The following is a 70,668-nucleotide window of genomic DNA, read 5'->3' as shown; positions in this document are numbered from 1 at the left end:
TCTTTTCTTGCGTGATTTTTTTCTTTTTTTTTTTTTCTTTTTTTTTGAGACGGAGTCTCGCTCTGTCACCCAGGCTGGAGTACAGTGGTGCGATCTTGGTTCACTGCAACCTCCACCTCCCTGGTTCAAGCAATTCCCCTGCCTCAACCTTCCAAGTAGCTGGGATTACAGGTGCATGCCACCATGCCTGGCCAATTTTTTTGTATTTTTAGTAGAGACAGGGTTTCACCGTGTTGGACAGACTGATCTCAAACTCCTGACCTCATGCAGTACGCCCACCTCGGCCTCCCAAAGTGCTGGGATTTGCATGATTTTTAGCAGGGCTGACTCACGGGAGTGTGGTTTAAGATGAGTGCTGTTGGGAACTAGCTCTTTTTAAATGGGTTTGGATGTAAGATTAATCTAGAAACTTCTGCCTCTACCAGCTCATAGGGCAGGGATCTGACCTCAGTTCTGACTGACTGAAGCTTCGGGTTCCTGGAATCTTTAAAAATCTTTCCCCAAGTGCTTGTGGGCACTTGCAGAAAGCCCGGAGAGAGGACTCTCTTCCCTTAATGCACTTTTCACATCTGACTGAAAGAGGGCATCATGATTGTGAGGGAAAGGGCCATCTGGGAACAGCGTGGGCACGGTGGCCTCGGGCACAGGGTCTGCAGTCCCATTCCACTTAGTTTATCTCTGTTGTAAATTAAGAATATACTTCCCATTCCTTTGAAAATAATACCTGAAATAATGAAATCACATAAAGCGTTTTCTCTTAGATGCTTGAAGCATGCATAGACTTTCGCGATCGGTAATTGCCCTGAGCGCTGTAGAGATGAACTCAGTGAGGCGGTGCTGAGGTGCAACGTGGGGTCAGGTGGAAACCTGGCTTTGCAAGTGAGCATGGTCTCTGCTTCTCTGACTTGCACAGGGTGGATAGAGTGAGCCCTGGTGGGTAGGGGGTCCACAGGATTCTGTTAGGATTGCGCGGCTAGAGTATGCACGGTGTCAGAGCAGCATCCAGCTGTGCCCACAGATGTCAGCCCTGAGCCACAGTGGAGCACAGCTGGAGGGGGAGACACTGGGTTTGATAGGCAGTGTGGAAATGAGGGGCTGGGCTGTCACCCTTCAATACCTAATGGGAAGCTGGAATAAAGGAATCAGTGAGTTCCCTGCAGTGACAGGGACGTGTTACCATCTACCCAGTCATGAGGTAATGACTCACCTGGGGCAGGACCAGTATACTCTGGGTTAGCTGGGAGGGAGGTGGCAAGGAATGGGTGAAACCAGGAAGGAAATTCCAGGCAGAGAACAGAGTCTGACAGCAGAAGAGTGTGGGGGTAGGGAGGTGGCCCCTTTCCCTTGGAACCAGATAGCCTTTGAACCTGACGCTGAGCCCAGTGGACGGGACCTCTGGGGGCTGTAGGGATTGCCTGTATCAGGCTTGCTTTCTGAGCTTCTCTGGGGCAATGAGGATGGGTACCCTGGAGCCAGGCAAGGCAGGAGGCCCCAGAAACTTTGGTGGAGGAGATAATGGAGGGCATGGAGAAGGAGGAATCCTGAAAACCAGACTGGGAGAGGAGGGACCCGGTGGATGATGCCCAGTACCAGCGGGCGTCTGAGACTGTGGGTTCATGCACCGCCTTGGACAGAGGGAACACCCCCTTAACTCAGTGGTTTTGGGGGCTCCAGGGGACATTTGCAATGTCTGGAGACTTGGGAGGATGGTGAGGGAGGTGCTGCTGGCATCTTCCTGGGGGGAGGCCGGGGACGGTGCTGAATACCCTGCAGGGCACAGGACAGCCCCCAGCAAAAGGTCACACCCACAGTGTCAGGAGGGCCCTAAGTGAAAAGGGAGTAATACAAAATAGGCTTAGTTGGCAGAACATTTATCAAAATAATCCAAGTTCAACATGTATTCATCACGAATCCCACATCACATTGGAGACTTACCCTACTAATTTCTTCTTTAATATGCCCAACAGTAAAAGTTATAGAGTTTAATTAATAATAAAAAATAACTCCACCTTTCACAAAACGCTTAAATGTAGCATCTTATAAGAATGTGGCAAATTTCTGCTTTTTTTTTGAGATGGTGTCTTGCTCTGTCGCCCAGGCTGGAGTGCAATGGCGCGATCTCAGCTCACTGAAACTTCTGCCACCAGGTTCAAGTGATTCTCTTGCCTCAGCCTCCCAAGTAGCTGGGTTTACAGGCATGCGCCACCACGTCCAGCTAATTTTTGTATTTTTAGTAGAGACGGGGTTTCACTATGTTGGCCGAGCTCGTCTTGAACTCCTGACCTCAAGTGATCCGCTTGTCTTGGCCTCCCAAAGTGCTGGGATTACAGGCGTGAGCCGCTGCACCCAGCTGCTTTTCTTTTAATTAACAGCCAAGCAATTACATGTTTTATCCACAAAGCTGGCTGTTTTGGACAGGTGTGCAGGCATAAGAGGATTACTAATGTTACTGAGGATAGTCTTGTCTTAGCATTTACTTTGAGTATGTATTTTACTTATTTTATTTCTGATACCAAAAGAAAAAACTGTTGAAACGCGTATGAGATAAAATTTAACATTCCATTTTGACTAATGAATGCTTAATAGTTATAATAATTTTTTTTGGCAAAAGATCTGTTAGTGAATAAAGACTTTAAAAAATAGAACAAAGCAAATATGTGATATACTCATGTTTCTCTTTTCTTTTCAGGAAACATTAATTCTGAAGAAGAAGAAACTAGACAATCAGACCTCCAGGACTAAGATGAAGTGAGCTGAGAGGAGATTGTATCGTAAGAATGCTTCTGTTATTAGCCAGGCGCGGTGCTGCGTACATGTAGTCCCAGCAATTCAGGAGGCTGAGGCAGGAGGATCGCTTGAGTCCGGAAAGTTGCAGTTGCCGTGAGCCGAGACCCTCACCACTACACTCCAGCCCGGGTGACAGAGCGAGACCCTGTCTCAAAAAATGAACAAAAACAAAATGCTTCTGTCAGTTAACAATCTTTATTAGAGGATTTTTAGTCTTTCTTTCTCAGCTGTGTGTTAAGTCGGTTTACAATAGCAAATAAACCTCTTTATTATCCTTTCTTTCTGAACTAGCCTCTGCTTCAAGTTTTGTAAACTGAAGGTGACCAGGTGGTTTTGCCATGGCTTTTCAGTGGTGTCTTCTCCTTGGATAGAGACAACTGTAACTCTGCGGGAGACGGTGAATGGAAGTTTGGCTTCTGGCTGAGCTAGGAGAGTAATTCTGTACCCAAACCTCTCTCTCAGATTTTCCACAAGGGAGGTAGGAAGCACTTAGAACACGAGGATTGCCATATGCAACGCTCCTCAAATGCAGTGCGATGGGTACATGGCTGGCTCAGGTAGGAGATCACCCGCTGCCCTCCAGGGCTTCCTCCCACTCCTTCTCTTCTCTGTGTGGAGCCCAGGCCACTGTGGAGGCCCTGCAGGTGGCTGGGGAGAAGGGCCACCCGCAGGCCAGGCTTTGGCCTGCTTTGCACATGCTTTGGTTTCTTAGTGTGCTGGAGGCTGCCACCTGCACCTCGTTCACATTTCTTGAGGACTGTCTCAGACTCTGCCTCTCCTTTCTCTCCCCAGTGCCAGGCTATCCCCTTCTTCCTGGGCAGGTAAGCGAGCACCTCCCAGGGGAGCCCGACTCCCCATCTTGCATGGCTCTGCTTCACGCACCCTCCCCTTCCCTGAGTTACTCAGAGGCCAAGTGTCATCAGTTCACCCCAAAATGTCCTTTCGAGTTGGTTTAACAAATGTCAAGGACGTTTTCAGTTCATCCCTGACATCTTCGGTTCACCCTGAAACAGCTCACCCCAAAGTGTCCTTTAGAGACATAATCTGGGGGCTATGTCTCTAAACAGGGGGCATGTGGAGACAAAAGTGGCTCCCTCTTGGATGCTAACCCACCATGTTGACGTCTGATCGGCCCCAGTCCCGTGAACACCTCCTGGTTTCCGCTTTATCTACTGTCTCTAGTGTAAGAACGTGTCAATCTTGACGTTACCGCACAAATTAGAGGCCATAGTGCACATGGCATTCTTGCTGTACTGAAGATTGCCTTTGTCTTGCTGGAGCATATATGCTCTTTCCCTGTGGTATATAAGCCCCGGGTCTGGGGAGTAACAGTGCAGAGAGTCACCTGTCCTGTGGCTGCCCAGGGCTACGCTTCCATGTGTAAGTTCCCCAATACATCAACCAATACTGACAAGCTGGATTTGTCTGCCTCCTTCTTTGGTTTCTTGGCTCCTTTGGCATTTGGGGACTACTTTGCATACACAGCCCTTTCATGGAAGAAGGCCTCCTCAAGACAAAGCACACAAGCCCGGTGTGGTGGCATGAGCCTATAGTCCCAGCTACACGAGAGGCTGCAGGAGGACTGTTTGAGCCCAGGAGTTTGAGTCTAGCCTGGGCAAAATAGTGATACCCATCTCTAAAGAAATACATTTTTTTTTTTTTTAGATGGAGTTTTACTCTTGTTGCCCAGGCTGCAGTGTAATGATGTGATCTTGGCTCACTGCAACCTGTCCCAGGTTCAAATGTTGCTCCTGCCTTAGCCTCCCAAGTAGCTGGGATTACAGGCACCAGTCACCACACCTGGCTAATTTTTGTATTTTTAGTAGAGACAGGGTTTCTTCATGTTGGCCAGGCTGGTCTCGAACTCCTGACCTCAGGTGATCCACCCACCTCAACCCCCCAAAGTGCTGGGATTACAAGCGTGAGCCACCATGCCTAGCTTAATGAAATACATTTAAAAAAAAATCTAAAAGAGAAAGCGCATACAGCATTATGAATATAAAATTAGGTTAAAACAAATGTTTATTTAGAATAGGAAAATAAATTATAATAAAATTACAAATGAAAAGTGGATAAGCAGCACAAAATCTAGAAAACTATTAGAATATTGTTATTAATTCACTGCTTAATACAACTCTGTAATACATCTTTCCTGCATTTTTTTCCAGCATACCCTTTGATTACCTCTTTTTACGACAATTTTGTAATATTTTCTATAGGGATATTAGCAAGATAATTACACTGTTTCTTTAGGGTGGTTTATTCATTACTGATAATTGAGGGGCATAAAACATTCATCTTCACATACAAACATAACACCATGCACAAAACTGCTACAGGATTGCGAATGACAAACAGGCATGCTGATAAATCCAATTGCAGGTGATTCTCATCCAAAATTAGATATGATAGGGGCAGGGCACTGTGGCTCACATCTGTAATCCCACCACTTTGGGAGGCCGAGGTGGGTGGATCACTTGAGTTTAGGAGTTCGAGACCAGCCTGGTCAACATGGTGAAACCTCATCTCTACTAAAAGTACAAAAATTAGCCAGGAGTGGTGGCGGGCGCCTGTAATCCCAAATACTTGGGAGGCTGAGGAAGGAGACTCGCTTGAATCCTGGAGGTAGAGGTTGCAGTGATCTGAGATCACGCCACTGCACTCTAGCCTGGGTGACAGGGCAAAACTCAATCTCAAAAAATATATATATACATATATATACACACACATACATACACACATATATACATACATACATATATATACATATATACACACACACACATATATACATACACACATATATATGATGATATGATATGATGGGCTGGTCACGGTGGTTTACTTCTGTAATCCTAGCACTTTGGAAGGCTGAGTGGAGGATTACTTGAGCACCAGGAGTTCAAGACCAGCTGGGCAACATAACAAGACCCCATCGCTATAAGAAGTACAAAGATTAGCCTGGCTTCCTGGCTACTCAGGAGGCTGAGGCAGGATGATCACTTGAGCCCAGGGGGTTGAGGCTGTGGTGAGCCGTGATCACACTACTGCACCCCAGCCTGGGCAATAGAGTTGAGACCCAGTCTCAAAAAAGAAAAAAAAAGTATATGATGTATCATCATATCCCTGACAGGCGATATTCTGGTTAGAAGCAGCCATCAGTGTACTGTTACAGTTTTCCACGTCAGATGATTGAAATAATCTCCATAGGCCGGCTTCTGACTCAGTGCACTTCGAACCTAGTTTCTTCTACACTCCCACACGCAATGTTGCTGGAGCTAGAGGACAGGTTCATCCTGGGATTTGACCTTTGACCCTGCACTTACATGTCTCCATTACGTGACCATAGCAAAATGGGTGTTAGAAGTATTTCTGGAAGTGATACTACTCCATGACAGGTGGCAGCAACTGTACTACATATGAAAATTACTCAAGCCTGTAATCCCAGCACTTTGGGAACGTGGCGAATCACGAGGTCAGGAGATCGAGACCATCCTGGCTAACACGGCGTGAACACCCCGGGTTTCTACTAAAAAAAAAAAAATACAAAAAAAAAAAAACTGGCACGGACGTGGGCGGGTGCCTGGTAGTCCCAGGCTTACTCGGAGGCTGAGGCAGGAGAATGGTAAACCCGGAAGGCGAGCTTGCATGAGCTGAGATCCGGCCGACTGCACTGGCGGGGGCTGGGCGACAGAGTGCGACTCCCATCTCAAGAAAAAAAAAAAAAAAAAAAAGAAAAGAAAATTACTGCAAACCAGTGGCATATACAAATACTCTCCGGAACCCAGATCCCCATATCTACCCTTGATTCAATTTAATCAGTGCCCCCTGAAACAGATTCTAAAAGTGCCTGTGGCCCCTTCAATGCCCTTCCACCTGAGGGGACACATGTCTGATTGAAATTAAAGGGGAAAGTGGCAGAGGCACGATTACGGTTAAAATGCTTCACTTCTGCAAAATAGACGAAACACAGGTCCAGGTGGACACTCTGTCTGAAGCTGGAGGCTGGCGCTTCGTGGAAATCCCTGCACCCCATTCTTTTCATTCGGTGCAGTCCCTTTCATGTTGCTGGCTTTGAAGGGACTGGGCAGGCTGCCTGGCAGAATATCTCACCTTCTGGGCTTGTCTGGGCTCTCTTGTTCTTCAAGCTCCGGGCACTTCTTACTGCCAAAGAAGCTAGAGCTAAAGGTTTGGTGGATTCACGGTAATGTTCTTAGCTGGAATTCACATTTGTGGTGCTACAGACTTCCTCCTTCATTACAGCCTAAGGCATAGCCCATCTGTTTGAACCACTGTTAGCAGTTAACCCCAGATAATGATCAGGGCCTGATATCTTTGGGGTCATGATTCAGCCCACTACAAGTGTGGTTTGCAAGATGGTGTTTTTCCAACTCCGCTGTTCCTTCTGAATTTATTAGGCTGTAAATCATGGATTTATTTGGTTCCCATGAAATGCAGCTCCTCCTAGAAAAACAGAATAAAACCTTTCATTCTTTCCCTTGAATGACCAATTTTATAAGCAAGGTGTTAGTTTAGCAGATGCTTCAAAGCTGACAAGTCCCTTTGTTCTGGATCTTTTTTGCATAGTCACCATGGACCCATGAATGTTCACTGAGTCAATGCATTTCAATCCACTCCAATCACTTTCCTTTATGACGCACAGACAGAAACAACTTTGGCCAGTTGTAGCTTCTTCGCGCCACTGTTTTGTCCTGTTGACAAGACTCCATTTGTTCTTGAAAACTTCAGTACTTTTTAGTGTGTTTGATGTTTTGTAATTTATTTTTCTATAATTTTAAACTTAAAGAAAACTTGCAAGAATAGAGAGTGAAACTCCTCTATACTTCTTAACCAGACTCAGCAATTATTTGCATCTTGCCCCATTTGCTTTATCATCTTGCTGAGAGACAGAGAGACAGACAGAATAGCATGTAGAGAACATATAAATACACAGTAGACATACACCATTTCTTCACAGCCTTCTGAGTATGATATGCTTATTTCAGTATCTGTTTTGTAAAAACAAGGATATTCTCATATAACTACAGTATAATTGTCAAATTAAGAAATTTCACATTGATATGATTTTTGTAATCCATATTGCATATTCACATTGTATCAGTTGCCCCCATTGTGTCCTTTTTAGCTAATATTAATGGCATTGGGCATTCATTCACATACTAATTGGATATTTGTATATTATCCTTTGGGAAATGCCTGTTCAAATATGTTTCAAGTTTGTATTGAGCTGTCTTATTCTTCGAATTACAGAAATCCTCTACATTTTCTGTCCTTTGTCAGAAGCAAGGTTATGCTTAATCTGTGGCTCAAGAACAAACTGTTGCTGTTTTCTCAACTTCGTCCTTGATGAGAAGTTTGAATTTTGTTTGTTTCAAGAAGATCTTGGTATTCCACTCTGAGTTTCAATTAGGACAGCTGGGAGCTGCGGAGAGTCATTGTTGGGGGAAGAGCTCAGGCCAGTGGCTGGAAGTCTAGTGCACTTGGTTTTTGTACTGGGAGTGCTCACTTTCCATTTGGCTGGAAGACGTGCAGATGAGAGCTTATGTCACCAAAGGCTGAAGTTCTGATGATCTAATTTGGGCAGAGTTTAGCCACAGGCTCCCCCTTGTGGCCTTTTCTGTTCTGGGTGCTCACTTGCGGTTTATCAGCTGCGGCTGCCATGAGCTCAGTCCGCTGGCTCTGCAGACCAGAAAGGCTGCGTGCGGTTCTGTTTTCCTTTGGGCACTCTTCATAGCTACGATCGCCACCGCCACAGCCTTCATGACAGAAGTTCTCCGCTGCCCTTCTTTCTTCCAAGCGTCAACTCCTTTCCAGAATTGGTTGCATCTTGTTCACTCTGCGTTGGCATCAGGCAATTGCTTTTTGTAATTTCTCCAGCGTGGACAGCTGCTATCTGCAGAAAGTTGGCTCTGGCAGGAGCTGACCAGGTATGGAGCCTGCAGCATGTGACTCTGAGTAGAGAAAAGTTTCGATCACCAAATACCTTTATCATAAACTGAAATATTAAGATATTCATCTTGATCTCAAGATGTACGTGATTCCTATCTCAGATATCCTTACCACCTTGGGCTGTTCCTGGCCTTTGCCAGCTCTCTTGAGTCTCCTTGGCATCGGCATCCTCAGAGCAGCCCCTCTGCCAGTGTAATCATCCGATGGGCTCTTCCTGTCCATTGCACAGACAAAATCAATTTACCGAGCCATGGCATTGCAGTAGAGAAAGGGTGTCACTGACACGAGGCTGGCCCATGCAGAAGAACTGGAGTTACTACTCAAATCATTCTCCCCGAAGGCTTAGACACTAGGGTTTTTATGGACAGTTTGGTGGGCCGGGGGCTAGGGAATGGGTGCTGCTTATTGGTTAGGGATAAAATCACAGGGGTGCAGAAAAGCATCCTCATGTGTTGAGTCCACATCTGGGTGGGGCCACAAGACCGGTTGAGTCATAAGTCCTGGATCCCCATGGGGTCAGTCTGGAAAAACTTTTTTTTCTTTTTTTTTTTGAGACGGAGTCTTGCTCTGCCGCCCAGGCTGGAGTGTAGTGGCCGGCTCTCAGCTCACTGCAAGCTCCGCCTCCCGGGTTCACGCCATTCTCCTGTCTCAGCCTCCCGAGTAGCTGGGACTACAGGCGCCCGCCTCGTCGCCCGGCTAGTTTTTTGTATTTTTTAGTAGAGACGGGGTTTCACCGTATTAGCCAGGATGGTCTCGATCTCCTGACCTCATGATCCGCCCGTCTCGGCCTCCCAAAGTGCTGGGATTACAGGCTTGAGCCACCACGCCCGGCCTGGAAAAACTTTTTAAACCCCCCCAAAAACAAAAATGTAGGTTCTACAATAGTGATGTTATTTATAGAAGTAATTGTGAAAATCCCCACATGGCCCCTGGAAAGAAGGGATTATAGAAACTATGCCTACATTTTAGCAGAATTCAGGTCCCTCCTATAATCCTATTCTTGTGGTCTTTCATTAGTCTTATAAGGTGGTTCTCAGTTCCTGAGCACGGACGAGGTTAATTTTAGGAAGGGACTGTTATCATCCTTGCTTTCAGGTTAAACTATAAATTCTCCCCAAAGTTAGCTTGGCCTATGCCCAGGAATGACCAAGGATGGCATGGTAGTCAGAAGCAAGATAGAGTCCACCATGTCAGACTTCTCTTACTGTCATAATATACTGCAAAGGCAGTTTCACTGGAGCCAGCCTAGGGGATGTCTAGCACCACCCTGCATCAACGCCTTCCTGAGAGGGGGTTTTGGGATCTCCACCTTGGAGACACCCTTCAACTCCACCTACTCTTCCCGCAGCAGGTGTGAGGACTGGCCCTGACCCTGGATAACTTCTCTGTTCTCCTGTCCTGAGATCCCAGCCTCAGAAGACACTCTAGTTGGGTCTGCACACAGCATTTCGTGGTTGTGGTGGTGGTTTTGAATGGGCAAGTGGATAGTGGAGAAAGGGGAGGAACTGTGGTCAGGGCACCATTAATAGAGGGAGGCAGGGAAGAGACAGACGGTAGAAAGGGGTGGAGAAAGAAAGGTGGAGGGTGAAGGGAGCTGCTGCTACTATCTGAAATCATGGTGGAGCCATGGTTCAGGGTTAAGAATAGTTCTGGACAGAAATCTTGTTATAATTAAACATTAATCAGGCTGCACTTTGACCCACTTCCTTGTAAGGGCAAGTCCCATAGCATGCGATACCAACAATCTACACCCCACTGTTCCTATAGATAGGAACTTCTCTGCTGTTAGAATCGCAAGCCTTCTGTTTAAGAGTTGCTTAAGCAGATCCTGAATTCCAGCAGAACAGCTGATGCCAACCGGTTTGAAGATCCCCACAACAGGAACCAAGTCAGCATGAGAACACCATTTTTTCCATCTGCCTGTCCACAGCTTAATTCCACACTCTCCAACCTATCAACAATCTCCACACTGCAGCCCATGCCAGAACCCTGAAAAACCCTAGCCCCACACTCCCTGGGGAGATGGGGTTGAGGTTTCCTGCCATCTCCTCTTCTGGTAGCCCCAGGATTAAGCCGCTTTCTCTGCTGTAGCCCGGGGTCTTGGCAAATATTGATTTGCAGAGTGCATCAGGCAATGGACCCGTTACAGGTACAAGGGAATCACACTATGAGAATGCTTTTCTTTCTTTTTTTTTTAGAGATAGGGTCTCACTCTGTTGCCCAGGCTGGAGTGCAGTGGTGCAATCACAGCCCACTATAGCCTCAACCTCTTAATTCAAGAGATCTTATTACCTTAGTCTCCCTAGTAGTTGGGACTATAGTTGAATACCACCAAGCCAGACTCATTATGTTTATAGAGACAGGGTCTTGCTATGTTACCCAGAGTGATCTTAAACTCCTGGGCTCAAGCGATCCTCCCGCCTTGGCCTCCTAAAGTGCTGGATTACAGCCATGAGCCACCAAACCTAGCTGAATACTTTTATTTCTAAACCTAAAGTAGCATGCAGCACTGGAATTCTGGAAGCCCTCAAGCGGGATTACAGACCCCAGGCCCTGCTGGAGCTGGTCAGGCACTGCACTCCTAAGTCATTCTTCCTTAGTGACACGTGAGGGCCGTTGGCCCCGGGGTGGGGAGGGGACCATGCCCTGTGTTTGCTGCCTCTGTCCTTGTCCACTGCTGCTGCTCTGTGGTTTACAGAGATAAGCGTCATTGCAGGGCTCACGTCATCGCGCCTTCCCCATCTCCACCTTGCTGCCCTCCTGCCTCACATTCACACGTGGTGCCCTCGCCCGACCTGACCCCTACCTCCTGCCCCATACTCCTCTTTTCCTCAGCCTCTTCCTCCCATTTCACCCCACACAGAGGCCTTCCCTGCCTCTAGACTCTTCAAGGCCTCTCTGGTGTCCTCTTTCCTAGCTCTTTTGTTTTTCTTTACGCTGTTAAACCAGGTTTAGCCTCCCTACATATTTAAGTTCAGCCTAAAGGTTTCTTTGTAAGTCGTGAACACTAACAAGTAGAGGTGTAAGAGGAGCATAGCCTATACCTGTGCCAATCGCTGAGTTTCGGCCAATCAAATGTAGCCAACTATTCGCATTGCATTCAAATAAGGCAAACGCCGAGCTGTAACTAATCCAGCTGCATCCCTATCTTCTGTTTCCTGCACGTCACTCTCCTTTCTCTGTCCATAAATAAGCTTCTACCACGTGGTTGGAATCTCTAAGCCTACCCTGGCTGCCTGATTCGCAAATCATTCATTGCTCAATGAAACTCTTTTAATTTGGCTGTTTTTTTTTTCCCCCAATGCCATTTACCATAATTTGCAATTCATCCAGTCAATAACTATTTCTGGAAAGCTAAAGGTGTGCCAGGCACTGTGCCCCGGGCTGGGGTAGGCCAGGGATGCCCTCCAAGGATTCGTTATTCGGACCCTATATTAGAAAGTTGGTAGAGAAGCAAAAGTGGTCAGACTGCCTTGAAAATATTTGCCACAAACGCACCATTTAAACGCTGTACCCTCACTGAACACCTGCCCTGTTTAGCGTGAGCATCTCTCTGCCTCTGACCATTGTGTCCACGCGCTTGGCAATCAATTTTTCTGATTGTCAAATTTTCCACAACTCATTACAAATGTAACACCAATGGATGGCAAAAGGAAATTTTCAATCTTGCAAACGCTGTAAGGTTTCATGGAATTGATTGAGGTTATGTTGGGAGATTGCTCAAATTATACACAAAGCTACTGACAAAGGAGATTCTCGAAAAATGAGACTAAGTAACAATAGGGTATGAGACTGTCAACAACTAGTCCTTTGTTTCCTTATTTAGGGCATTAAAAAAACAAACAAACCAACAGAAACAAACCAGCCCTGACAAAACAAGGAATTTAATTCAAAGGATGATGAAGAGCGCTGGGGAAAATCAAAGGCCATACATATTTTGTAACAATTACTCTCTTGCCGAACACATGATGTATTACGTCAAACATGAAGTTAAAAATGTGGCGTTCTGCTCTCATAAAACATAGTCAGAAAAAGTATAAGAACTCCACTGCCACCGTTAATGTTGACTTACTATGATTTTAAGAATTTGGGCATAGTTGCAATTTTGCCTAATTTGCCTTTTTAAAATACAAAGTAAAATGGACCAATGTTCATAATTTTTAATTTAATTGATCAACATAGACTCTAAATCAAATCCTACTTCTCACTATTTACTTTGTATTTTGGTTTAACAGGATGTGCTGTGCATGACTTTGTACTGTTTATCTCCTGATAAGAAGAATTTCCTGCTGTGTTAATTTGCATAATTACCTTTGTGCTGACCCTCCCCCTCACTGAAATGTGAGGTCTGTGAAGGCACCATCTTCTCAGTCAGGATCCCGGCAGGAAACAGATGGCCTCTCACCACAGCAGAGTTCAAGGGCCCTCATGCTGGAAACCTGTGGTAAAGGTGGCATAACTGCCTTAAGTCTGGTGCCTGGGACTTAGCCATAAGGCAGAATTCTTCTTAGCAGACCTGGGCTTTTCCCACCTAAATATGTCAAGTAGCACTTAGTAGGCCTCTGTCTCATGTCTGGGGTGCCTGTGACCAAGGACCCGTTGCCATAGACAAGTATGGGTCAAAACAACTGTTACCTGCAATCCCTTGCTCCTTGGGGCATTGAGACCTGCCTTGTCTCTGATGGTTAAGAGCCACCCCTACTCTGGTGCTTAGAGTGGCGCTGCCTCCAGCCCACAGAGGACAGTCCACAGAGCTGGTGAAGGACTCACCAACGCATTTCCTCTCTTCTTCCGGGCCCCTTGGGGAAGAGGCATATTAGGGAAGGTCTGAGACAGTTGCAAATAGTAGGTGCCTTTCTACGTTCCTATTTCCTTGAGACTTTGAGCTCTGTTCTCTATAGTGTGCCAGGATTTCAAGCTTTTCGATCCCATTAACTTTGTCCGATTAGCTAACATGGAGGATTATTAACCACTTTCTCAGGGTTTGAGCCAACATATTAAACGCTGAAACCCAGCCTAATCTAGGCTCACTCTCTTCCACGTGGAGCAGGCACTGTCAGACTCCACCCCACGCTTGCTCCCAGGCTCTAGCTGCTACCTGCTAGAGTGGACCTGCAGCTCCATGTTGAGGCAATCTCCTCCCAGGGAGGTCTTGGGCCTCCTCACTCTGCCTCTGCTGGTCTCAACTGTTTTCTGGGACTGGAGGCAATGAGAGGTGTGGGGTGGGTCCTGGGGAACTGGCATCAGCTCAGGAGGCAGCTTCCCCAGGTGCAGTCATTACAGGACTTTTTAACAGAGGAATGTTGGGTTCCATGTGGGACGGGAGGTGAAAGGAGGAAATGGGGACAAAATGGAGGGGAAGGGAAAAGAGGAGAGGGAGGGGAGAAAGAGGAGGGAGAGCAAACGGGCACCGCCTCTGTAGACAACAGGGGTTCAGGGGAATTGGCAGCTCCAAATTTCCAGCCTCTCTTTCATCTCTGCCCAAATCTCTCCACTGGGTCTTTCCCCACGGACACCTTGTATTAGTCTGTTCTTGTACTGCTATAAAGAACTACCTGAGACTGGGTAATTTATAAAGAAAAGAGGTTTAATTGGCTCAGGGGTCTGCAGGCTGCACAGGAAGCAAGGCATGGAGGCCTCAGGAAACTTACAATCAAGGCAGAAAGCAAAAGGGAAGCAGGCACGTCCTACATGACCAGGGCAGGAGGAAGAGACAGAAGGAGGAGGTGCCACATCCTTTTAAACCAGATCTCGTGAGAACTCTATCACGAGAAGAGCAAGGTGGAAATCCGCCCCCAAGAGCCAGTCGCCTCCCACCAGGCCCCACCTCCAGTACTTGGGATTACAATTGAACATGAGATTCGGGTGGGGACATATCACACCCTTTCCTTGTAAGAGATCAGGCAGGGTTGAGCATTTAATTGGCACCTCAGTGCTGCCCCCTTACAATCAGGCCCATGCTTGGCCCTCAGCACAGGTGTCCCAGGACCAGAGAGATGAGGGATCCCTTCAAAGCTGCCCTGGAAGCCGCTAGGTCTCTACACCTATTCTTAATTATATGCTCATGGTTTTACGTTTCTCCTTTTCCCTGGGCAGGTGCCCTAGGGGGCTGGTGACTGTGGCTCTATGATCTCTAGTTGCCATAGTGACGGAGTACCACATGAACCCCCATGCCCTTCCCACTGCCTGCACTTCCTCCTGTGCTATCACTGAAGAGAGTTTGAAGAGCAACGCACGCCGTGGTGACTTGTGCCCCATTGCCGACCAGCAAGGAAGTGACCTACACGTGCGGGTGACCCAGAGTCCAGTGCTAGGAGGTAACAGCAGCCCATCTGCCATTGTGAGCATCCCTGGAAGTCCCATCGGAAGCAGAGGCTCCACACCTCTCCCTCAGTGCATGAACTGTCCCCGTGTGGCCTGCTCCTACGACCTTGACCACATTTCCACCACAGTCCTGTGGAAGCTGGCACAGCATAAGGGCTCCTGGAAGGCAAGCGATAGTCTCCGCAGCTCCCCAGTGAGCCCAGTGGCACTTCAGCCCTGCCCTCACACCCCACCTCACCTGTGGAAATGACAGGGTTTTCTCCCACAGCTGAATCTTTGTAGTGAGAACTTCCTGCTCAGAGCTCTTAGTGAGTCCCTGGGCAAAACCCAAAATGCTCAGGAGCCGTGATCAAGGGTGGGGCCAGGAGGGAAATGGAGAACTGGGGCTGCTTTCGGGAGGGGCCATTGCTCTGCAGAGCCTCAGATCACAAGGGGGAATTTCTGTGAAGATCCTGCAATGTGATTCTTCATCACACTGTGATGAAGGAGGAAAAAAACACTGTAGGAAGAAAAAAACACGTGTATACAAATGGCATAGACACACACACCTAGATACATACACACACACGCATCTGTAGTTATAAAGTCACAGGATCATCTTCCTGTCACACAGGAGTCTTGCCTTTGAGCAAACCTGACATGAACACCTGACCGCCAACCTCCCAGGACCATTCTTTGTATTGGATCTGTAGTGACATTCCCCTACAAAGCCACTTCCCCAAGAGCGATGGTTCTCAGCCTGAGCCGCATCAGAATTACCTGGAGGGCTTGTCCAATCACAGATGGCCGGGCCTCATCCCAAATTTCTGATCCACCCCTGAGCATATGAATTCGAAGGAAGTTCCCAGTGAGGACAGGTGCTGCTAGATCAGGGGCCACACTTTGAGAACCACCAGCTTTCATGGCTCAGTGTAACAGTTGTCCAGTCCAAAGACAGGTAACTTCCAGGTGCCAGATTCAGGCATAAGTGTCACAGCTAGCTAGCTTTGTGATCTTGAGGACTGCATGAGGGAGTGCTGGGAACATGCTTCATTTGACACCTCCAGGTGGGAAACCCCTACCTGGTAGTTATTGGTGCTGCATGGTTAAATCCATTCAGTTTCGTTTTATCCACTTGCAATCCTGAACACACCTGCTGCATAAAATAGATTTATTTGAAAACAATTTTCTAGAATTTGGATTTTTAAGAGTATATGAAACAGAGTGTGGCAGGCCAGGTTTCACTCATGCAGGCCTCCGTAACAACTGTTTTAGTACTGATCGAGTGGTTAAGTTAAATATTAAAAGCTAAAAAAAGCCAGTGCCCTTATATAAAGGCTGAAATGTAACAAAAGCCACCAAGGGTTTTGCCTAGGCCTTTCCTGGACCTTAAAGCATGACAAAATAATGAAAGAATTCTTAACAGGACCCATTTAGGATTAAACAAGTTTTATTGGGGTTAAAAAAAAACCCCTGGCTTCCACAAACAAGTTTATTGGAGGTCTGAAGGAACTCCCCAGACCTCCGTGATTTAGCAGAAGGCAAGATAAGGTTAATCACCTCAGCACCTGGACCCATTCAGATTAAGTAAATTTACTGAGGCTCCAGAGGAAGGTCTTCAGGACTCAGACCTTAGTTATAGATTAAAATAAGTTAATCACTTATGTCTTTAGATGAACGCACACTTACATGTAGACATAGAGCTTACAAGGTATATATAAGCTCTGGAAAACGGTGTAATTTTGAGTTAGTCTGGCAATAATTTCCAGGCCTTCTCCCTGTAACTGGTTCCAGAAATAAATAAACTCTCCTCCTTCCCAGTTCATCTGCATCTTGTTATTGGGCCGCAAGAAACAGCTGCCCAACACTCAGCTTGGTCTGGAACAAGAGTACACTGCATTCCTGGATTTTACTGCTTTTTGCAAATACAATAAAAATGAGTGCCCACAGAATTAGAAACTTTGACAAATTAGAGGCTATATGAATATCATAAAGAGTGTTATAACTAGGCTATATTAGTTTTGCCACCCCAATAAAAACAACTATTGAAATAGAATTATACACAACTAAACGCTGGAGATTATTTTATTCACTTTTAATATGAACAACTTATGGAATGGGGACTATGATCAAACACTGCGCTTGGAGTCAGGCTTGGGCAGGAGCGGGGGTGGCTAGGTGGAAGGAGCATGGAGCAGTAAACTCATGTTGCATCCCTGCAACATCATGGCAAGGTATGTATGTGAGTAAATGAGAATACAGTGTCCAGGTGCGGTGGCTCACACCTATAATCCCAGCACTTTGGGAGGCCGAGGCAGGTGGATCACGAGGTCACCTCCAGGGGTGCTCAGGTAGAAGATGCTCCCTGTTCATCTCACTTCAACCCTGGGGCTTCCTATGAGGTCTCGAGACTGAGGAAACTCTGACCTCTAGTGGTAAAAACAGGAGTTCACTATTCTTACGGAGTGAGCAAAGCAAGAGGACTAGCTCAGAAGACGTGAGAATAATCCGCCAGGACCTCAGAGGGTCAGCGAGGGGTGACGTCAGCTTTCCGCAGCACAATGGCGCCCTCCAGCGGCGTCCCCCTGTGTCGCCCTCCCTGCTGTCTTCTCTTCGCCCCACGTATTGGCAGAGGAGGTGTTAGTGCTCGCTGGCTTATGAGTCCACTGCCCACACCTTCCACGGAAATAGAAGCTCATTCAGAGTGAGCTTGTATCTGACCCACGGCTGCCTTCCCAGCAGTGCTAACGGCACCCAGGCATTCCCTCCGAAACATCTGCTGAGTGGATGACTGAGGCCGGACTCCACACACGAGGGCTGAGGGCGGGAAAGACGAACTCTGCCCAGTGCTGAGCCTGAGGATGGAGCGTGGGCCCAGGCGGGAGCGTGGGCTGTGGATGGAGCGTGGGCTGTGGTTGGGCAGACGAGACGGTGGGCTCATGGGCGGTCAGGAGGGGTCCTCTGTAACACAGCACCCCACCCTTGTTGGGAACCAGGTCGCACAGCAGGAGGGGAGCAGTGGGTGGGTGAGGGAGCGAAGCTTCATCTGTATCTACAGCCACTCCCCATTGCTGTCCTTACTGCCTGAGCTCCGCTTCCTGTGAGATCAGTGGTGGGATTAGTCTCACAGGAGTGTGACCCGTGCATGGGAGGGATCTGGGTTGCACGCTCCTTATGAGAATCTAACACCTGATGACCTGTTACAGTCGCCCATCACCCCCAGATGGGACTGTCTAGTTGTGGGAAATAAGCTCAGGGCTCCCACTGACTCCACATTATGGTGAGTTGTATAATTATTTTATTACATATTACAATGTAATAATAGAAATAAAGTGCACAATAAAAGTCATTGCACTTGAATCATCTCAAAACCATTCTCCACCCCCACCCCGGTCCGTGGAAAAATTGTCTTCCACAACACTTGTCCCTGGTGCCAAAAGGCTGGCGACTGCTGCTCTATGAGAGGGCCTGCTGCTGGGCTGTGACACCCCCTGAAGAGAAGGACAAATGCCTGCCTCTTGGTAATGGGAGGACATTACCAGGGCAGAAACACCCAATGTGAAACTCTATGTGGTGAATTTCTATGTGGTGGTGAATTGCGTGTGTGAAATTGACTGGGCCGCAGGGTGCGAAGATGTTTGATCCGACTCACTCTGGGGGTGTGTGAGGAGGTTTCTGGATGAGATGAACATTCGAATCAGGAGATTGTCAAGAAAACGGCTCTCCCCAGGGTGGGTGGGCCTCATCCAATCAGTTGAAGTTCTGAATGGAACAAAAGGCTAAGAGGAAACTCCTCATGCCTGACAACCTTTGAACTGAGGCATTGACTTTTTCCTGCCATTGGACTTGAATGAAAACACCGATTCTCTCTGAGTCTCAAGCCTACTGGCCTCCAGACGGGAGGCCAACGGCTCCTGCAGATGGTGAGGCTTCTCAGCTTCTGTAACTGTGTGAGCCAATCCCCCTCTCTCCATTCCTCTCCCAGCCTGTATCTGTATGTTTGTATCTATATGGATGTGGGTCCTGTTTCCTACTGGCTGTTTCTCTGGAGAGCTCTGGTTCCTGCACTCTCTTTTGCTGTTTGTGGCTCTAAGTCACAGTATGTTAAAGTTCGGGTTTAAGAGTATGCGGGCTGCTGCATCTAAATATGTGGGAATAAGTACAAAAATCCTTTACATCATCACATGTGTTTCATCAAATGGGCTATTTTCTCTCCACAGGCTAAGCTGCAAGTTCTTGTTTGGAGTCGAAGGACCAGTAACTTTGCCCTCACCTGCCACCTACTGGTCCACTCACCAGGACACCAGGCAGGACATTTGTTCCACCCTGACTGTGAGGCAACCCCCTGGGGATCCTGCTAAGACACAGCTGCTGACATGGGAGATGGGGGCGCCTGAGGCCCTGCATTTCTAACACGCTCCCAGGCAATGCCCGTAATCCTGGTCCTCAGGCCAGAGTTTGAGAAACAAAAAAATAAATAACTTATAGGGCCCGTTGCCTTTCCTCAAAGTCTGGTTATATTTTCTAGGTAATAAGTGCTATTAGTACCTGGAAAGGAGAACAAAATGGTTTAAGGATAGCTGGAGGCAAAGAAAATGCAGCGTGTCTTCTAAAATCACTAACTCAAATAAACGGGCTGCCTCTCCGGCGAGGCGCCTGAAGAGAGTGAGCTTCAGGAGCTCATTCGCAGGCATTTCTCCTTCGGGATTTACATTGCTTTTGTGCGTAGCTTCTTTGGAAAATTGCTTGGTTTACTGTCCTCACACAGTTTTGTCTCATTATGGGAGACAATGAAAGAGAATGAGTTAATGGTTGAAAGAAATACATTTTGGAGAGAGAAGGAGAAATATGACATTTCCAGATCATTAATTTTTTAATGACTTCTTAGGGAACTTCCTTGTTTGAAGATTTCATCAGGAAGATGGCATACGTGCATGTGTGTTTCTTAATTTATTTTTGTGGCCTTAAGTCCTAGGAAAAAATGGTACTGGACAACTGGAAGTGGCATTTACTTGAAACCACACAGGAGTAAGTACATCATAATTCTAGGAGTTTGCTGTGGCAACTTGCAAAGGCCTTTCACACAGCTGGACCTCTGTCACTTTTCATGAAGAACCCCCATGCGCTGGCAGACAGCGGCTGCACACACATTTAGGAGACTGCAGGAAGTCATTTCCAACAGCAAATGAGACATTAATTATTCAATGCAGATAAACATCAACAACAGCGCATCATCCGAAGGATTCCACTGGGATCCAGGGGCTCTGCGTTAAAGCTCAGTTCGGTCCTCTGCTCATGGTGACCTCAGACACAGTCTCTGTGCCTCAGGCTCACCGCTGTAAAATCATGCGGCCTGTCAATGGGTCCACGTCACTTGCAGCTTCTTAGTCCTCATTCTGAGGACATGATATGCCCTCTTAGCAGCGAGCCCTGGAGGGGCTGACTTGCAGCAGTGTTTGCCAGTTCCCATGGTGTAAATGCTCCTGCCAGGGCTGATTCAATTACATCTCTAGCAGTGAACTTCAGCTGGATGGACTGACCTTCCCACCTTGAACTTCAAGGTGAGCGTGTGAAGCGTGCCGGCTGTGTCTTGTCTTGAGGGAGCCGGTGGCTCACGCTGGGTGGCTGAGGCGATGGGGCAGGGAGGGGCAGGAGTGGGATCATCCGGTTGAATAGCAAGGCTGGAGAGAGGCGAGAGCTTGGGGGCTCTCTTCAGGTATGGTCCAGGCACCAGAGTCGCTGCTGGCCAAGGATCCCAGAAGAGACACAGCCTGGGATGAATCCCTGGAACCAAGAGTCTGCCCAGTGCCCCGCAGGGGGCAGACAGTGTTCCGCTCAGTGCCCCCGCCTGGCTCCACCCACCCCTCTTTCCTAGACCGAGGGACTTGGTCTCCTCTCTCTCTCTTGACCCTGCCTGCACATGGGCCTTAGCCCTTCTGTCCTTCCATCCTCTGTAGAGAGAATGTTGTTTCCTTTTGCAGGAAGAACTGGTCTGAAGCACACGGCTATGATGATCCCAACAGGTCTGTGCAGCAGCTGGCCTCTCCCTGCAAAGTAACATTCATGCCTGCTGCAGGGATGGGCTGGGGGTGGCTCATATCAGCTCAGGAGAGCTGAGTTTTAAATTTTCACGCAGCCTGCAAATCAACTGCCAAAACATTGGCAGCCCAGAATCAGCCCTGGTGCATTTACATCATGGAAACTGGAAAACACAGCAGACACTGCAAGTCAGCCCCTCCAGGGCTCATGGCTAAGAGGGCACATGTCCTCCAGAATGAGGACTAAGATGCTGCAAGTAACATGGACCCATCGACAGGCCGCATGATTTTACAGCGGTAAGCCAGTCACTATGAGTAGAGGACTGAACTGGGTTCCAATTCAGAGCCCCTGGATCTCAGTGGAATTCCTTCGGATGAAGCGTTGTTGTTGATGTTTATCTGTATTGAATAATCAATGTCTCATTTGCTGTTGGAAATGATTTCCTGCAATCTCCTGAATGTGTGTGCAGCCGCTGTCTGCTGGCCTTGGGGATGTGGGGAGAGGAGAAGCATGATACAGGGTTGAGGAGAAGCCTCTGTTGAAGAATTATTGTGTCAGGGCTGCTTCTGACCGGGCCAAAGGACTGGAGTCCAACAACGTGGAGCCTCATGGTGTCCATGGTGCACTTAAGTATCCTAGAATTTGAGTGTGGGGCCAGCCAAGAGGACTATGAGGCTGGACACAGGGCTCAGTTGCTATCACAGCACAGCCACCCACATCACACGGAGGCAGTGGGGCCCGTGTAGGACTTGGTCCCACCTCCGCATGGCTCCCCAGCCCAGGCCCGCACCTATGTCTGGGGCAGTGTCCTCAAAGTTCCAGTGCTAGTCGGATTTCCTCTATCCTTTCTTCTTAGAACGCTGCCCTTGACAGCATCACACAAGTGTTCAGCTCGAGATGTGCGCCGATTCCTTTCCAACCTTCGTTTCCATAAAGGTCTGTCTGCTCAGCAGGAGTGCACAGGTGCAACTCCAGACTTCTAACACACCTGTGCCCATTTGCGCTACGCCCAAGTGCCCCGGCAGGAGGCCTGAGGCCAGGGTTCCATGCAGCCCTGTGAAGGGAATACATCGGTACTTCTCAGCTGGGGACGATCCTGCTCCCCCAGGGACATTTGGTAACATGTGGAGACATTTTTGGTTATCACAACTGGTGGGCTGGGGTGGGGGATGTACTGCCGCTTCAGTGGGGGAGGGCCAGGGATGTTGCTGGACATCCCACAATGCATGGGCGTGCTCTGACAAAGGTGTATCTGGCCCCAAATGTTAATAGTGCCAAAGCTGGGAAACACTGGGCTATAGGAGCAGAGAAGTTTTGCAGGCGAGTCATGGGTCCCACTGTGATATCCAGGAGGGACTTGTACCCAACCACACACTTGCCGAGGAGAAAGAACAACTGCCCAGGTGCCCAGTGGTGGGGCGTATTTGTTGCAGGACGTACTGCCCATCCGCCTGCATCCCAGTGAATCCATCTCTTTTCTACCCGGTATCTGCTGGGATGCGTCTAGGATGATCTCCCTGAAGACGTTATCACAGTGTGGCCTGGACTCGAAGCAGGCCTGTGAGTGGGGCACACGCTCTGCTCTCTGTGGCTGTGCCAACTTCAAACTTCTTTACATTTGGACACAGAAAAACTACATCACTAGCGAAATAAAACAAGGGGCAGACAGATGTGTCTTTTTCTCAGGAGGTTGTGTTCGATTGACTAAAACAGCGAGGAACCTTTTATTGGGTCTGGCCTCCTGTGCATCCTACGCCATGTGGGCCGGTTCCAGCACAGCCCAGGGTGTTCACCGTCTTTACTTCTGTAAGAGCTGCCTTTGCGTTCTGCCCTCTGCTTGCCTGGGTGCTCACAGCGGGAGGCTAAGGGTGTAGCACAGGTCCTTCCTGCGCTGTCTCTGCATTCACAGTATAAAAGGCACTTACAGAGCCACTACCGCAGCCCCGAACTGCAATCATGAAATAACACCTGCATTGGATCGGGGGCTAGAAAAGATGAAAGACCGATGGACTGTCAATGCTCCGTGCTAGGATCTCTGCCTGCAGCACGAGGCACCACACGTGTGGGCTGTGGGAGCAGGCGTGACCTGTGGGCTGGGGCATGAGACTCCCCACTGGGGAGACCCCATCCCCTGCTGGACCCCATCCCTGCTTCCTCAGCATCACCATCATGGACAGACTCCACTTTGCTGGTGGCCCTTCTTTTGGGGCCCCGTTAAATCGGGGGAGCCTACTTCTCCCACTGGCAAAGTCCTCTTCTCTCCTCTACGTGATTAGAAACAAGAATAGGAGAAGGCAAAAAAGGCCTGCAAGGGGAGTGTCTCAAATCCCTATGTGTGAGGCCTTGTAGGAGCAGCTCTGCTGTGCTTGGAAGGGTTGGGGTATGTTATGGCAGGCTACAGGATAACCCTCAAAGATGTTCACGTCCTAATCCCGGGGACCTGGGAATATGCAACTTTATGTGGCAAAAGGGACTTTGCACCTGTGGTTAAGGCTTGTGAGATGAGAATTGATCCTGGGTTATTGGATGGGCCTGATGTCAACACAAGGGCCTTTGTAGGAGGGAGGCAGGAGGGTCAGAGGCAGAAGGCGATGTGGCTGTGAAGGCAGAGATGGTGAGAGCTTGGAGGCTGCTACGCCACCATCCTTGAGGAGGGAGGGTGCAGGTGGCCTCTAAAAGCGAGAAAAGGCAAGGAAAGGATCCTCCCCTGGAGCCTCCAGAAGGAATGTAGCCTGCCGACAAAATTCCGACCTCCAGAACTGTAGGAGAGTAAGCGCGCGCGCGTGTGTGTGTATGCATGTGAACACGTGTGTGCCTGTGTGTTTTTGTGTGTGCATTGTATGTGTATGCCTTGGTGTGTGTGTGCGAGTGTGTGCATTTGTGTGTGTGTGCTCGTGTGCATGTATGTGTCTGCATGCGTGCATGTATGCATATGTTTGTATGTGTATGTGTGTGTGCATGCTTGTGTACCTACATGTGTGCATGCGTGCATATGCATCTGTGTGCACATGTGTATGTGGATGTATTTGTGTGTGTGCGTGCACGTGTGTGCCTGTGTGTGTATGCATATGTGCGTGTGTGTATGTGCGTGTGTGTGTGTATGAATTTTGTGTTCTTTCCATGACCACCAGGTTTGTGGTCATTGGTTACAGCAACCACAGAGACATAGTAACGTGAGTGTTGACAGCACTGAACAGCAACCCAGTTTTCAGCTGGTAGACGGTATTCTGGGCCCATTGTATTGACTATTACACCTGTTTTAGCCCATGTGGATATGGCTAAAGAGTGACGGATGCAGAAAAAGAAGAAACGATTGGGAATTTAATGATCAGACCATGGAAAATGAAGTGGTTAGATCCTTCGTTTGTGGTGAGTCTTTAATTCCTGGAATTTAGAGTCCCGAGCAGTTGTGTCCCCCGCTGCAGACACTCAGTGTACATGCTGCAGGGGGGTGTCCTCACCCAGCCATCTGCCCTGTGCTCCCCACAGCTGAGCTGGTGGAGGATGGGTCCACAGATGGGAGTTACAAAGGCGAAAGCCGGAGGGAAATATTCCGGAATATAAAAGTGCGTCTTGTGCTTTTACAAATCACATTGGGTGAGACTAAGACGCCTCTGGAAAGAGCAGCATCTTCTAGCCTCTGCACGTGGTCTCTGCCTCTCCACTCTGAGGTTATGAGAACATCACCATGGCTCTCAGTTGCCTGAGATCCAGTTCCTCCAGTTAAATGCTGCGTTCGCCCCGTGGGTCAGGGTCTTCACCGGTGGGTTCACCAACTCCCATTTTCCTTCCTCTTTATTTTCTTCACAGAAGCACATGCCCAGGGAAGGGATCTAGAACGGAGTTTTAAATCACTTGTTAATATCTTACAAGTCCATCAACTTCAGACTATCTCCAAAGCCAATGGTCAGGCACTCCTCTATTTTGGAGGGTCTGTGACTGCCCAGACTGGCACTGCCACCATCAAACGGCACCAACATCTGCCCAGGCGGTGCCCCATGGGGGATGTCCCCTAGCCAGGGGACACTGGGTAATTCTGGAGACATTTCTGATTGTCACAACTGAGGATAGAGGTGCTGCCGACACCTAGCAGGCAGAGGTCCTACAAGGTGGTGCATCCTACAATGCGTAGAGCGACCCCCACCACAAAGGTCTGCAGGCTGAGGTGGAGATTGCTGTCCACCACTTAAGGAGTGGCTCATGTTCTCACATTCAGCATCACAAAAAGACACAGACATTGAGTTTTCAGACCCAAAAGAAAAGCACAAAGTGAACCTTTAGACCTCCATCCCTTCATCTGTGAAATGGATGTGTGGGAACAAAGCTTTGTGGTGAAGCCTTTTTTTTGTCTTTTGCTTTTCTTTCTTTCCGTCCTCTTTCTAATGTCTAGAAATTCCTCAGGCAGATGAAATTTACAAAAATGCCAACGGGCAGGGGGATTCGAGCGAGGCTGGTGTTGACTCTGGGGCGATTCTCTCCTCGTGCTTGTAGAGGCTGTGGGCGGGGGGTGGTGATGGGCTGGCTGGGGAGGGTCCTGAGTGCTCCGTTTCCAGCTGCCCTGATTTGGGGGCCTATCTTTTGGCAGAGCCCCCTTTGCGTTTTCTGATACGCATGAGCAAGTCCTGCTTATTTTGGGGTGGGGGCAGGGTGGACACCACGTGATCAGCATAAGCAAGTCCAGGAGCCTGGAAGTTCCCAATTGGCATCTATGGAAGGGGGTGAAGGGTCCAAGGAGCCGGTGGAGCTTTGGCCACAAAGGCTCATGGGTTTGGGGAATTGTCAGCAGCTGCCGTGTGCCGTGCTGCCACCCTTGGTTACAGGGACCCCCAGGAGCGCCTGGGGCTGGGGGCTTGGTGTGTGTATATGGGGCTGTGGGAAGGCGGGTAGGGACAGGAGGGATGTATCAGAGCACATGTGTGGAAGAACCATTTGCAGAAGCAAAAGCAGCACTTTGGGAGCAGGTGGTGCTTGGGCTGCCTGGACAGTCCCCAGGAAAATCCACGCAGACCTCTACCAGTGCAGCCTGGGGAGGTTGAGCAGCCCTGTTTGGACAATGCTCACTTGGTGGCTCAGGAACCCAGAGCACTTGGAAACATCTGGATCATAATTGGGACACACCACCCTGGAGACACTGCCGGGGAAGCCTGTTTCTACTCAGGTGCAGAGGAAAATGGAGCAAGAAAGGGAGATTCGGGTGTCTGATGCCAACTTGCTGAGTGACAATGACCCGTGGCAGGCATGCTCCTCGTGTGCGTAAGCTCTCATCCAGCTGCTGAGGCAGGTGCAGCTAGAGACCTAAGCCCTCCTGCAGGCGCCTGGCTGGTGTCACTGGACTGGGCCTGGGAGTTGGGCTCCTCTGAAGCCCCCGAATGCTTGGGAGGACTCAGCAACACCCTCTCTTGCCCACAAATTATGGCAAACAAGCTGTGGCCAGTGTGGTCCTGTGGCAGTGCTGTGTGAAGAAACCAGGTCAGGAGCTCAAGCACCTCCAATGCCAGGCATTGTCCATGCTGCACGTGCTGCCTGGGCACCGACCAATGGACTCATGAATGTCACGAAAAGGTCAGGACCATGGGGAGTCCAGCCTTGAGTAGATCTGCAGGGAAGGGTTGGGACTGGGGTGGGATCTACACTCCTGAGTTTGCCTGCCTCAATTCACCCATGGACTGGATGTCACCCTCTCGCTTTGCTGGGTGATAATCAAGGTTGTTCAAAATGCCACTTGTGCGTTATCCTCTGTTTGTCATTCACAAGGCCCTTGCCAGCACCTGAGCACTCTGACAGCTACAACCAGCTCAAGCTTGTTCCGTGCTGGGTGACTCCAAGGGCAAGAGGATCAAAGGGCTCCTTTTCATCCATCAGCCACCCTGCCCCAGGTCCCCAGAAGAGGCCAGAAGTGAGTACTACAGTTGTTTCTTCCCTCCTCATCCAAACTGCTTACTCCTTTCTGAACTGTCTGTTTTTCTTTCTTTCTTTTTTTTGGGGGGATGGAGTCTCGCTCTGTAGCCCAGGCTGGAGTGCAGGGGCATGATTTTGGCTCACTGCAAGCTCCGCCTCCCAGGTTCACGCCATTCTCCTGTCTCAGCCTCCCAAGTAGCTGGGACTATAGGCACCCGCCACCACGACTGGATAATTTTTGTATTTTTGGTAGAGACAGGGTTTCACCATGTTAGCCAGGATGGTCTTGATCTCCTGACTTCATGATCCGCCCGTTTCGGCCTCCCAAAGTGCTGGGATTACAGGTGTGAGCCACCACGCCCGGCCGACTGTCTGTTTTTCTATGAGCGCTGCAAGGGGTTATGGCGTGAGCTGACGGGTAAAAAATCAGCAAGTGACCAATGATGATGAGGATGACTGACCTATCCACCAGCCCCGGCCCGAAGTCGCCCTTTGCACAAGAGCAGGTGGGAACAGTCTCCAGGGGCACGTGGATCCTGGTGGCCCTGGGCCAGCCAGACACTTGTTTTCATTCCGAGAAGTGGATGTGATAAACCTGTGTCTTCAGGATGCTTGACTTTGTGGCCCAAAGAGCCAAGAGTGGGCACGTACCTTTCTCACGAGCTGGGCAAAATCCCCACATTCCCGGGGCGGCAGCCCGAGCAGTGGCCGCGTGCAGGAGTCCAGCGCGGAGCCGTGACTCACAATGAGGATGGCGCCCGCTGTGTGAAATAAGAACACCTCCGCGTCAAAGCAGCCCCAGAGAGCACCTTTTATTAGACCAGGGTCCCCAAATTGGTGGGGGCAGAGCTACCTCAGAGTGCCCCGAAGCCTGGCGAGACCCCTGGGCTAGAAGTAGTGTGGCTGGTAACCGCTTAGTGATGCCTGCATCCCACCCTCGCTCGTGGATTCCCCTGTACTCAGCAGCTGCCCACCAGCCTCAGGGAGGCCTAGGAAGTGAGCTGAGCCACCCCTGTGGTGGCCGGCTGCCTGGGTCCCGTCAGCCACAGACTGGGATGTAGCGGTGGCTGCCACCCAGGCCAGACCTGATTCACTTGAGAAAGGTCAGCCGGTGGTTTTATCACACGAGCCTGCTATGACTCCTGCTTTAGATAAGAACACCTGGGACCACAGGCCGAGTGGGCCTCGCTCAGGTGACGCGTGTGTCCCTGCCAGCTCGGGGAAAGGTGTGGGAAGCCAGCGCTTCTGCATGTGCTTCATCCAGGACAAAGCAACATGGGAGGATTAGGAGACCCGTGTGATGGTCAGGGAAGGGGGCTCCAGCTGGAAGTTGGTTGTTCTTTCTCTCTGTCTCTTTTGTTTCCCAGGAAGCTGACTCGAATCCCTTGGACACGGGTGGTTTGTGCTGACCCTGCTGGCCTGGGTCCCATCAGCACTCAGTACCAGGATTGGGGGGTCTCGGGGCCTGGGCAGCAGGGGAGTGCGTGTCTATGCACCTGGTTACTGCAGCAGTAGCAGTGGTGATGAACACTTGGTTGCTGGAGAATGGGGGGTGGGGGGCAGGGGAAGTGGGGGCATTCATCGGTTCAGAAAATTGGCCAATTTCCATCTCAGAGATAATTCCCCAAGCCCCAGGGGTTGTTCATACAGAGGATGGTGAGGCACTTACTGTCCTGCGGACAGGTGTTGACGATTTGCACCACGCTCGCCGTGCACCTGTCCACGTACTCCTGGTAGCTCTCGGCTGGCAAGAGGGCAGACAGGGGAAATGCGGGCCTGGAAGGAGGAGATGGAGAGGCTGCTGCCCTGGCCCTTTGGTAGGGATTAGGAGGGCGCGGCTGCAGTTAGCTGGGGAAGGAGAATGTTCTTCCAGGATGGCTCTCCCTCCAGGCAGGCTCGTGGTCAACAGGGAGGCTCCAGTTTTGTGCTGGAAACTGGCAAAGCACTGACAGTCAATCTCCAGCACACATTCTTACTCAACACCAGGAGGGCTCTGTGATGGTAGAGTCAGACATGGGTGGAGAATGACAAAGGCTCTCTCCTTGATCAAACTCCAGTCCAGCTCTTCTGAACCTTCTTCTTGATGAGGTCTTGACCCTTGGACTTCTGTGTCTGTTCTTGCAGAGTGAATTTAGCAAGAACCTCTTACCCTCGAAATCTGATCAAGTTCTTTGTCCTCTACCACCCCCCCAGGTGATGTCTGATCACCTCGGCCTGCTTTTAGCAAGAGTCCCCGTTTAGGTTAGTTTAACAAGAATGACCCACCTTCTCAGGAATTTCCCATCCACCAACTCCCACCCTGCTCTGTGACTATAACTCCCCACTTTTCCTTGTATTCGGAGTTGAGCCTCACCTCTCTCCCCTGCTGCAAAACCCCACTGCAGCAGTCCCTCTTGAATAAAGTCTTTCTTACCACTTTAACAGTGTCATGACATTTTCCCTTAATAAGAAATGGAAAAGCCCCAGTGGCAGAGAACTTTAGAACAGCATACCTGTAACCAGTGTCGATGTTGAAATTTGCCTCTTTCAGCTCTTCCAGGCTCATGAGGGTTGGGGTGGTTTTTCCAGCTTCCCATTTTGTCCATTCAAAGATTCCAGGTTCCACTCGTATCTTGATTTTTTTCTCCAGTTTGAGTTCTGGACTCAACAGAATACAAGTGTTTATCATCCTCAACATCCACCCTGACTTTGCATAAATAAGTCTCCGTTTAGATCTTAGACCGTCACACACAAGTCTAAATCATACCTTTTAAACAGTGTGATTTTCTTCTTGGCAAATACCGTTCTGTGATTAGGAATAGCCATGCTATTTCTGAGGTCAAAACTGATGAGCAGTGGGAAGGTATCAGAGGAGAGATGGCCCCCTGTGTGCCAGGAAGGACCAGAGTCTCCCAAGAGCTGGTGAGTGTCCCAGGCAGCAGGCTCATGCTGGGGCTCACCTGAGCACCCACGAAACCAGCCCACCGGCTGCATCCTCCAACATGGCGGATCCAGCGATCAGTGGACAAGATGTGACCCATCTTGAGGAATGTTGGCCTCATGAGGCCCTTTCCTGATAAACACTTACACAGATGGGGCAAGAGGTGAACAATGGAAGGAGCCATCTTCTGGAACATTCTGACTCCCTGCAACTCACACTTCCCAAGCATTTTATATTTTAATTAAAGGAAGAGCCATAAAGTAAGGCCACCTCTTTCTGAGTGGAAAAAAGGACCTGAATGTTTTCACTGGGAACTCAGATGCTGGGCATAAAATTAATTCCTCAAATGTGATTTAGGTCCATGGAAGGAGCTCTTTCATCAAGCATGCTTAGAAAAGAGAGTTAAAGCAAGTTAATCAGGCCCCTGAGTCCTCCCCTATCAACCAGATCCCCTAGTCCTCCCACATCAACCAGGACCCCGAGTCCTTCCCCATCAACCAGGCCCCCAAGTCCTCCCTGACTCCTCCCTGCGGTGTGTGCTGTGTGTGTGTGGTGTGTGTGGGTGCACGGTGTGTGGGTGTGTGTGGTGTGTGTGGTGTGTGTGGTGTGTGTGGGTGTGTGTGGTGTGTGTGTGGCATGTGGTGTGTGTGTGTAGCATGTGGTGTGTGTGTGTGGTGTGTGTGTATGGTGTGTGGTGTGTGTGGTGTGTGTGTGGCATGTGGTGTGTGTGTGGCGTGTGTGGTTGTGTGTGGCATGTGGTGTGTGTGGTGTGTGTGTGTGGCATGTGGTATATGTGTGGTGTGTGGTGTGTGTGGTGTGTGTGTATGACGTGTGGCGTGTGTGGTGTGTGTGTGGCGTGTGGTGTGTGTGGTGTGTGTAGATGGCATGTGGTATGTGTGGCGTGTGGTGTGTGTGGTGTGTGTGGTGTATGTGTATGGTATGTGGTATGTGTGGCGTGTGTGTGTGGCATGTGGTGTGTATGTGGTGTGTGTGGTGTGTGGTATGTGTATGTGCATGCAAGCATTGTGAGGAGGGACAAGGATTGTGGAAGCCTTGCTTGTCCTCCTGGTGGAGCTGCCTCTGGCCTCTGGCTACACTGCCGTCAGGCCTTTGGGGATTCCTGAGTCCTGAGTCCTTTCGTGGTTTGGTCAAATAAGCTGATATTGTTCTTTGATCTTAATCGGGCTCATTGAGAGCCCAGAGGGGTGGCGATGCAATGAACATGGGAACCTCCAAGGCAAAGTGAAATAAATCTGCATTTCTGTCTCGTGACCTGAGATGCTGTGCAGGGGGCTGGGGTCCTGCGCCACAATTGGGAGGGAAATGAAAGGATGAAGTTGCAAGACTGAGGTGGGCAGAAAGTGTCTCGACATTTTTAAGTGCATGGAAGGTGGATCATGGATGCTCCATGCTGATAAAATGGATTTCTGTGCCTCATGAAACTAGGACTGGATTATGGGATGGAAGGTTCAGGAGAGCACAGGACAGGAATGATGAGCCTGAGAGGCTCTGTGGGTAGAGTCAGGTCCGCTCCTGGCCAGGGCTTCCTGGGCACCTGGATTTGAAGGTGCTCTGAGGGAGCCTCTCTGACAGGGTAGAGGGGATCTGAGGACATGGGAACCGGCAATGCACACGTGTGCGATGGATCCACTACTGTCCCAACAGCTCCTACCGGTCATGGCCCCAGCTCTGATGTGGCCCCATGTGCAAGTCCCAGCAAGACCACCATCTGCGGGATGGCTCCTCCATGGCCCCTCCATTCCTGCCTCTGTCCTGCAGGACACGGCTTCCTCCCTGCCTTGAGCACCCATTCCTTCCACCTGGAACTTGTCATTCCAGCCACGGCAGCCCTGCCATGGTGCAGTGCCAAACTCTGCTGTCTCCAAACAGCCCCCTTCGTGGATCTTGACCCTCACTCAGATCACCTCCTTTCTCCTGCACTCACCTCCCCCGTGCTCGGCCTCCTAGCTGACCTAGCTGGAAGTCCATGGGCACGGTCACCCCCTCACTATGCCCTCAAGTCTTCCCATCCCCTCTGGCTCCCCTGTACTCACAGCTCAACCCCACCCTTGGCTGCATCCCACTCTCCACCCACTCCCGGTCTAAGCTGGAAGAGACCCCCTAGTCCGGCTAATGCATCTCCATTGTTTAAATGGAGCATGAGTTTATCATGCTCACAAACTGTGGATGGGCTCTGAGTGCTGCCCAGCGGTCACCCTGCATCTCCCAGCCCATGACCTGGGCCCCTTCTCCCTGACAGTCATTCATACCTTTAGCGCACTCCAAACTTCCCACAGTTCCTGCCCCCACTTTCTGCTGGTGGCCTGACTTCCTAGGTCTCTGAGAAAGTCGAGGCAAGCCCTGTCCCCGACATTTGCCCTCCTGCTGCATCCGCGTCTGTGTGCTCTGCCCTCTCCCTTGTCACCATGGAGGTCACATGCCCTCTCCCATGTCACCCGTGCTCCTGGCCACAGCCAGTCCCTGCCTGGGGACCGAGATCTCATCCCTCTTCCCAGACAAAGAGGAGCAGAACAGGGTTCAGGCTGAAGGCAGAGCTCAGGCCTCTGGGACAGGCTGCTCTCCTCTGGGCAGAAACTTTCTTCTTCCCGTCGATGGGAGCTGCAGAAGGGTCTGCCCAGGGCTTCCTGACACATATCAGCCCTTGAGGATGCTGGACAGCTCCACTGGCCCAGTGCATTGGCCTGGGAAAGGTCATGCATTTCAGACTTAGAAGGAACCATAGCAGCTGTTCCCAGCTCTCAAGGTTTTCGAATCCTCCTTTCCAGGTATATTTTTAAAATGTCTAGCTGACGGAGGCCAAAGAGAAACTGTGTGAGGACAGGCCCTGGCATTCAGCTATCCCAGCCCCTACTGGTCTGACGGTCCTAGTATTCCAGACACGCTCATGGACTCAGCGTGCCTGCCAGCATCCTTGGAGGGCTGGCTCATACCTGCCTGATAACTTTGGTGTGGGCATTCATTGCCAGTCATCCAATTCCACCTCCACTCCCTTCCCACTCCCCTTGGAGAACAGCCACAAGATCAAGGCAGTAGGAGAAGCTCACCGAGGTTCTCACTGACCTTCCAGGATGAGTTTGGCTGTCTGCACACAGCGGAGGGCTGGGGAGGCGAACACAGAGCTGATTCTGATACCACTGTCCAGTAGTGCGTCCCCTGGAAAATAGTGAAAAAGGCAGAAAATACCCCTTTATAATCCTAGCCTCCTATGGTAGAAGAGCCATGTGCTCCCTGTGGTAGGCAGGGTCGTCAAAGGGCTCCTGGTTTCCACCCCCTAGTGTGACACACCCTGCATAGCCCCCAAGTATGGGCGGAACCTGTGACCAGGATGATCTGTTGTTCCTGGGACGGTTATATCCTATGGCAGAAGGGAGGGGATCCAAGGTGGGTGGGGCTGATCAAGTTGGTGAGCCCATTAAAAGCAGTGATTATCTCCAGCCAGTCATGGAAAAAAGAGAACTGCAAAGTGAGAAGGATTCAGCAAAACATTCTCCATTGCTGGCTGCAAAGATGGAGGGGACCGCATGGCAAGGAATGTGGGCAGCACCTAGAGCTGGGAGCAGCCCCCAGCTAATAGCCAGCAAGGAACAGACTTCAGTCCTCCCACTGCAAGGATCTGAATTTGGCCAACAGTAGAATGAGTCTGGAAGGAGACTTGAGCTCCCAGTGGAAATTCAGTCCAACAGAGACCTTGACTTCAGGCTTTAAGACCCCCAGTGGAGAAGCAGCCCTGTGGGCCTAGGCTTTGGATCTGCACCACCGTGAGTTCAGAAAGGGGCCGGGCTTCACATTTGTGGTCATTTGAGAAAACTCAAGACCCACTGCAGCTTGTGGAAGGACAAGCCTGTACACCGCCTTTCCCCCTGTGATATTGGAAGCCCTGCTCTCAGGGAAATATGGGAGTCCCTACGGCACAAAAATTGCACAGCCCCAAAGCTGGTGAGCGACGTTCCAGTGGAGGCTCTTCTGGGTTCAACTGTGTCCCCTCACCTGCAAAACATGTGAGAGTCCTCACCCTTGGTGCCTTAGAATGTGACTCATTTAGACACAGGATTTTTATAGAGTGGTAAGTTAAAATAAGGGTGTGCACCTCAATCAATTAAATTAGGGTGGGTTCTAATCCAGTATGACAGTATCCTTCTAAAAGGGGAAATCTGTGCACAGAGACATGCGGAGAAGAGGAGAGGAAGACAAAATATGTCACCTACGAGCCAGGGACAGAGGCCTGGGACCACCGTCTCCTCCCGACTCATCGTCCTGGGACCTCACAGTGGGAGCCTGGAATCAGCTGTCAGGGAGTGCAGTATTCTCACCACTGCACTCGGCAAGTCCTATAACTATAACTCTATGACCCTGTAACTCTATTACTCGGGCTTCCCACCCTGCCCAGAGCAGGTGGCTAAACATTTCTGAGCACACCACTGGGTGGGGACCTGGGAGAGTGTGCCATGGGGGTCTCTGCAATTAACCATTGGTGTAACTTGCTTCTCTGGATCCCATTTTCTGAATTTAGGAAATGAAGACTTGATGAACTCAGTGGTCTCTTCTGTTTAAAAAACCTCAGTCACATAGAAGCAGAACCGCCGGACATGAAACAGAAGCCCAAAGTGACAGATTTTGAAATAAAACCAATGAGAGGATGTGGTTTTCCATTGTAAAGTAAGCTCCTTGGTGCATACAGTGGTTGTTGATTTTTCCTCCCCTCTCTCATTTTCTCTATGCCTGTCTGTCATTCCTCCCAACTTCCTGAATCATCCATTCCTAGATCAAACCTCTGCATTGCCTCTTTCTTGCTGTGTGACTTTGGGCAAGTTGCTTAACCTCTCTGTGCCCCAGCCTCCTCAACAGACTGGAGACAAAGCTAACACTGTATCAAAGGGTGTGTAGCTAGGACTCAGGCTGGATACCTGTTAACCGTAATCACTGTTGCTGTTATTGTTACTTTTCCTACCATACAGCCCTCAAACATACCTGCAATTCTGGACTGGAAAATGCCACACGATGATAATGGGGGATCGTTTTCAAAGTCTTTGATCCCACGACTCCGTCTGGGCAGACTGCAAGGGAAGTTCAGGTCTGGCCTGTAGTATTTCCCTGAAGTATAAATAAGCATCAGATGTTCAGTTTCATCAAGTTAGTACAGATTTGTTCCACAAAACCCCCAAGACCAAGACCCACTCTAACAGCAAGGTTATTATAGAAACTATTGTCAACTGTGTTGTTTCTGAATACGCTCTGCAACGTGGCTTCAATTTGAGAAGAAAGTGCTACTCGGCTGTGCACACAACATTTTCTCAAACGCAGAAAACTTAAGTTTCAGCCCCAGGAACTATGCAAACCTCTTTGTCCTCCCCAAATGCCCCACGAAGATTCACTCCTACATTTTTATGATAAAGAACCTGATAAAGTATCTCCATGACTGGTTTAGCATAACTCGGTAAGTATCTGAAGTTGCCATCAATGATCCATCCCCCTAGCTTTAAACGTATCCTTCTTGCTCAGGGGACAGAGTGCTCGAACTGGAGATGCCTGTGTTGTGCATTCTTTAGTCAACTGCTTGAAGCCAGGCCGGAAGCCAGGTGGGCTCACTGGGACTCTCTCCCACCAGAGGCTGCCTGGTGTCAGGGTTCACATGGAGTTTGACCTTGAGTTCTAAGATCTGACAGTCTGGTGGCAAATCCTGGCATCACCATCTCCTCACTGTGCAACTAGAAGCAAATGATTTCATCTCTCTTATTAGTAAAAAACAGGGAAAGAGTAGCAATTGTGAGGAGTCAGTGAGGTAACACCCATACCCCAGCGTCTGGTGCAAGAGGGAGTGGCCAGTAAGTCGGGGGGCTGGTGTCATGTCAGGGTGACTGATTATCCTCACACAGGGCACCACGACACACTGCACCCTCCAGTGCACTCTGCTTTGCCTTCACATTCTCCAAAGGGACCCCAAGCCTCCTGGCTACTAGTAGGTTCCAGCAGCCACACTGACCTTCCTGAGACCTGCTCTGCCATACATAGCAGGCCCTGCCCTTTGCACCCTGGAATATGCCAGGCCCTTTCATCCTGGCCCGCTGCCTTGCACAAACCCAGAGTGGGGGAGCAGTGGGAGGCAGCAGGGGTCAGTGGGGGGCAATGGCTATTTTTCATGCCTGTGTTTTAGGTTCCATGTAGGAGTTTTCTGAAGACTCCCTCCCTGGGATTTCCACGGGCAGAGACTCTTGTTTAAAATTAGAGGTGTTTATTCAACGCCAGCATTAGCTGTTGGGAAAGGTAGTTTTAAAATCAGAGAGAAAGTCCATCGATTTTATTGCATTCTCAAAGGCATCTGCGATCCCCACCAAAATGTCAAGACACTCCATTTAGGTATTTTGCTGTCATTGACACTTTAGTTGTGATCATTCTGGAGGCAGAGGGCAGAGCTCAGATGACAAGGATGTGGGCCAAGGTCAGGTCCCGATGGGAGCAGAGTCTGTGTGGAATAGGGGGTGAGGTGAGGGGCCCCCTGAGGTTGGTTACCTTGGAGGAGGATGTGGCTATACCTCATTGTGATTTATTAAACCTTGAAATATATAAAATGCAGACAAACTAGATGTCATTCTTCACTTTATCAAGGGCCGCTCTACCTTGGGAAAAGATCCACCAGGAGTTTCCTTTCATTTGGGAATTTCCAGTGCCTTTAAAATATTTTCCCTTATAAGTGACTTGATCTTTTGTCCAGATGACCAAATATTTTTTCTTTTTCTATGAAGTCCAATAAGTATTTTTGGTGTTGATTGTTTTGTATTGATTCTCCCCACCATGGACATGGTGTGTCAGTTCAATCTATAGTTTCAGTAATTCAATAGCTAAAAAATTGTTTTATTCCAAGAAAGTTTCTTATATGTTTGTTAATGCATCCTGATAGCTGCCTATTGTCTTATCGTTGCTTCTTTAAGCTCTTGTATCTTTACTTGACCTTGTTTTATAGAGGCGACCATATTATTAGCTCTGTGAGTTCTTGGAAATATGTTTGATTATGATGCTATCTGCTCAGAATCTTTTCTAGTGTGTGGTTGTCATCTGCCAATGGTTTTCCCTACTCATTTCCCACTTTCTTGGGTCTGCTGGGCTTCTGGAGAGGGATCCCGAAAGGGTTCAGCTAACCTAGCAACTGTGAATTGATTTTGTCACTATGTTCAATGCCTTAATTTATGTAATGGGTCATGGCTTAGAAATTGTGACACTATAGGCTTCCTATTAGGAGATGAGCACTGATGTGGACATTGATCATAAGTACAGAGGTTGGCTTGTGGGTATGTGTATTTATAAGCACTGTTCTTACTTCCTGGCATTCAAAGGAGCAAAGTTGGGGTGCCCTGGAGGCATGTTCAAGAATACATCCATCTGTTAAGCAGCATAGCCAAGAATTACAACAGTCAAGATTAGGTTGGAGAGGTTCAGAGATGAGACTGAGAGGTACAGTGTGTGCCAGAAGTGGCAGGGTCAGAGATCACAGGTCAGGGTGCATTCACTAACGAAATGCTACATATGTGCTGCAGGGATGAAAAGACCTGTCCAAGCATTCACACTAGTGGACCTGCTTCCTATTGAGAACCATTCCTCCATCATCCAGAGAGAAGTTGACGGAAGATTCTTACAGACAACACACACACTCAGATGCATACATGGAACTCCCCTGGAGGAAGATGTAGCAGATGTAGCAGGAAGATGTATATTTCCACATATACAGTCTACCCATGGTCATTCTACAGACTGGTGCCTCAGCGGATCTGGTGCCATGTAAGGTCATTGAGAAGGAGATCTCATTGGTCAGATCTATAGTGTTTCTGTCCGTAGACCCGCCTAAGCGTGACCTACCGTCAGGAGTGGAGCATTGCTGCAGCCACGACTTCCCGAAGATCTGATCCACTCTTTCCCCGTGGCGAACCACCAGCACGCTCTTCCTTTCAACGGTGGCCTGGGCAGGAAGCAAGGCACACACAGTTTAACATTCAACTCACCGGACTTGCACCTACAGCAGCTCTCCCAGTCATCCAGCAACTGGGAGGGAATCTCTTCCTTCGTTAGTCAATAGCTCAGCCCATTTTGCCCAAATTATTAGAATGAAAGAGGATGTGAAATTGGCAATCTCTTCAATTTCTTCTGATGTTCTATTTTCTGGGCAGTCTAACATCAAGGAAATGAAAAGAGACAGGATTGGCCCCCACCATGACACACATCTGTTTCTCTACTTTTCTGTCTTTTCTAAGTCCTTATCATTCCCACAGAGATGTCTTAGGACATTATCCCTATCTATATTATAATGCATACTGTTATAATATAGATTATCTATCTGTATATCCAGTCTCCTCTCCTGCTGGCACACTTCTTCTGAGAAGCCCTGCAGGACTGCCCTGGTGTTGACATGTTGAGGGGCAGTCCTTTTATGGCTTCCAGGTATGAGTTCTGCTTCTGAGCACTGAGTGGAGAAGCCCTCATCCATCCCCTTGCTGTTTTCCCATAGCTGGTCATTCTCTGTTTGGCTGAATGCTAGAGGAAAACAGTATTTTATAGTTAATTTATTTCTTCTTGGCATGAGACTGGCTTTGGTGGTGGCCAGCAGCTTCGAGCCGGGGACAGCAGCTCTCTGGCACCTTCTTCCCTGGCCTCAGGCAGCCCCAGGATGGCCTTAGAGCCTCACAGTCACACAGCTTATGCCCGCCCTGTTTCTGGGAAGCCTGTGCTTTGGGGAAATAGCCCAAGGGTCATGCTTGGGGCAGTGAGGCTGGCTATCCTTTGGGAGGGGCCTCCTCTGTGTGGGATGGTGTTGGGGGGCTCTGCCTTCAGGGGGCTGGGCCATCCTTCTCCCCATGCTGTGCAGGGCTGATCAAGTGGAGGTGCTAGCCTTGAGAGGAACCCACTGTAAATGAGATGGAGAGAGTGAATGAGAGCTGAGGATGGTCCCCTGGGACCAGAGAGCAGACTTGTAGGGGCCAAGCCAGCTAGAGGCCACCAGGACAGCTGCGTGGAGCGTAAGCCTTATACCAGGACCCTGGAGGGAGACACCAGTCTTGGCTGCTTCCCTGGAGGGCACTATTGTGCCAGCTGACATTGGCCCCACACCTACATTCCCAGCCCCAGAGCCAGGCCCAGGCTATCCAGGGGGGTCCATTTCAGAGCAAGAGGTGGGGACCCCTGCAGCAACACAGGCCCAGTGGTGCTGCCCTCTGGCACCCAGGCCTTGTGCCTCAGCCTCCCTGTGACACGGCACCACAGGAGGGAGCGTGTCACATGCTGGAACGTGAAGCTGCAGTGCACAGCACCCCTGCTTTAGGGAGCTGCAGGTCCTCCTGGGCCAAGAGATGAACATGGAAAGATGAGTCATCGACAGAGATGGTGGGGGCAGAGCGCACAGGGCCTGCCACGCGAGGTGGGCTGCAAGGCCTTCTGGGGACCAAGTCCTACCTGGAGCCGAGGCAACCAGGGAGGGACAGGGTAGGGAGGACCCCTGGGCAGGAGGCAGCTCAGACAGGCACTATCCCTGCCCTGCTCCCTCTTGGCCACACAGCTCTCTCTAGGCTAAAATGACAGGGCGGCTCTTGTGTGTGTTTTCCTACTGAGCAGGGTAAGGAAGAGAGGTGAGGAGAGGTGAGCCTTGTCCGTGTAAACCTCATACATGAGCCCCAGCATCGCCCTGATTCCCCCCAAATCCTAGAGAGGAAAACGCAAATGCCTTTAACATCCAAACACCCTCAGGGAGGAAGGGACTCATTTTCCACCTGGCCAGTGCAGCTGATCATCCTGTCTGGACTTGCTTCTGTGAACAGTGATCTAGTCTCAAGGGTCTGCACTAACTGGCCACTGGCTCTGGCAAGAGTGGTCCCCAGTGGTGTCCCTGCACCTTGGGAAGTGATTGAAAACTACTGGGAATGAAAGGACACCGGAAGCAAGGTGGGGGCCAATTTCACCTGCCGTGCAAGCGTTCTTGGGGTCAGCACCACGGGCAGCTCCTGCCAGATCTTGTGGATGCCTCGTGAAGTCCACACTGGCCTGGACGATGCAGAATTTCCAGCTGCTGAAATTTATCGGGACCAGACGGTTCTTGATGGCCCTGACTACATTTGGTAGGTGCATAAACTGTGGGACTGGTGAGCCGGTGAGAATGTTTGCAGTTGCCATGCAAACACTTTCTTAGGGTCACGGGGCTGAGTCTTCACAACGGATAGATAGTAAGGCCAAGTGAATAGTGTTGTTTTCCCTTGTTGGAGAACTTCAGATGTTTGTTTGGGGATAGAAACACTCATCTCCTGGGGAAGAGCTTCAGGGGAAGGTTTGTCTTGCTGTCTTGCAATTGTGAAGTGTGGCTATGCAGAGGTTGCCTACACTGACACCAAGAGGCAGCACCCACTCCCCCCATCCCAGATGAATATTAAAACATCCTAGTCCATTATCCCGTAGAGAGTTGATCTGCACGTAGGTTGCAAAGCACGCATGTGCTTGGAACCTCATTCTGCCCAGTAACAAAGTCCCCGAAGTTTTGGATTTGGGGTATTTTCTTCCTGGAAGAGCTCAGAGCATTTTAAATGCTCTTCTGTGGCGCTTTGTCACAGGAATATGATGATAAAGCAAAAGAAAGGCCTGTGGGGAGTGGAATGGACTGACCCCTGGGACCTGTGGAATGAGGCAGGGCTGCATACATTCTCTAGATGGAAGGTACTGCATTGGTGTCCTGGGGCTGCCGTAACAGGCTGGGTGGTGCAAAGCAACAGACATTTATTCTCTCATAGCTCTGGAGGCTGGAAGTCCAAAGTCAGGGTGTTGGCAGGGCTGTGCTCTCTCTGAGGTTCTAGGGGAGAATTTATTCTTTGCCTCTTCCAGCTCCTGGTGGCCCCAGGCATTCCTTGGCTTGTGGCCGCATTGCTCCAGTCTCTGCCTCTGTGGCTGCATGGCCTTCTCTGCTGCTGTATCAGATTCCCTCTGCTTTTCTCTCATCAGCACACTCGTGATGGGGTTCAGGGCCCTCCTGGATAACCCAGGATCATTTCCCCATTTCAAGACCCTCCACTCAATCCCATCTGCAGAAGGTCTCTTTCCTAATAAGGTCACACGCACAGGTTCCCGGGCTTAGGGCGTCATCTCTGGGGCCATGATTCTGCCTCCTGCAGGTGCGTTCTACCAGACCTGCAGCCAGTTGTCTTTTCTTATTATAGGGAAGGGATGAAATCCCTATAGAGAAGGCCACGTGAGGGGGGCCATTTCACAGGCAGACACATGTTCTGTTTTCACCCATTGAAAGCACAGTTTAGACACAGACTGAGCTACAAGCGGAGACATCCATTCCAGGCTCTCCCCCTCCTTCAATCCGGAAAGCAGGCCACAGCCCCGGGCAGTCTCGGCTCTCCCAAGTCTGGGCCTTTCTCACATGGTGAACACTGATTGCCATTTCACACACACCCAGCTTCAGAGACACATTCTTCATTTCTCAAGAAAAGGCCTCCTCACCTAGCCACCAAGGCAGCAAAGACCTGCCAAGGCCACTTAGCTTTGGCCTGATTTGCACCAGCTGCCAGGAGGCGCCAATGGCGACAGGGACGCTGCGTGTGGGTTGACTGTTCAGTTTCCACAGAAGGAATTTTCTCTCCCACAGTCCTGGAGGCTGGAAGTCAGAGATGACGGCGTTGCCAGGGCTGGTTCCTCTTGAGGACTCTCTCTGGGGCTTGCAGGTGGCGTCCCCTCCCTGTGTCCTCACAGGCTCATTCCTCTGTGTGTGTCTGTTTCCTCATTCCTTCTTCTTATAAGAGCAGCGGTCAGATTGGATCAGATTGCATCATCTGTGTTGCCTCATTTAACCTTAAATACCTCTTTAAAGGCCTTGTCTACAAATACAATCACATTGAGTGGACTGGGGGTAAGCACTTCGAGATAGGAATTTCGGAGGTACACAATTCAATCCTTAACAGAGGGTGAGCGTTGACCTTAAAGAGAGCCAGTGACAAGTCCCGGCAGGGCCTTCCTGTGGTTGTTCTGGAGATTTATGGACCAGGCACCAGGCTGGGCCCTGGGAACTAGGGAATAAGCCAGGCTCCTGCGACTCCACCCTCTGGGCACAACAGTCTCTCTGTACCAGGGGCTTGGCCGTGGTGGGCACTGGATGGCCCATCTCATGTAATCCTGCCAACAATCTGATGGGAGGGTCTAACCACCCATCTGATGTGAGGGTCTCCCACACAGAAGGAGTCTGTGTGCTCTCTGACAAGCTTCCTAGCCTTCATGAGCCCCAGTTTTTAGATCTGTAAAATGGGTAGGGGGCAGGAACAGCGCCTCCTGTGTCGACTGGGCATAGCAGGGATGAGAGATCCTAAAGTAACGTGTGCAGCACACGGCAGGTCACAGGCGGGCGAATTTGGGAGCAACAAGGACAGAGAGGCACTGGGTAGCAGGGATGAGAGATCCTAAAGTAACATGTGTGGCACATGGCAGGGCACAGGTGGGCGAATTTGGGAACAAGGACAGAGAGGCACTGGGTAGCAGGGATGAGAGATCCTAGAGTAACGTGTGCAGCACATGGCAGAGCACAGGTGGGCGAATTTGGGAACAACAAGGACAGAGAGGCATTTCCACCACTGTGGCAACCGGACAAAAGCCAGCAGCAGGTGCAGCCCCTGGAAAGTGAAGCTTCAGATCTTCAGGGATCACGGATGCGATGTCACTTGTTTGCCTTCAGGGAGGGGCTGCCTGCTCCTTGGTGTCCCTGCCTGGCGCCTGTACTCCTGCATGTGCCCCGTGAGGGTGGCCGGCTCGGGGTGCCCTGCTGTGTCCTGGACCCTGGCCTGAGTCTGCTGAACCCCCAGGTTATGCAGAGTTTTGCCTCAAAAGATGAGGGGCCAAGGCATCGGGGCAGGTGACATCTTGGGGGCTGCTTGGCTCATGAATGAGGGAATGGGGTGAGAACTTGGGATTCTGGGCAGCGCTGTGTCCCTGCCTCTTCTGTGCCCCGTGTCCTGGTGCCATGACTGAAGCTGCCTTGAGAGCTCGAAGGTGGGGCACTCTGCTATGGAGGGGTGGCTCCCTGTCTGCCCAGAGCAGACAGACCAAGGCAGGAGCCCCTGGCACCTCAGCACCGGTGGGAGGCTCCCTTGCTGACATACACCTGGGTCTGTGCTCTAGGGCAGCAGGGAGGATGTGTCTGTGGAACAGAAGCTACACCCAGGAAGCTGCATCCACCATGAAGTTAATACAAGTGTGGTTTTGCTTAGTTTACTTAAAAGAAAAAAGGGAATGTTTTATTACCTGCAAGGCCTGTAAGCTGCTAAGACTCCTTGCCGTTTGTGGAAGAAATTCCCCATTGCATCTGCTGCTGGCTTCACTGTCCTTTCTGGAGTTCAGGTCCGTGGCTAGACTGAAGGTGTACATCCTGCGGGGGAAGGAAAGCACAGTTTGAACAGAGGTGAGACCGTGTTGTTGCCATGAAGACCCAGCATCTGGTCATGTATGTACTTGAGAATGCCCGGGACAACCTCAGCAGAAAGGTTCCCATGAGCACAGAATGAAGTAGCGTGTGCAAAGTGCTCAGGCTCCAGGAAGTATGGATGATGTAGTGGTTTTATTACAATGATCACCATCTATGATGGATAATTTTACGTGTCAATGTGGCTAGGCCACAGTACCCAGGTATTGGGTCAAATGTTATTTTGGATGTCACTGTGAAGGTTTTTAGAATGAGATTAACATTTGAGTCACTATGCTGAGTAAAGCAGACCACCCTCTAGATGATGGAGCTGTTGGACTCCATGGTGCTGGCTCTATCTTGTTAAACTGCTAAAAGTCCTTATTAAAAACATTTAAAGCTTTTAAAATCAGAAAATGGTCCTTGAATGACTCAACACATCACTGTGGGTGGGTCTCATCCAACCAGGTGAAGGCCGTAAGAGAAAACAAACTGGGGGAACATGAGGAAGGGGAACTCCTGCCTCCAGACCACCTTTGGACTAGAGCTGTAACCTCAGTGCTTCCCAGGGTCTCCCATCTGCCAGCCTGCCCTGCAAACTGTGGACTTGCCAGGCCCACAGTCTTGAACCTTCAACTAGATCTCTCTCTCTCAGTCACTCTCTGTCTCTCTGTCTTTGTCTCTGTCTCTGGGGAACCCTGACTAGTACACCATCCCCTTTGATCCACTTTCTAACACAGTCAGAGGTGTACAGATGGATGTAGCTGGGATTCAGGAATGAACGAGCAGTGAACAGCCACATTGAAGAGCTCTGCTCACATCTGGAGGGAAGAAGATGCATTTAGTGGAAGGAGTTACAGGCAATGAGGAAATTGCTGTGTTCCAACGAATCGAGAAACGTGGCATGGGGTGGACAGGTACTCGGGTGCTTGGGGACCACTGAGGGGAAAGATGCCAGCAAGTAGCAGCAGTGAGAACTCCAGGCTCTGGAATAGGAAGGGGGTGATGGTGGGGTCCCCAAAATGAATGTGTCTGGAAGAAACAGGCAGGGCAGTCAGAGGAAGATGGTGAGAATGAGAAACAGACCCAATGGCCACGGAAATCCTCCTTGGAACAGCAAATGATCGATTTCCCCCAGGGGGAATTCATTCCACAAAAGGAAAGATCTTTGAAAACTCTATTTAAAAATTATACACGAGCACAGTCCAGTGGCTACGCAGGCATTTCTCAGCAGGAGCTCTGCGGGATTTCTCTGGATTGAATTAGGCATAAAACGTCCTTTGCCGGCCCAACATTTTCTACTAACATTGTGCTCTTGCTTTCAGCGAATTCTAGCATTTTAAATTCCCAATTCCATTGGGAAAATTCAGGATACTTTGTTTCTTATGGTTGTTCGAATGTGGAAAATACAACACATTTAAAAAGATGAAACAATATCTGCAATCCTTCAGCTCAGTTAACCATAAAATCTAACCCCATTTCCCTCATCCGCCCACATTTGGGAATGCTGCCCTTATGACTTTTGAATTTGAACCGCTTTTTCAGGAAAACAAATTGTAGTCTAGTAGAAGGTGAGGGGAAATGGTGCCTCATTGGTTTAAAATTCTGTTTTATTTTTTTAAAGACAGGGTCTCACTGTTGCTGAGGCTGGAGTGCAGCGACACGATCCTGGGTCACTGCAGACTCGACCTCCCAGGCTCAAGTGATCCTCCCACCTCTGCCTCCCAAGTAACTGCTACAGGCATGCACCACCACGCCCCACTAATTTACTTTTAGTTTTTATTTTGTAGAGACAGGGTCTCGCTATGTTGCCTAGGCTGGTCTCCAACTCCTGGGCTTAAGGGATCCTTCTTTCTAGCTTGGCCTTTCAAAGTACTGGGACTACAGGCATGAGCCACTGTGCCTGGCCAGGCCTCCTTTTTTGTGCAGTCTTTTATTACTAATGAACAGGAACTCCTTCCCCCATTTATTTCTCTCCTGTTCATGTTCTTTGGCCATTTCTTCTCTCAAAGCCTCAGTGTTTTCCTCAGCAAGTTTGAATGTAGTCTTTGTAGAGGAAGAGTCCAGGAGACAGTGTCTTGGTCCGTAAGTGAAAAAGGCAGGCATAAGTCACCTGGGTGCCAAAAATGTCCAAGGGCTAGCAGCATCCAGGGACCCCGGGTCACTGTTGGAGGGACGGGGGCTGGGGCAGGTAATCGGCTCAAGTGGATGACCCACTGGGGACCGTCAACTTTATAAATATCTTCTGAAAAGCACTGTTGTCAGCTTGCTCTTTACAGCGTAGGGTTTAACCTGCAGAGGTCTTTAAGTTTAAGCATTTAACAATCGCTATTAAAGACAGGCCTGCTAAGTCTCACTTTAAGATCCCTTCCACTGCTTCTGAGCCTTCAAAACTCTCCCCAGTCCAGAAATCAGAAATGCATTCATTTAAACAGTTATTTTTATTTTTTATTTTTTGAGATTGAGTCTCGCTCTGTCCCCCAGGCTGGAGTGCAGTGGCATGATCTTGGCTCACTGCAAGCTCTGCCTCCCCGGTTCACGCCATTCTCCTGCCTCAGCCTCCCGAGTAGCTGGGACTACCGGCACCCGCCACCACGCCCGGCTAATTTTTTGTATTTTTAGTAGAGATGGGGTTTCACCATGTTAGCCAGGATGGTCTCGATCTCCTGACCTCGTCATCCGCCCGTCTTGGCCTCTCAAAGTGCTGGGATTACAGGCGTGAGCCACTGCGCCCGGTCTAAGCAGTTCTATTTTTAACATGTTTTTCTGTTTCTATTTACTCCTTGTCTCTGCCAGGAATTGATTTCAGTGTACAATGTGAGGGGATATGAAATACTGTCTAATTAATTAATTTTTTTTTTTTTTTTGAGATGGTGTCTCACTCTGTCACCCAGGCTGGAGTGCAGTGGCTTGATCTCAGTTCACTGCAACCTCCGCCTCCCAGGTTTAAGTAATTCTTAAGCCTCAGCCTCCAAGTAGCTGGAACTACAGGTGCACACCACCGCGTCTGGCTAATTTTTTATATTTTTAGTAGAGATGGAGTCTCGCCATGTTGGCCAGGCTGGCCTCAAACTCCTCACCTCAGGTGATCCACCCACCTCAGCCTCCCAAAGTGCTGGGATTACGGGCATGAGCCACCACGTACGGCCAGTACTGTCTATTTCTTACCCATTTCTGTCCCTATCTCTGATGCACCCTTTGTCAGATGCGACCTCTCCAGGACACTAGACTTGCTCCTCTGATCTCTATCTTGTCCCTCTGATCTGTTTTTTAACTTCCTTTAAGCCAGGACCATATTGTAGATTCATAAACTATTTTTAACATCTGGTTGGGTAAATAACTCATTTTTATTTTCAAAGTTTTCTCTCAGCTCTTCTCTCCTGTTTATTCTTCCAGATAAACTTTTCATGCATTTGGTGACGTTCCAACCAACGGTCCCTTTGAGACTGAGCCTGGAATTTCATTAAACCTGGAAATGACTATGGGAGGAATTGACACACGGCCGCAGTTGACTGTTCTCAGCCATGTACAGGGCGTGTTTCTATTGATCCAGCCCATTTGCAAATGTTTGCATTTCTCCCATAGAGGTCTTAAGTCCCCACATTCTCATAAAACCAGCAGTAGCTCCCGCGCCTCCACCAAGACCCGTCCAGAGCCAGGAAGGGCATCTTTTCTTTTGCATCTCAGCACCTGCCCTGCACTCCTCTGAACATGCACCCTGGACCACCCATCCCCTGCATGGCATCTTGATTTAGTTCATGTGTTTCTTGAATCATCTGCACGTTGCACCTGATCTTCTCACACTATTGCCTGCCCTGTCTCCATCTATAAACTGTGGCAGGTCCAGGCCAATTTACTTTGCATCTTCTCAAGCTGTCAGATGCCAATAGTTAGGAAATGTACACTTGAGTTGATCCTAAGTAGACCAAGAATATAGATAGTCTCATTGGAACAATGGAGCGTTTCCTCTTCAAATTAACATGCTCAGAGCAGCAGGCCCAATTCATAGCCCCACATTAGCACAGGAAATGTTGGTTGGTTTCCCCTTCCTGAGGACAAGGCGAGGGCACCCACACCCTCCCTGCGGCTCGCTCTGCAGACGGTAGGGCTTTGCTATCAACTGATGACATCTGTGAGGTTTACAGAGAGAAACAGAGTGTATTTTGCTGGTCTTTCAAATGAAATATGATCAAGATTACGCTGTGAACATGGGTGACGGGAGGAGAAAGAAAAGAGCTTAGCATTTTCACATTTCCATTTTTCTCTTTAACTTAAGAGAGTCTCTTGATCTCTTGATGATCACTTACACCATGAAACAGACGTGTTTGAATTCTCCCTGTTTTTTTTTTTCTTTTTTCTTTTTTTTTTTGAGACAGAGTCTTACTCTGTCACTGAGGCTGGAGTGTAGTGGCACTGTGTCGGCTCACGGCAACCTCCGTCTCCTGGGTTCAAGCAGTTCTCCTGCCTCAGCCTCCCGAGTAGCTGGGATTACAGGCGTCCACCACCAAGCCCGGCTAGTTTTTTAAAAAAATATTTTTAGTAGAGATGGGGTTTCACCATGTTGGCCAGGCTGGTCTTGAACTCCTGACCTCAGGTGATTCACCCGCCTCTGTCCGGTTCTTAAAAGGACACAGTTGCCGTCTGGGGGCTGCATCACTAGGTTCCTGTGTTCATTTCCTGGGGCGGCCATAACAAAGTCCCACAGTGGCTTCAACGACAGCCACAGATGCTCTGATAGTCCTGGAGGCTGTGAGTCTGAGGTCAAGCTATCATTGAGGCTGGTTCCTCTTGAGGCCTCTCTCCTTGGCTTGTGGACAGGCATCTTCTCCTCGTGTCTTCACAGGCTGTCTCTCTGTGTGTGTCTGTGTCCTCATTCTTCTTATAAGGACACTGGTCATATTGGATCAGGGCCCATTCTAATGCCCTCGTTTGAACTTAATCACCTCTTTAAAGACCCTGTCTCCAAATAAGGTAACATTCTGAAGTATTGGGGGTCAGGACCTCCACATATGGATGTTGGCAGGATGCAATTTAGCCCTTAATTGTACCTTTCTTATGTCCGAGATACTTGCTGTAAACTTGCTGTGAGGTTTTTGAAGTAATCCTGCTGTGTCTGTCTTCAGTTTCGGGAATGTCCTCATCTTGATTGGGGGATGGCACTTATTCTCCTGAGCCCTCGCACTCAAGCCTCCCTGTTCTCTGTCCTACAGGGGCGCGCCCTCTGCTTTTCTGTACAGAGGATTGGAAGCTGCGGTGGTTTGGGAATACGGTCCTCCATCACCAGTCTCTCCAGGCCACCTCTGATCTTCAAAGCAACGGACAAACATCATAGTGTGAGTTTGCAGTAGGTAAGTCCAAAGAATCCCAGCACCATCCGGCAAGGAGGTTGGGGTCATTATGGTGGTGATGGGTGACTGATGTGTTAATTGACAGGTACTACACATTGGAGCTGCAGACTCGTACCTGGAAAGGTGCCCTCTTTGGTGAGGAGGGGGATTCCTGCTGGTGCACCTGCAGGTCTGTTTCCAGGCACTGTAACGCCAGCGGTTCTGCTGCTTGGATCGCGCAAGTGTGAGTCCTGATCAGGAAGTATTTATTAAACATCTGCATAGCTCTCTGTCCGTCCATGGGTCAGTTGGCCTCTGGATGTTACCGTTTGACCACATTTTCCACTAATGAATACAGGAGTGATGTGTGGAGACATTCAAGGATAATTTTCTGATTTTGAAAGCTTTAGATGTTTAATAAGGACTTTTAGCAGTTTGAAAAGATTTAGCCAGCACAGCGGAGTCCAACAGCTCCCATCATCTGCCTCACTGGCCCATAAGCACAGGTCACAGCTTGTCAGGGTGTCTTGCTGCTCCTCCAGCCACGATGAGGGTGCTTCCAAAGCAGGACCAATCGGACACCCCACAGCACCTAGCCCAGTGCTTATTTCTCTTTCTTTTCACTGCAGTTTTCATTAATACATTCCAGCATAAAAGCCAGAATGGTTATGTTGATAGGCAGGTGTCTAATATATTCACTGTGAGATGAAAAGTATCATAGCAGCTGACTCATCTTCTGCAGAGTCTTTGTGGTTCCTCTGTGATGGTGAAACTCTCCCATCCTGGGCAGACAGCGAAGGACATGCTGAATGATGCAGGGCCACAGGGGAGCCCCAACCTTCCTGAAATTTAGATGGTTAGTTAGGGTACAGCCAGCATCTCCTCTCTATTCCTTAAACTGTGGATTGGATCAGGTGATGAACTGAGCTTGCAAGAAAGTAAGAACTCCCTTGATTGTACATCACTTGGCCTCCTGGGCCTGAGTCTTCTCAGCTCTCCAGCAGGGGAGTTGCCTTAGGTTATCTCTACAATCCCTTGCGGCACCCACATCCTGTGATTTTGATGTGGCCCCTGGACCCATGGACATGTCTATGTCACAAAGTGTATTTCTCCTGAACTGCTGGTCTGCACACGTCTGGGATGGCCATGGTTGTTGGTTGAACGTGTGGCTGTTTTCTTATTGGATGTGGGAAAGCTCGGAGCTGGGAGCTCACAGCACACGTCGCGGTGTGGACAAACCTCAGCCCTGACTTTGTCTAGCTTTTCCACCTTTATTCTCCCTTTGACCCAGCTTTCTTATATTCTCTTCTTGAAATTTAAAATGGATTAATTTATGTTTTGAGTACATAATGCATTTATATGCTTTATACATTTAAACATCATGAAATGGTCGTGTTTGAAAAGACTCCCTCTCATTTCTGTTCCATTCTCCTGGCTCCCACTCCCAACACCCACAGGTAACCATGATTAGAAGTTTCTAGACATTCTCCCTTCCAGGGAACCTTTAGGAATACGTATGTGTAGAAATACATATTGTGCACGTGTATTTACAGACGGTTATGTGTCTCCCCTTCCCCCACAAGTATATCATGCCATACACATCATTCTGCAACTTATTTTTTTCATTTATCAATACATCTTGCATATTTTTCAAATAAATAACATAAAATTCTCCCTTTTAATTATTTTAAAGCTGCAAATATTTTATTGTATGGATGTGCCATAATTTAATTTATGGACTTATTTTTAAATTTTAATGATCTCTTCTATAGGCAGTTGAGGTCAGATTTGAAAGCCCAAGCGTGGGATTAGGTATAAGGCTGGAATCCTGTTTCCTCTGCTCACTTGCTGTGTGAACATAGGCAAGTGAGTTGATCTCTTTGTGTCTCAGTTTCATCAACTATAAAATGGAGCAGTAACAGTGCCTACTCTGGGGGTACCGGAGAAGTAAATCAGTTACGAAGGGAAATGCGTGGCACAGAGTCAGGCACAGGAGGTGATGTTAGTGTGCAAAGCTCTCTTAAGCTGCCTTAAAATAGATTTAAGTGGATTAGAAGTCAACACATCAATAAATAAAGACATGTAACTACGGCTGCATTTTTCATCCCATATTTGCATTTTGTGGTCCTAAGTTCTTATTCATTAGGGTAAGAAGTTAAATGGCCTCAAGAGAAGATGATATGGAATGTCATGTATGAACAGCTGTGGGGCTTTGGCTGGAATCTGCTCTCCTTCAGTGTCAAGTGGCTACTATGTTTAGTGGGGGTGCCCAGGGACATAGATGCTGTCCCTGGCTCGTTATACAAATCTCAGTGTATGAATAATTAGCAAAAAGAAATATAATACCTAAAGAAATCAGCCATAGTCACCAAATCTCCTTCTGTAAATATTTCAGACAATACTTTCATTATTTTTACTACTATTTCTTGTACATTCTGATCATTTCACCAAGAGCTTCTATCAGGTGCTATGAAACCATCTTTTCTTTTTTGGGGGGTTTGGATAAAAATGACCAATAAATAATCATCTATTTCAGCTCTTCAAAATATATTCTTTCTTAATTTACTCAAAATGTTAGTCTTATTAGATATCCGTATAACCTCTGACAATTTTAAGTAGTTTTAATGACTATTCAAATAAAATGTCACAATTTTCATAGTTTTGCCTTATGTATGAACCTCAATAGGAAGGGTACAGAAAAGAATTCCCTAGATGGATAGATTCTGGAAATAGATGTCCACAGCAAATGTCCAGCACAGATCTGAAAATCTGTAGATTGAGTAGACGCTGATACATCTGTGTTCAACTTAATGATTTATTTATTTGTCTGGGTGGTGGGGGGAACCCTAGAGAAACTGTGGAACATTTTAGGAGAGAATTAAACCAATGAGTGAAATATAAAATGGTTTTAAGACCTCCTGCTTGGAGACAGAGGGATGGCCATGATGGTGCTTTTCCAGGCTCTCTTCCCCAGCCACACAGCTCTGAAGGTGCCAGGAAGCCCTGAACCACAACATAGGGTTTTTCTGTGTATTTCTGCCCTGCTCCTCCCACTCTTATCATTCAGTTGTTCCAACCATCAGTCTCGACACCTGCAAGAGCTCTACCCCAACATGCACGCCCATGAGGCTGAGCAGTTTTTCTCTCTTTTCACCCTGTGTTCTCTGACCTCTGCCTGCTCTCTCCATTCTCCTAACTGGAACCTGGGAGAAGAGAGTGAAAAAGCTCACAAGAGCCACCTTAGCACTTTGCAATGGCTTTATGGTGTGTGTGGCAACTTGGCCAGACTGAACGACAGTCCCTAGACTTCCTTTTTAGCACATGTCTGATCAGGGTGGGCCACCAGAGGCATTTTCATGAGAGCTGGAGGATGGAAGGGAGGCAGTAGTCATCCTAAGCATCACACACAGCCTTCCCAGCTGTCCCATCAAATGCTAGTCTAGGTGCTGCTGCAAGGAGATTTTACAAATGTGACTAGAACCCCTAATCATTTGAACTTAAATTAATCAAAAGCAAGGTTATTCTGAGCAGGCCTGACTTATGCAGTTGGAGGGCATTTTTTAATAACTTAGGCTTTCCCCACACTCAGAGACTTCGCTAGCAGCTATATCTGCAACTGCTCTCCCATCCCCCAGGTGGTCCTTCCAACTGCCCACATGTGGACAACAAGCTTCAACTTGCCCATGGGTTTTCAGCCTGAGTAGGATTCCCCCTTCCTGCCTGTTTGTCCTTGCTTAGCTAGCCGTAGTAATTCCATAAGACAATTCATTGTAGTAAATCCATATAGATGTGTGTGTATATATATGCCTTTCCATATATATATGTGTGTGTGATACATGTGTATATAATATAAAATATTCTGTATGTACAGTCAGCCCTTTGTATCTGGAGGTTCTGCATTTGTGGATTCAACCAACTGCAGGCCAAAAATATTCAAAAAACTAATCGATAAAAAATAGCAATACAACAATTTAAAAATACAAATAAAAACAATACTGTATAACATCTATTTGCATAGCAGTTACATTGTATTATGTATCATAAGTAATCTAGAGATGATTTAAAGGATCCAGGGTGATGTGTATAAGTTGCATGTAAATACTACAGCGTTTTCTATCAGGGACTTGAGAACACGAGGATTTGGGTATCTGTGGGGGTCCTGGAGCCAATCCCTTGCTACCCACAAGGGACAACTGTACATATATTTGTATGTATTATATATTGTATGAAAGTGATTGGTTCTGCATCTCTGGTTAAACTTTTACTAAATTTGGTGTCAGGAATGGGGTGCTGTTCTAACAAACAGAGGATGCTCTTCAACTTCAGATGGGGTTATGTTCCAACAAACCCATCATAAATTGAAAATGCGTTTAATGCACCTAACCTACTGAACATCACAGCGTGGCCTGGCTTACCTTGAACACGCTCAGCACACTTACAGTAGCCTACGACAGGGCAGAATCATCTAACACAAAGCCTATTGTACAATCAAGTGTTGAGTATCTCATGTAATTCGTTAAATGTTGGACTGAAAGTGTAGCATGGAATGACCGTATGGGCACCTGAAGTACAGTTTCTATGGAACCCATATCACTTTCACACCATTATGAAATCCCAAGTTGAACCACTGTAAGTTGGAGACTTTCTGAACTTAAAATGTGGAAACAACTTTGGGACTTGGCAGTGAGTAGAGGCGGAGAGACTTGTGAGGAGCACGGCAGAGAAAGCCCAGATAACCATTAACAGATTGCTAGTGCAAATAGGGACGTTAAAGGTGAATCCTCAGGGGAGAACTCAGAAAGGAATATGAAACATGTTCCAGGAAATCGGAACAAGGAGGATCCTTACCATGGGCGCCAGAGAGTCTAACAAAATTGTCCATGGAAAGCAGGACTTGTAAGCGATGATGTTGGTCACCTAGCTAAGGCTATTTCCATGCAAAGTGTTAAGCGTATCACCTGGTTTCTTCATGTTATTTATAGTGAAGCGGGAGAGGAAAGAGATAAATTGAGGGAAGAACACTGAACAAAGAAGAACCGTTCTGAAAATCCTTAGCCTCACCAGATGATGCTAAAGCGCTACAATTAAGGGATTCTCCAACTGATGAAGAAGCAACTCACCAGGAGCCCTACAGCTTCAAGGAAATCACTTCCACCAACTGTGTATGCTCAGGTGAGGGCGTGAAACCTCAGCTGGGAGCCCAGCCCTGGCAGGCACCTTGATTACAGCCTTGAGACCCCGAGCTGAGGACCCAGTGAAGCTGGACTCTGACTCTCAACCCGTAAATACAATAAGATAATAATTGCACTTTGTTTTAGTGGTAATTTATTACACAGTCATAGAAAACTAATAACACGCCCTAGGACTTTACAGTTCATACACGGAGCAGAAGAATACATAAACCCAAGCTCAGGACCTCTGAGTATAATTTATTATATTTGTGATAAGGAAGTAGTGTTTTGCAATAATTTGGGGATTACCATCTCAAACTACTCTAATGCAGAGTAATTAATTCTTTTTTGAATGTTATCATCAGAAAACCACGGATGAACCAAGATGCTTACTATATACCTGCAGGAATTATTTTGCCAGCATAGAGAATGCAATTTTACCAGTAATGGAATGGCCTAGAAGCACACTGTTTGCAGGTGGGCACTCTCACACAGTAACTCAGACAGAGATGATGGCGCTGCAGCCAGAGGCAGCACTCACCTGTGCTTAACCCACGTGTCAGACTCGCTGGCTCGATCTGTGTAGTTTTCAGGCAGGAAGCCCCGGCAGCCTGTCCGCTGTGAGATCCCAATCACCCAGCCCTCGCTGGCTTCGTCCTGCTGCGTGGGGTCCACAAAGATGTAGTCACCAGGACTTAGCGTCAACTCATCCACGTTCTGGGGTTTGTACTGGAATAGGGCTCTCAGGGTCTAGAAAAGAGGCAAGGGGTTTCACATCTCTAGCAAAGATTTACATTGGAAAATGGCAGCAGTAGGGGCCTATCACCAGCTACCTCCTGCTTTCTTCCCCTCCAATGTGTTCTGTGTCTTCAAGACGCTGTCCAAAGCTTTGTCTGGCAATACATAGCATAGAATATAATGAAATGCAGCATAGAATTCTTTGGATAGATTTAGAAATACATTTTGGGGCCAGGCGCGGTGGCTCACGCCTGTAATCCCAACATGTTGGAAGGCCGGGGTGGGTGGATCACAAGGTCAGGAGTTTGAGACCAGCCTGGTCAATATGGTGAAACCCTGTCTCTACTAAAATACAAAATTAGCCAGGCATGGTGGCAGGCACCTGTAGTCCCAGCTACTTGGGAAGCTGAGGCAGGAAAACAACTTGAACCCAGGAGGCAGAGGTGGCAGTGAGCACCACTGCACTTCACCCTGGGCGACAGGGTTAGACTTCCTCATAAAAAAAAAAAAAGAAAAAAAAAAAAAAAAGATATGAGTCGGGGCTACGGTTGTTATAGGGTATATAGTATCTACCCGCTAGTATTATATATATATATATACATATTTTTTGGGGGGGGATCTATCCATCTAGGTACTTTTTTGTCTACAAAAGATCTGAAGGCATAAGCAGACTTTCACATCCGCCTTCCTCAGTGTGAGGTTATTGACACCTTCTCGTACAATACAGAACATGGTGGATTCATCCACATGCGCTCTCTGGGTCTGAAAGGAGCGCCGCACACTTCATTTCTAAACCCATCAATTCATGGGCAGGAAGTCCCAGAGTGAGGTTTTGCTTAAATCATTCTTGAAAGTGAATTGTGCTCACTTTGGCAGCACGTATAACTAAACTTGGAACCATACAGAGAAGATGAGCATGGCCTCTAAATGTAAAAAATAAATAAATAAAAAAGAACTAATAAGCAAAACATGTATTCATAGATCTTTACAATAGTCCTTTTCTTTCTGCCTTTTTTTTTTTTTTTGCCAGTCTTGCTCTGTTGCCCAGGCTGGAGTACAATGGCATGATCTCGGCTCACTGCAAGCTCCACCTCCCAGGTTCGAGTGATTCTCCTGCCTCAGCCTCCCCAATAGCTGGGATTACAGGTTCATGCCACAATGCCCGGCTAATTTTTTGTATTTTTAGTAGAGACAGGGTTTTGCCCTGTTGCCCAGGCTGGTCTTGAACACCTGACCTCAAGTGATCCACTGGCCTCGGCCTCCCAAAGTGCTGGGATTATAGGCATGAGCCACCACATCCGGCTTCCTTTTCTAATATTGCAAATGCTTCTATTTTGTTGAAAAATGTCTGTGCATCTCTAACTCATATATAAAAGAATGCTGGTTGTAAATTGCACAAGAAAGAGAATGTCTTTAGAGAAGCAATAGAAATTTTCTTTGCTACTGCCATATCTCCCTTGGAGGGCTCCAGGGAGTACATGCTTTCAGGTGAGTGGCCGTTCATTCATCTGTTTCTTTTTTTTTGAGACGTCTCGCTCTGTAGCCCAGGCTGGAGTGCAGTGGTGCGATCTCGGCTCACTGCAAGCTCTGCCTCCTGGGTTCATGCCATTCTCCTGCCTCAGACTCCTGAGTAGCTGGGACTACAGGTGCCCGTCACCACGCCCAGCTAATTTTTTTTTTTTTTTTTTTGAGACGGAGTCTCGCTCTGTTGTCCAGGCTGGGGTGCAGTGGTGCGATCTCGGCTCATTGCAAGCTCCGCCTCCCGGGTTCACGCCATTCTCCTGCCTCAGCCTCCCAAGTAGCTGGGACTACAGCACCCGCTACCACACCCGGCTAATTGTTTTTGTATTTTTAGTAGAGACTGGGCTTCACTGTGTTAACCGGGATGGTCTCGATCTCCTGACCTTGTGATCCACCCGCCTCAGCCTCCCAAAGTGCTGGGATTACAGGCGTGAGCCACCGCGCCCAGCCAATTTTTTGTATTTTTAGTAGAGACGGAGTTTCACCATGTTAGCCAGGATGGTCTCGATCTCCTGACCTCGTGATCCACCTGCCTTGGCCTCCCAAAGTGCTGGGATTACATGCGTGAGCCACGGTGCCCGGCCCATTCATTTGCTTCTTTTGAGCCCCTGCTCAGCTCTCTTACCTGGTAGTGCACAAAGCGCATGTCTCGGGAGTAGAGCGCAGCAGTCCACTGGCAACTGTGGCCCAGGGGGATGGCTCTGGCCAGCTGCTCCAGCGTCCTCTGGTGGTGGGGGTAGAACTTGTGGGCCAAGGTCAGATGCAGCTGCTTCGTACAAGGCTTCACGGAGCAGTCTGTGAAATCAGGGGAACACAGAGGGTGCCAGGGCACCGTTACCTAAATGTCTCCTTCCTCTGACCTCCGTGCTTCCTCAACAAGGCAAGGGCTCTCAGAACTCAGAGCTCATTCGGCCTGCTCAGAATTCACATCATAAAGGAGATGGCTGGATCCCTGCAGATTTTTCCAGGAAGTAGGAAAGAGGAGGATATGGAGATGTGGGTTCAGGGTCTTGGGGGCCTATCAGTTTTCAGGCTAGCTGCCCGAATGCACGGTTCAGATGCACAGAGTAAACGACTGCTCCATTCCTGGGCTGTGCACATTACCCAGTGGCCTGGACTTGCAGGCCCGAGCTCCAGTTCAATGGCTTTTTGTTTAATTTCAAGAAAAAACTCTTTAGGCAACAAAACTACAAACCACACAGTATCTTTAAGGTTCACCTTGTTGCGGTGAAGCAGGAAGTCCTGGGAGTGGCTGAGCCTCAGGTCTTTCTGGGTGTCTTCTGCCCCTACGGCCCTAGGCCTCCCTGGTCTGCAAGGGGCTCTCAGGTCAGTAAGCAGAGCAGCTGGCGTCACTCAAGCAGCCAGGATCTGATTTCAGTTGAGCCACAAAGTATTTTATGTCCTAGGGAGGCGGTCGGTGTCTTGACGGGAACAGCACAGACTTTGGTGTCGTATAGACCTAGTTTTAGGCCGTGCTGTGCACCCTTTTGCAGGGCGACCTTGACCAAGCCTCTGGGCCTGGCCCAGTTTCTGCTTCAGCAGCATTCGCTGGAGGACGGCAGCGCCTGCTTGCCAAGGCTGCGGTGGGAAATCAGCCTCCTAACTTAAAGTTTCCTGCTAGAGACGCTGTGTCAGTGTACAGAGGTCCCCTGCCCCCACTCCACGGCAAGGCACTGACAAACAGGATCTGCTCATCCGCTAAAATAGGTCAAGGGTGATGCAAGTCTTTCCCTGGAGCCCCGAAGTTGGGGCCCACTGCTGTCTCCCACGTGAGAGGTGAGCCTTTAGAGGCAAATGGGAAGTTCCCACTGGTCTCTAGGAAAGCCCGAGCACTGAAGCTACGCAGCCCAGAGCGGCGTAAGTGTGTAGGTGGTGGGGAAATTCCTTTTCTGACTTTTGTTTTTAGCAGTCGGGGAAGACGGCCTTGCCATGTGAGTGAGTGTAGCCTGGTAAAGACCCACTGCCGGTTGCTGACGTCACAGTGAGTCACACCGACTTCTGAACGGGCCCCTGTGTTTCCTTCTCTCTGCGGACCTGTGCCTATGGGTTTCACTAGGGAGGGCCAAGGCAGGCAGGGTGCCTCATGCACTTGCCCCAAGAGGGACCTTGGCCACTTCAGAGCAGTGACTGGTTACTCATCACTGAGAGAGGCCTTCTACCCCCTCAGTGTCAGGCTGAGGGCATGGGCCATGGAAGGGCAGGACAGAGCCTGCTCAGGGTCAGGCCGTGGATGTGAGGTCAATGCTGGCTCCCACAGGAAGTGGAGCTGCCTAGCATGAACCCAGGCAGCGTGGAGCAGGACAGAGCTGGGTCCCAGCTCCACCAGCCTGGTTAGGGGACTAGATTGGTTTCAAACAACAGACATTTATTTTCTCCTGTGTCTGGAGACTAGAGGTTCAAAATCAAGGTGTTGGCAGGGCTGCGCTCTCCCTGAAAGCTCCCGGGAAGGGTCCTTCCTGGCTTCTTCCAGTTTCCGGTGGCCCCAGGCATCCCTCGGCTTGTGGCTACATCACTCCAGTCTCTGCCTCGGTCAGCACATGGGTGAGACAGACAGTGGACATGACTTGATTAAGGTCACGCCACTCATCCGTGTCTCTGTGCGGCCTCTACACTTACTGGGACCCACCCTAATCCTGTGTGACCTCCTCCCAACCAGTTGCATCTGCATAGACCCTATTCCCAACTGAGGTCACATTCTGAAGTTCCTGGTGGACATACATTTTTAGGGGACACCACTCCACACACCACACACAGTGACCTTGGGCAGGCACTTTACCCTTTTCAGCCTCAGTCTTTCTGTTTTTAAGATGCTGCCAGTGAGGTTCACTGGGGGAGGGCCTGGGTGTGAAAGAGCCATCATTTGATAAAGGAGACTAATCCACAAAGACTGGGGGTGACTTTCTAATTATCCAGCAGATTCGATCTCCAGACTCACAAGCTGCCATCTAAGTGGAAGCCCAGGATTCATGGATGGATTTACAGGCCAGGATCTGTGTTTCATACATGTCTGAGGACAGAGACAGACACACTCCCGGGGAGAGAAAGTGGGGAGCCCTCCCACCAACGCACTGCAGCCTCATCAGATTTTAGAGTCGGCAAATCACGGCAATACTGAGTGCCTTCTGTGTACCGGGAACTATGGTGGGATGGGCCACAGACTCAGGCAACGTTGTTCTTGAAGAGTGAGAGCCCTCATTGTTTTGTAGAGAAAGAAAAAGAGACAGAGACAGTGGACATGACTTGATTAAGGTCACGCCACTCGTCAGGGACACAGAAAAAAAATCACATCTTCTGACATCAAGTCCACAATCCTTTCCACTAAACCCGAGTGGTAGCCTTGGTCTCCAGCCCAGGGCTGGTGTTCGGAGAGAAGGGAATTTTGATGATTCTCAATATGAGTCTACATAATCTTTCCCCGGAGAGGCCAAGGAGAGAGCACTAAGCTCATACTGAAAATACAGAAATAAGTCATGTAGGACTTGTGTGTCTCCCACTCGAGGCCGAGCGGGGGAGGCCCTGACTCCCTATGTGCCCTAGCCTCCAACCCCATCACGGTCACCCACTCAGCCGTGATGCTTGGCACACCCTTCTGGGGCACTTTCCCAGGCTGTTGGCATATAGCTAAGCATTTGAAAAACCACATAATGGGAACAAAGGTTATTCCCGCCTAAAGAGAAGACCAAAGCTGGTCTGGAAGCCTTCTAACGGCTTACATTTTTGAAGGATGTAGTGGCTCAAGAAGGGAGGCGCTAATTAAATTGTTCAGCCTCAGGTTAAGGCCATGTCCAGGCGCCTGGCTGAAAATCCAGAAGTGGGAAATGGAAGTGCCTGGGTGAGGACAGGTGCAGCCACTGAGCCTGGAAGAAAGCCCATCCAGCCATCCCATCGTTGCTGCTGGGCTCTGCTCCCCTGGAACCCACCCACAGAAATCCATGTGCCAGGAGCTTGTCCCTGCCGCACAGAGCTCACTCGCTGTGAACCCGGCCCTGTGTTTGCCACTGGTCAGGGCTGCCCACCTGCTAAGAGAGATGCTTCCGTGGCGAAGGTCATCGCGAATTCCCGGATGACGTCTGCGGGGCTGCCGTTGATGAAGAAGCCGAGGTAGCTGATGGAGGAATGGAGAGCCAGGGGCACGGCCACGGGGAAGGAGCCCAGGAGCCTGTCTCCAGCCCTCTTCAGCGCCTCGTACAGGCACTCCACCTTCTGGTCTTCACACTAAGGGGACAGAGACAGAGCCTGTGTTTCCACACCTCTCATCAGAAGTCATCTATTGATTTAATTAATAACAATCAGGCAGCAATTCAAGTGAGATTCTTTACTGTTCAAAGCACTGCAACATAGTTTATCACGTCCTGTGTGTCTGGGGTAATGGATTTGTTCTATACCTGGACCTCGGTTTTTCAAATATTTCAGGTAAGTTTCTTTGCGGAATGGAGTCTCCTTCAGGTGCCCAGGTTGGAAATCCCCTGCTCCTTGAACTGCATCCCCTCCCTCCACCGCATGTGCTTGTCACCTGCCAGACCGTTTCTGCGGTCCCATGACCCACTGCTTTGCTCAGGTCTGCATGATTTGGCTTCTGGAGGTTTCTAGAAGACTCCAAGTCTGCCCAAGCACTGCTCAGAGCCTGTAGTGAGGGGGACTCAGCTGCACTTCCAGCTGCGGGGCCGCCGTCTTGTCCACGGCCGAGCACTGAGTCAGGTTCCACAGGGGCCGCCTCTAAGGACTGAGGCTCTGCTCTGCCTCCAACCCTCTCCTCCTCTTTTGCCTTCACCAGCAGTCTCTCCCCTGTGCATCTCCTGCACTTGGAATTCTGCCTTGGGGTCTGCTCCCTGGAGGACCTGAGTCTGCACAGCCCCTGGCCCGGCCTCCCTGATGCCCTCTGTGTGGCTGTAGGACCCTCTTTCTGATGCAACTCCCACCCCTGAGGCCGCAGGCTCTCTGTCACCTGGAGAATCCCTCTCGAGGGTTCAGCCTGCCCACAGAGCCCGACAGGTGCTGGCCCGACAGCCTTGCCCATGGGGCTCCAACCCCCATCCTCCAGCCAGACACAGCCTCTCCTGGCATCTGGGCTTGGTGTTGCCCACTGCCCTGGCACGCTGCTTCCTGGGCTTGAAGACCTTCCCAGTGCCATTGGCCACATCAGACCACAGGGGAAACCCAGACACCACATCCTCCTGGCGGGAGATGGCCTGATCCCTTCTCTTCCCAGCACCGGGCTGCCCTCGGAATTTTCCATAGTGCTTCTTACACAAGCCCAAGTATGAGGCCAGAGCACAGTGTTTAATGCAGCTTCCATCTCCCTGTGGACAGGCCAGGCTGACATTCCTCCCTGTCTATTTTGTCTGCAGCCCTCAACGGCACTCAACACAAAACCACCCAGTGAACGCATGTCCATTCCTGAATCCGTCTTACATTGTGTTTCTTCGCCTCAGATATGTAATTTTCAAGAATAGTCAGGTTATAAATGTAGCTGTGATCAATATCACACTTCAGAAGATTAGTGTTTTCATTTTACAGCATCAAAGGTACACAGTGAGTCTCCGTTACACTCTTCTGGCTGTGAGGGGAGCTCCACTAACCACGGCCAGGCCGGACCCGGGGTGAGGGACTGGGAGGAGCTAACAACAGAGGGAGGTGTGTGAGTGTGTGTGTGTCTGCCTATGTCTATATGTGTGTGCGTCTGTGTGTGTCTGCATATGCGTATGTCTATGTGTGTCTGTGTGTCTGCGTATGTCTATGTGTGTGTCTGTGTGTATGCATGTGTGTATCTGTGTGCATATGTGTGTGTGTGGTGCTTATGTGTGTGTCTGTGCATGTGTATGTGTGTGTATCTAATGTGTGTCTCTGTGTGTGTCTGTGTCTCTCTGTGTGTGTCTGTGTGCATGTATCTGTGTATTCCTGTGTGTGTATATCTGTGTGTATCTGTGTGCATGTGTACCTATGTACATGTATGTGTGTCTGTGTGTGTCTGTGTATGTCTGTATCTATGTATCTATGTATATATGATGTATGTCATGTGTGTATCTGTGTATGTCTGTATGCATGTATGTGTGTATATCTGTGTGTGCATGTGTAATGTCTCTGTGTCTATCTGTGTGTGTCTGTGTGCCTATATCTGTCTGTATGCATGTATCTGTGTGTATCTGTGTGCATGTGTAAGTCTCTGTGTCAATCTGTGTGTGTCTATGTGTGTGAGCTATGTGTGTGTCTGTGTCTGTGTGTGTGTGTGTGCTTGCGCCACAGTTGACTGGGGAAGGAGCTGGGGGCCAAGGCCTACTCTAATTTCTGAGCTGTGTCACACAACTTGGGCTGCCTTGCCTTTCCCCGTTAGCTCCAGAAGGTGAGCCAGAAGGGAGTCTGCTTGTCACAAGTGCCATTGATGTCGATGTAGGGTGAAGACTCTCTCGGTTTGCCTGGGGATTTCCCAGGCTTAGTCCCGTGTTCTGGGAATCCCTGCAAGTCTCGGGCAATCTGGGGTGGTGGTTGGAGGCTTTGGAAGGCGCTGCTTCTCCTGGGACATCTTCCAGAAATCTTTTCCCTGCAGAGGTTTGCATTTCTTCTTTCCATCTAGCACCGAGGGGCCTGGTGTTGGAATGGAGGGTTCCTTGGGCCCTGATGGAATCCCTTGAAATGGGTGGAACAAATCAGTTTGCCAACAGCAGAATTGGGGCCAGGCCGTGGTAGCGGAAGTGGGTGTGCCCTTCCTCAGGCCCCTCCGGCGGAGCTGAGGAGGGCAGTGGCTGTCTGTCCCTTCCTTCTCCTTATTTTCTCCTGAGCAGCCCCCACATCCTTCTTGCTTTCCAGTGCCCCTGTGGAGCTGCCCGCTGGGCCATTTTGTGCCACCGTGGAGCTGCCCACTGGGCCATTTCTTTCTGAATCAGAAGGCTGGTCCCTGAGACAGGGAAAAGTTTTGCATTTGGGGGTAGCCAATAATCACCCGTCCTTGAGTTGACTTATCACACATTTTGGAAGGGCCAACTCTGTTTTAGGGGCTGTGCTAGTTTCTGGGGGTGCAAAGAGGAGTGACGCATCTGCCTTCCCTTGAGGGACTCAGTCTGGTGAGGGATGCAGTGCTGCCCCAGACACATGGCCCATATGATACAAAATTGCCACTAGACACCTGAACAAGAAAATGGGTGGCAACTTCTTTTGCCTGGGGAGCTGGAGAAGACTCAAAAAGGGGAGAGGATAAATGAGTTGGGTTCTGAAGGATGAATAGGAGTTGACCAGGTGAAGGCAAAGAGGAAAATAAAAGACTGCTCAGATGAAGGTGCCAGCTAATGATGCAGTTCTGGACCATCCCGTTTAAATAAGTCAACCTTGTCCCATCATGGCCTAGTTAGCATAGAAAAATGCCTCCAGCTGCGGTGATGATGAGCATCGAAGGCACACTGGGTTGACTCACCGTGAAGAAGTCACAGAGTGTCACATGTGGGAAGACCTCATGAGCTCTGTTCTTTGCACACTGGCGCTTGCTCTCTCTCCAGAACTCTTGAAGTTTTTCCAGCAGGGGCCCCGTTGGACAGAGGAAAAGGGCATACTCCTGGGGGATGGGGTCATCTAGGGAAGGGTCATTGCAATGATCATGCAGCCTGCAACAGAGAGCAAGCCGGCTTCACCCACTGTCACAACGAAAAGATTTTTCCCCTTCGAGGACACACAACAGAATGACAATGACAGCAATGCAGAATTATAGAGCACATTGAACACATCATATATGCTCATGACATAAATTAATCTCACAGCCATCCTACTGGTGGGAGGCACCTGCAGCAGGGCTGTGTGTGGCACAGACCTGGTCAGTGCCCATGCTGCTCTCAGACCCACCTTAGTCTGATTCCAAAGTCAAAGGTGGAAAAAAATGAAAGGAAGTTGACATCAAGACCCAAAACCTGGTCTTCAAATGATCTGTGGGCCCAGCATCTCTTTGATGGTGTGGGAAAATTTTGTGGAAAAACCTTATATTTGTATTTTACCTCAAACTTCAAATTACGTATAAAAACCAAAACCAAAAACCTAGACAAAATTTAGGTAGCTACTACGTTTCTTTAGATTCAGACTGTTATTTTGCTTTATTTTATTTTTGAGATGGAGCCTTGCTCTGTCACCCAGGCCGGAGTGCAGTGGCACGATCTCAGCTCACTGCAACCTCCGCCTCCTGGCTTCAAGCGATTTTCCTGCCTCAGCCTCCTGAGTAGCTGGGATTTCAGGCAGACAGTTATTTTAAATTAAAGGAAAAATGACGGATGACCCAACATAGGAGTTTTCGTCACTAACAATAAAATGAAAATAAAGTAGCTCTGAGACAGCATTTTCTCATCTGTCAAGTTAACAAAGATTTTTTAAAATAAAAAGTATAAAAGTTCTGCTCAATGTGCCAAAGGTGAAGCAGGACTTAAGGACGGACTTTTCAACTTTTATGTGAAGCAATTTGCCCATAGGTATCGAGAGTCTTAAAATGCCCACACCCTTTGAACGAATAATTCTACTTCCAGAAATTTCTCCTGAGGAAAGAGCACGAAGTACTGTATAGGTAAAACTTTACACGTGAAACATTTATTTAGGGTTATTTAGAATAGGAAAGAAGAAAAACTCCATAACTGATAGCAAATCTATTTATCATGCATTCATGAGAAACCATGGTTTTGAAGAATTTCTAATTACTCAGCAAAGTGCTTATGATATAATTTTCAATTTAGAAAGCAGTATTCAATCACTGAAGGAAACAGAACGTATGCAAGACCATATTCTCTTCAGTAAAAATCACAAAGGAAGTTACCTCTCCTCTCCATCGCGATTCCTACCCTCCCCCTTTCCAGGGCTCAGCCCGGGGGTGAAGCTGCTTTGTCTTCTCTCAGAAATCTAAGTAATGGACTTATAGATAGCACTTGTTTTACATAAAGCATAAGCTGTTGTTCAAATTATTCTGCAACTGGCATTTTTCCTCCACCATGTCTTTGCAATTAATCCCCGTTGCTACACACATGTCTAGTGAAGTTTGTCAGTGTGAATTTGTTAAAGGCTGTGTAATAGTTCATCGTGTACATATATAATGTTGCACTTGTTCATTCCTGCATTGATGAACATCTAAATTATTTTATTTTAAAACCATTTAATAACCCTGTAATCAAGATCTTTGTACATGTCTCTTTAGGCGCCTTGCGTTTCTCCAGGGAATCTGCTTAGATCCTCAACGGAGGCTGGTGGGCTGTGCACATTGCCAGGGTTGGCAGACACCCAGCACTGCCTCCCTCAGTGACACCAGTGACGTGTGAGGCCCCCCTCTTCCCTCATCCTCATCAATGCTTGGAGTTACCTTGTTTGCTCTAAGGATATCTTAATTTGCCCCACCTCCCTGGTTACTAGTGAGAGGTTGGGGTGCTCTTGACGAGTCTAGGGGACCCCAGTGCCTCCCTGTTTTTTGGTGGGTTTCCCAGTCTTATTGACTGGGTTGCAATGGACGGGTGCTGGCCATGCCCCCTCACAGCAGTGGGCTTGTTTCTGATTCAAAATTGGCAACTGGCTTTAGTGGGGTGTGTGAAGGCATTGCCCATTTTGCCGGTGGCCTACACTTTCTGGAGGAGAAGGAGCATCCCGTTGGGAACGCTGCACGCTCAGAGGCCCAGGATCAGTAACTGCCCTCCTGCTTTGGGGAGGGCTCCAGCCTCCAGGGACCTGGCTTTTGTTATTTGATTTTCCCCGTGGCTATCTCAGGGCAGAGGATGAAGGACTCCCCACAGCACATCCAAGTGGGAGAGGGTTTTAGAGAACTGGGGGCCCTCCTCTCCATCCCCAGAGCGGAGAACAGGCCCATGGCAGCAGGTGGCTTGCAGAATCACTCATGCAGCTGGTACCTAGTGAGGCCACCTCGAATCAGAGCCCTCACCTGACCCACACACCTGGTGCCCTTAGAGGGCTTCATGACCACCAGTAAACTCCCTTCTCCTCAGAGGCAGCCCAAGAGTGTGGTTGCCGCTATTTCTATCAGCAAAGATGTCAATTATGTCTCAAATCTTTCTATCAATAAACACAAACATCCTCCTATCTATCTCAATCTTGTCCATCGTAGTAGGCGGTTGAGGAGGACTTAGTCAAACACAAGTATGCAAAATCCTAGCCTACTCTTCAATTACTCATAGAGGTTGAATATTAGCAGTACTAATATATAACCCAGATGTTACCATTTTTACCCTAATTATTTACTTTATTCTAACAATTACCCTAATTTATGTGCTTATCACAACACAACAATTATGTCTTCCCCATTTACTCAACAAAGCACATGAACCTGTACTTCTTGGCAATCAAATTGGATTGCATCAGATTTGTAAGTGAAAAAAGCGTTGTTAAAAGTTCTGTCTGTTTCTTTCCAAGGTTAACCAGAGCCCTGTGCCCCTCCCTCAGTGTACTGTGGATAGGCAGGGAGATTATTTTGTTTTTCTTCCTCAGTGGTCCCATCCCACCCAGAGGCTCCTGGCTTTTCCTGGTGTCCACCCTGGTGGGAGGGAGTCCTCGAGCACAGGGCATTCAGTCCAAACACCCCCAGGTCTACAGGAGCAGCTGCACTCACCAGACCAAGGCTTCCTCCGCCGTCTTCCTCCCCGTGGCTGCCAATGCTTTCAGCCTGCAGAAGAGCAGACACAGGCACAGAGTCACGTCGCCCATTCTTGGGAAAAGGGTCAGAGAGGCAGGGTGTAGCCCTGCACACCCAGGATCTTTGGGATGTGCTCTGAAGAGGGCCTGATGCTAAACTTCCAGCTGGCACGTGCCCAGGCGCCTGTCCCCTGAGTGCTGCCATTGTGGTTTTGGACAATGCTGACCAGCTCACACCTCCCCATCACTTTCCTTCGCTGGCTACCTGCTTCAGAACGGGGTCTCAGTGCTGAGGACCTGACCTCCACCTGCCCTGCAATCCCTCTCCCTGGCCTGCCCCTCCCCACTGCCTAGAGCAAATGGACCCACCTTGTGGAAAGTGCCCCCAGCTGGGACACATGCTTCCCTGACAAATGCTTCCTTCACTCCAGCATCACTTAGTGAAACAGCCCGATCCCTAGGCTCGCCTCCCACACCTCTCCCCCGCTGGGAAACAGTCCTTCCCAAAGCACCCAGGCAGGCACTTGTCACGGCTCGCACAGTCCCCTTGCATCCACGGCTCTCCCCTGCTAGACCAAAGCTCCCTGAACGCAGGGCTGAGTCTTATTCATCATGGTAACCTGGGACGTAGGTACATTCCGTTGAATTGGGCAGAACTGGACCAAATGAAACAGAATGGAATAAAGCTAAGGTAATTTATCAGGAATGTGTACTGGAAATGGCAGGCATCCATGAGGAGCCCACTACGTGATGCCCAGTGCTGCTATTTGGGTGGGTACCGATGGGGCTGTGGCCACCTGGAGAGGCTTGAACAGGGCAGCCTTGGTGCAGGGCCCTTACTTTGAGGTGCTCTGGTGTGGGAAAATTAACACACATTTCTCTTCCTCCAACATGTGTTTAATGTTTAAACTGGAAGGAATTTTGAGTAGGAGTCCATGCTACAGGTTTAGTAGTAAAATCCAGCGTGAACTCCTTCAAAGGCATGGAGACCTGGTTCGAGTCCCAGCCCCTAATGCACTCTCTGGGCCCAGTGTCCTGCCTGCACTGGGTGGCAAGCAGTGGACGAACGCTGCCTTGTCTGCGCTGCCTGGACGGTGCCTGGTGGTCGCCCTGCACGTGCCTGACCCCACTCCCCATTCAAAGCCCCCGGCTTAGCTCGAACATAACAGTGACGACAAAGCACTGACTTGGGGAGAAGAAAGGGGTTTTCTAGCTTCAAATTTACTTCACCCAATTTGGCCAAGCTTTTGTTATAGTGTAGAAGGAAAGTTTAGCTCCTTCCCCAACCCAAAGTTACCTACAGTGTGTTTCTGATACATTTTTCCATGTGAAAAAATGAATGGGTCAGATCTAGGGCACTGGTTTGCCGTGAAAGCTGTTAAGCCAATGTTGGTATCATGTCCTCCCTCTCCGAGAGTGGTAACTCCGAGGGCTAAGCTCTTCCACATGCAGACCTTTCCCTTGGGTCAGCAGGGTCACGCTCACACTGTGTCTAATTTCCTACCCATTTATTTCGTTATCAGACACTCAGGGGATTCTCCCTGAGGACAAGTGACTTTCCCTGGGCAGCGTGGAAGCACAGCCCTGCTGACAGGTGGTCCTGGTGGTAGAGACGCAGCGGGCTTTGGGGCCTTTCACGTTAGAGTTTGAACGTCTTGAAATGCCACCTTCAGAGTCACTGAGCTGCACACAAAGAGGTTACAACCAGGCCCCAAGCTCCTCCAAACCCCCAAAATGGAGCACCCGGAGTAATACATGGCTTCTGATTTTCACAAATTTCAGGGTCTCCCATTCAGCCAGCAGAGCAGGTCTTTAAAAGGTCAAGAACATCAGAGGTATTCTTTTGCCTCCCTCAGCCACACATAAACTAACACTGATAATACACACACACTAACACTAATAATAGCTGATGAGCTGAAAAAAAAAAAAAAAAAACTCATAATGTTTTAAGAAAGTTTACCAATTTGTGTTGGACAGCATTCCAAGCTGTCCTGGGCCACACGTGGGTTGGACAAGCTTGGTCAAGATCATCTCATTTACGAAAAGCAGAAGAGGGCCCTGTGAAGACGCAGTGTCTCACCCTGCAAGGTGCACTGCTTTGGCAGGAAGCCATGCCCTCCACCCCTGCAGCTCCATGCCAGGGGCCGCAGCAGGGTCTGGTTCCAGCCCTGCTGGCTGGGCCCCGGGGTCTCTGGGCAGTACTCACGCGGTATGCACCGGGAAGCCCATGGCCAGGAGGGTCTCCAGGAGTAAGGGGGTGCTGCGGCCCTTGAGCTTGTTGGAGACCTTGGCGTAGAGCTGCGTCTCCTCGGCTGCCATCTCTTCCTGCCTGTAGGCCAAGAAGCTTGCCTGCACAGAGAAATGAGGAGATAAAGCAAGAGGGGGAGAGGCAAGGCTGAGGCTGTGAAGAAAACCTCAAGCCCTTTTGATCTTTCTGACAAAAGTTGATATCCTGTTTGCATGAAATACCGGTTTTCAGAATTCTGTTTGCAGGATGCTGGGTGCGGCGTCCACCAATCCTAACTGTTTCCTCCATGGGGTTCGAGGCTAAAGGTCCAACTGAGCCCCTGCGTGGGATCAGCCTCTACAGGGACTTGTCTAGTGTTTGGGAGCAAGAACGCGTGAGAGTGTGGGGGAAGGAAGTGGGAGGAGAAGTCAGGGTATGGGTTCCCTCCTGGATCCTGCTGGCCCCCTGCCCTGACCCACCCTGGATCCCAGGCTCCTTGTCTGCGAACAAGACATTAAATCCCACTTTATTGATTGTCTCTGCTGGAAAACTTACTGGTTCTTTCAGTCATTCGTTGACTTGTTTTTTTTATTTTAAAAACTTTAAAAGCTTAATATGTGTACAGAAAAGTTGATGAATCATATGTGTATAGCTCAAGGAATTTCCATAAATGAGCCCACACCCCTAATTCCCCCACAACCCAAAATAAAACAGGGCAACCAGGGGAATTTTGTACCTCTTCCACCTGAGGGGACATTTAGCAATGTCTGGAGACATTTTTGTTTCCAAAATGAGGTGGTGGTGGTGGTGGTGGTGGGTGGGGTGGACATTAAATGTCACAGTGCCCAGGACAGCCTCCCCAACAAAATGTCAGTAGTGCCAAGGTGGAGAAAGCCTGCTCTGGAACATTCTCAGAACCTCAGATGCACCTCTGCCCCCAGCCCAGCCTCCTCCAGTTAGCTCCTCCCTCCCCCAGAAAGTAAACTGCTATATCGCTTATATATGAATTGTGCCTGTTGTTGAGCCTCATATAAATAGAACCATAGAGCATATTCTCTATCATGTCTAGTTTCTTTTTCCTCAAATTATGCCTGTAAAATTTATCCACATTTTTGCTTGTAGCCACAGTTAGTTCACTGTTACTGCTGTGTAGTATTCGATTAATAAATATACCGGCCAGGCGTGGTGGCTCATGCCTGTAATCCCAGCACTTTGGGAGTCCAAGGGGCGGGGGGTGGATCACCTGAGGTCAGGAGTTCGAGACTAGCCTGGCCAACATGTTGAAGCCCTGTATCTACTAAAAAATACAAAAATTAGCCAGGCATGGTGGTGCATGCCTGGAATCCCAGCTACTCGGGAGGGTGAGGCAGGAGAATCATTGAACCCAGGAGGTGGAGGTTGCAGTGAGTGGAGACTGCACCACTGCACTTCAGCCTGGGACACAGCGAGACTCCAGCTCAAAAATAAACAAATAAAATAAATATAACATAATTCATTTATCCATTTCTCTGTTGATGTGCATTCAGGAAGTTTTTAGTTGTTTTGCTATTGTAACTAACGTTGCTGAGGACGTTCTTGTATGTGTCTTTGAGTGCCTTGTGCATGCATTTCTGTTAGGTGTACATCTAGGAGTGGGGTTGTTGGATCATAGAGCATGTGAAACTCCATTAGGAGCTGCCAAGCAGTTGTACAAAGCTCTACATCCTCATTCACACTTAATATTATCAGTCCCTAAT

General features: G+C 49.1%; 2 protein-coding genes across 5 annotated transcripts in view; one reads left to right on the top strand and one right to left on the bottom strand.

Annotated features, from left to right (window-relative positions):
• Positions 1-3,074, top strand: part of RSPH1 (radial spoke head component 1) — a 24,195-nt gene extending 21,121 nt beyond the window's left edge. The window contains exon 9 of the mRNA XM_017855228.1: positions 2,690-3,074. Within this exon, the coding sequence (XP_017710717.1) occupies positions 2,690-2,742 (53 nt within the window). The 3' untranslated portion in view covers positions 2,743-3,074. The remainder of the gene's footprint in view (positions 1-2,689) is intronic.
• A 21,318-nt stretch (positions 3,075-24,392) lies between these two features.
• On the bottom strand, positions 24,393-69,154 carry UBASH3A (ubiquitin associated and SH3 domain containing A). 4 transcript variants are annotated; one of them, XM_017855225.1, is made up of 14 exons: positions 68,912-69,154; positions 66,683-66,736; positions 63,518-63,704; positions 60,129-60,327; positions 56,738-56,907; positions 54,395-54,603; positions 43,199-43,322; positions 37,787-37,886; positions 34,907-35,029; positions 32,999-33,091; positions 29,490-29,634; positions 28,667-28,773; positions 27,649-27,758; positions 24,393-24,932 (listed from the first exon to the last, which is right to left on the bottom strand). In XM_017855225.1, the coding sequence occupies exons 1-14, from the start codon at positions 69,022-69,024 to the stop codon at positions 24,795-24,797; spliced, it is 1,872 nt and encodes a 623-aa protein (XP_017710714.1). In that variant the 5' UTR covers positions 69,025-69,154; the 3' UTR covers positions 24,393-24,794. The 4 variants fall into 4 exon arrangements, 3 of the variants coding, with proteins under 3 accessions (XP_017710714.1, XP_017710715.1, XP_017710716.1); XM_017855226.1 differs by lacking the exon at positions 68,912-69,154 and adding an exon at positions 68,666-68,866; XR_001882081.1 differs by having other exon boundaries at positions 24,668-24,932; positions 28,667-28,931.
• Positions 69,155-70,668: the final 1,514 nt, after the last annotated feature.

Source organism: Rhinopithecus bieti, unplaced genomic scaffold (assembly GCF_001698545.2).
Source record: "Rhinopithecus bieti isolate Rb0 unplaced genomic scaffold, ASM169854v2 scaffold_40803, whole genome shotgun sequence".
Classification (NCBI taxonomy): domain Eukaryota; kingdom Metazoa; phylum Chordata; class Mammalia; order Primates; family Cercopithecidae; genus Rhinopithecus; species Rhinopithecus bieti.
Note: the sequence above shows the minus strand (reverse complement) of the source record. Positions and strands in the feature narration are given on the sequence as shown.

What these genes read in the sequence shown, in the direction of transcription:
- UBASH3A (XM_017855225.1), bottom strand. Translation starts at nt 69,024, where the DNA reads ATGGCAGCCGAGGAGACGCAGCTCTACGCCAAGGTCTCCAACAAGCTC. An exon ending in TGCGCTTTGTGCACTACCAG is followed by an intron (nt 54,604 to 56,737) that starts GTAAGAGAGCTG and finishes CCTCTTTTCTAG; the next exon opens with ACCCTGAGAGCCCTATTCCA. An exon ending in AACATCGACACTGGTTACAG is followed by an intron (nt 28,774 to 29,489) that starts GTATGCTGTTCT and finishes TCCTCCTTCCAG; the next exon opens with GCCCGCATTTCCCCTGTCTG.